At 39.6% G+C, this 72,089-nt stretch overlaps 1 protein-coding gene across 5 annotated transcripts; it reads left to right on the top strand.

The window, feature by feature from the left end:
- Positions 1–32,270: 32,270 nt before the first annotated feature.
- OCIAD1 (OCIA domain containing 1) lies at positions 32,271–62,197 on the top strand. 5 transcript variants are annotated; one of them, XM_008969043.6, is made up of 9 exons: positions 32,271–32,375; positions 33,597–33,659; positions 34,376–34,456; positions 43,610–43,663; positions 49,361–49,408; positions 50,903–51,038; positions 52,757–52,926; positions 58,164–58,316; positions 61,679–62,197. In XM_008969043.6, the coding sequence occupies exons 2-9, from the start codon at positions 33,602–33,604 to the stop codon at positions 61,714–61,716; spliced, it is 738 nt and encodes a 245-aa protein (XP_008967291.1). In that variant the 5' UTR covers positions 32,271–32,375; positions 33,597–33,601; the 3' UTR covers positions 61,717–62,197. The 5 variants fall into 5 exon arrangements, with proteins under 5 accessions (XP_008967291.1, XP_008967292.1, XP_063459894.1 ...); XM_008969044.5 differs by having other exon boundaries at positions 32,298–32,408; XM_003816006.6 differs by having other exon boundaries at positions 32,334–32,473.
- The last annotated feature ends 9,892 nt before the right edge of the window (positions 62,198–72,089 follow it).

Here is a 72,089-nt window from a genome sequence, read left to right as displayed (position 1 = left end):
TATTTTTTTATGGATGCCAAAGTCACCTATCATAGGAACATGGGATAGTGATGGACAGAGAGAGAGAAAACTAGATGCTAAAATCTCTGTTGAATAAGCAAGAGTTAGTAAGTGACTGGTAGATGACTCAATAAAGAAGAATAGTGGTCTGTTGACATGTGCTTCAAAAAAGTTAAGGGGTTTTGTTTATCTTGTTGTCTTTTGCTCTATTTTTAGGGAAGAGGAATCATAAAAATACCCAAAAGCACGACAAGAAACAAGGATATCACCTCTAGGTCCTATGAAAATGGGATGTAGGAGAAAACACAGTGACCACTGAGAGAGCTGAGAATGTAGTTTCTTCAAAGGTGAGTCAAACTTCAGTTAGAGAAAGAGGAACCATGAATTCCAAAGCACACAGTGGAAGAATTTGTTTGGTTGGGGAGGAGTGGGAAATTGGCTCAGATCCATGACAATACTAAACTGTCTGAATGATAATGAATGAAGCAGCTGGTTTGGACTTCTGTTTGCCCTGAAGTTTACGACATTTGGCATAATGGGATTAATTCTGGTGGTCACCTAAGGGAAGGTGGGTATCAGTCTTCCTTTCTTAAAAAATTACAACATGTGGCCGGGTGCGGTGGCTCACGCCTGTAATCCCAGCACTTTGGGAGGCCGAGGCAGGCGAATCATGAGGTCAAGAGAGCCAGACCAACCTGGTAAACATGGTAAACCCCGTCTCTACTAAAAATACAAAAATTAGCTGGGCATGGTGGTGCACACTTGTAGTCCCAGCTACTCAGGAGGCCGAGGCAGGAGAATCGCTTGAATCTGTGAGGCGGAGGTTGCAGTCAGCCGAGATCATGCCATTGCACTCCAGCCTGGTGACAGAGTGAGACTCTGTCTCAAAAAAAAACACACACACACACACACACAAACAACAAAAACAACATGTTTCTTTCTTCTTTGATTCATATTACATGGGTTTACAGCTATAAAAGACAAATGCAAGCATGCTTTATTTTTATTTTTATATAGATTAAAGGGGTACAAGTGTAGTTTTGCTATATGTATATATTGCATAGTGAAGTCTGGGCTTTTAGTGTAACCATCACCCTAATAGTGTACACTGTACACATTACTTAATTTTCATTCCCCACTCCCTCCCACTCTTTCACCCTTCTGAGTCTCCATTGTCTATTATTTCACTCTGTATGTCCATGTGAACACATTATTTAGCTCTCACTTACAAGTGAGAACATGTGGTATTTGACTTTCTAAGTTATTTCACTTAAGATAATGGCCTCCAGTTCCACCTATGTTGCTGCAAAAGGTGTGAATTCAATCTTTTATCTGGCTGAGTAGTATTCCATGGTGTATATGTACCACGTTTTCTTTATCCAATCTTTTTTTGTTTGTTTGTTTGTTTTTTGAGATGGAGTCTTGCTCAGTCACCCAGGCTGGAGTGCAGTGGCACAATCTCAGCTCACTGCAACCTCTGCCTCCCAGCTTCAAGCGATTCTCCTGCCTCAGCCTCCTGAGTAGCTGGGATTACAGGTGCCCACCACCAAGCCAGGCTAATTTTTTGTACTTTTAGTAGAGACGGGGTTTCACCATGTTGGGCAGGCCAAACTCCTGACCTGAGGTGATCCACCCACCTTGGCCTCCCAAAGTGCTAGGATTACAGGTGTGAGCCACTGCGCCTGGCCTAATTCTAGCATTTTGGGAGGCTGAAGCCAGGGGATCACTTGAGGCCAGGAGTTTGAGATCAGCATAGGCAACATAGGGAGAGACCCCATCTCTACAAAAACATTAAAAAATTAGCCAGATATGGTTGCACATGCTTGCAGTCCCAGCTACACCAGAGGCTGAGGTGGGAGGATTGCTTGAGTCGAGGATTTTGAGGCTGCAGTGTGCCATGATCACGCCACTGTACTCTAGCCTGGGTGACAAAGCAAGACCCTGCCTCTAAAAAAAGAAAAAAATAGAAAAAAATAATTGTTATTATATTATTTTCTTTTTGGCAGTTGCAATATTAATTCCTAACGTAACTGTTAAACACTTACTAACATTCACCTTTTATCTGGACATAGTTTAAAAATTCAAAGCAGCTCAAAGCAAATGAAATTAGCAACAGTTTAAAACAAAACCAAACCGAGTGAAAACTTACAGGCTGCTAAGTGTTTATCCAACAATGAACTGTGCTGGACTACAGTTCAAAGAATTGAAACTCATGTCCCAACAAGCTAAAAGCTATTAAAAGTATAACAGCCTTTTACCCACCCTCCAATACTCTTAACATAAATTAATGACACAGAATGATGTTTGAAACAATGGGAGTTTTATTTTAACATTTCAAGTCCAAGGTGTTAACGTTTATTACTGGAGTTTGGAATGCCCAGATGGCTGCACTAGGAAACTGATCAAACATCCGAGTCTTGTTAGAATGCTACATGCGGTTAATACATAGCCCCAGCTTTGTACCTGGTTTCTTAGCACTTAGTAAGAGAGAGAGGCAGGTGGCAGCCTTGCTAGCTGTGTGGCCTTCCCTTCTATCCTGCTGAAAGTGGTATGATAGTATGGAGATGGCTGATTTTACCAGTGCAGGTGGTCCAAACAATTTTAAAATACACTATTATTATAATGATTTTGAGTAAGTCTTAATGAAAGCTAAATTCAAAGTATAGTGGAAAGATAGATGACAAATAAGATTTGATTAAAAGGATTTAAAAACCAGAACAGTTCCATAAAAGTTTGAAATAGATGGCTCTTTGTGCTCAATCTTTTCCATCTTTATAACTTCACCTATGTGCATTGTATAGTCATTACTCCCCTTGAGAAAAGCCTCCTTTCCAGATTTTTTTCCTCCTCTAGTCCTTTTCCAAAGCAGCTGCCAAAATCAACTTCCTCTGTTGCCATTCTGACAATGTCACTCCCTTCCTAAAATTCCCTTTAATGGCCTCTGTTGGTCTTTGTGTGAGAGGCAGACTTCTTGCACTGCCTTTAGGACAAACACACTATTTATTTATTTAAGGCTCAGATTTATTTAAGGCTCCTGCCTATTTTTACAAATCCACATGTCATTTCCCTCTGTATGTAGACTGATTACCTTTCAATGCCTTGACTTCTTTATGGTCATTAATGTTTAGATTGTAAATATTTTCTCCAGTTTTGGCCAATAAGAGGAGTTCCTTATTTTACTGCTATCTTCCTTGCTCATCTCTATCCCGGTGCAAATCTATACACACTAAAAACCTCTGGAGCTATTCTCCCGAAATTTGATTATTTTTGAAGAACTACACAAGAAATCATGCACTAAAAATTTTTGCCTGATTAAAAACTAAACAACACCAAAAACAAAGTACTTTTAAAGGATAAAAATAATATTGTGGAATTTCCCTAAGGCATGAAAAGACCTTTCAAAATGAGTCACACGGCTGGGTGTGGTGGCTCATGCCTGTAATCCCAGCACTTTGGGAGGCTGAGGCAGGCGGATCACCTGAGGTCAGGAGTTCAACACCAGACTGGCCAACATGGTGGGACTCCATCTCTACTAAAAAAAATGCAAAAATTAGCCAGGCGTGGTGGCAGATGCCTGTAATCCCAGCTACTTGGGAGACTGAGACAGGAGAATTGCTTGAACCTGGGAGGCAGAGGTTGCAGGGAGCCAAGATTGTGCCATTGCACTCCAGCCTGGGTGACAAGAGTGAAACTTTGTATCAAATAAATAAATAAATAAATAAATAAATAAGTCAGTCACAGGAAAAAATATCTAATGTTATGATCATGGGCAACTCCTAGGAAAAGGTTCTCCGGATTCCAAAACACACTAATGCTGTGTTCGTTTTTTCATCTTTTTTTTTTCTTTTTAACCTAGAAAACCTGAATTCAAGACCCACCCTGGTTATTTGCAAATTGTGTGATTTTTGTCATTTAATCTCTTTGAGCATCAGCTTCTTGTTGGTAAAGAGGAAATAACAATATCTGTATGGGCTTTTTGGACAATTCAATGGCATTTGTAAAGTAAAAAGCACTGTACGAATACAAGAGATTATTATTACTTCCTTCAAGTGTTTTCTTTTGATTGTGAACTTTCCCAGGATTTCCCTTCTCATACATTTTTATTTTTTAGAGACAAAGTCTCACTCAAAGGCTGGAGTGCAGTAATGCTGTAATAGCTCCCTGCAGCCTCAAATCCGTGGGCTCAAGCGATCCTCCTGCCTCAGCCCCTAGAGGAGCTAGGACTGCAGGTGTGCACCACCATGCCTGGCTAATTTTTTATTTTTTATTTTATACAGGTGGGAGTCTCACTATGTTGTCCAGGCTGGTCTCCCACTCCTGGCTTCAAGTAGTCCTCTTGCCTCGGCCTCCCAAAGTCCTGGAATTAGAGGCAGGAGCCACCCCAGCTGCCCCCACACATTTTTATCTGGGTGTAAATCTAGTAGTGCTGTTACAGACCTACCATCTAAATGGGAAGTTGTGCTAAAGCTGTCTGAGATACTGATATTATTGCTAACATTTTTTTCTCTCAATCATTATTGTATTTTACAGGAAACCAGACATACTAATTTCATTTTTTCATTATCATTTAAAAAATATAGAAAGCTTATAGGAGAAAATAAAATATATTTGTAACTTCACCATCTGCCACCCTACCACTCCCCAAAAAAACCCAACTATTAAAATTTTGGTGTATTTTTTTCATATTTTTTCCAGGCACCTTAAATGAATTATCTAACTTATTCTTCAAAACAACCTTGTGACCTAGGTGCTATTACCATGTTCTACTTTTCACAGAAGAAAAAAAATCAGTTCAGAGACATGAACTTTCTGAAAGTCATATAGGTCAGGTGATCAGGTTAGGAGTTGAGTCCTGGCCACCTGATGCTAGAGTCCTTACTGTTAAGCACTTGGTTCTTTTACCTTTATTCTATCTACAATGCTGTAATTCCATTGTGCCACTTGTGCACCACTTTTTCATTTACCATAAATAGTGATCATTTTACTATGCTATTACATACTCATTTAAAACATGAATTTTAATAGTCTTCGTTGCATGGATGTCATTATTTATTTAATTACTCCCCTGTTATGATATACTTATTTCCATTTTTTCACTGTCATATTCACTTTTAAAGTGATAATCAAATATATATGTTCAATATAAAAAAAGTTTAAATAAGAAAATATATAGAAAGCAAAAATCCCCTGTATGCAATTCTCCAAAGAGAAACTCCATCCTCTTTCTCTCTCTCTCTATTTTTGAGTTGAACACACATAACAGTTTAGTCTATATTCTTCCAGGATTATTATTTTTATTTTATTTAATTAAAAAATGTTTTTACCTTAATTTTTTTGGGTGCATACTAGGTACAATTTTTATTTTCTTTTTTGACAAAAAAAATGAATTCATCTGTATGTGTCTTGCATCTTGCCTTTTTGGCTTTGCTGTATTTCATAGACACCTTTTCATGTTGGTCCATGTATTAATTAGGACTCTTTATAGCAAAAATTAGATGTCAGTTCAAACTACACTAGATTAAAAAAGGATTCCTTTTCTGCAAAGTCCAGAGGTATATCTGTACCCCATGTGCAGCGGGATCCAACTATTCTAAAGATAGCGTCAAGAAACCTCTCTCTTCCATTCTGGTCTCTGCTTTCCTCTGTAGTGACTTCCTTCCCAGGCAGGCACCAACAGTTGAGCAATCCCAGTGGAAGCAGTTTGCCAATACTTTCAGCTCAAATCTCAGCGTGGACGAGAGCCTAGCTTGAGTCGTGAGCCCATAGCTAGAACTAAGTGGTGGAATCAGCCTCAACATCACCACACTAACTGAAAGTGAGGAATGCTTTGTTATCTAAAAGAAAATCAAGGCATTGCTATCAAAAGAAGGAAGAGAGCTGTCTGGGAAGCTGCAACAACAAGCATTTGCTATGGTACATAACGATCTGCTTATGATGTGAGCTAGTTGTTTTTGGCAATTGGATTATAGTTTAGTTCAACTATTCTTTTTAGAATAGTTGCCCTATTGCCCAAGCTGGAGTACAGTGGTGTGATTGCAGCCCACTGCAAATAAATATGGAGGAAGTGACAGCGTGTGACCTCTGACACTAGGTCATAAGGGCATTGCAGCTTCCTCCTCTCTTTCTCAAATCAGTCACTCTGCAGAAGCCTGATGCTTGATCATGAGGACACTCAACCAGCGCTAAGGAGATGAACTGAGGCCTCTGCTAGCAATCATGTCAGTAAGCTGCCTTGGAAGTGGATACTGCAGCCCCAAGAGAGCCTTCAGATGACTGTAACCCCAGCCTACCTCTTAATCACAGCCTGGTAAGAGACCCTGAGCCAGAACCACACAGCTAACCCACTCCCAAATTTCTGAGCCACAAAAACTGTGAGATAATAAATGTATGTTGTTTTGAGCTGCTAAATTTTGGGATATTTTATTACACAGCAATGGATAACTAATACAGGGACTATACAGATGGTAAGCAATTTGAATCCTTTTTTGGTCAATTCTATAACTTACTTTGGATAAATGTGAAAAAAGACATAAGATTTTTGATGTGGTAAAAATCCCAGCTACTCAGGGGAGGATCACTTGAGCCTGGGAGTTCAAGACTGCAGTGAGCTGTGATTGCGCCATTGTACTCCAGCCTGGGTGACAGAGCAAGACCCCCATCTCTTAAAAAAAAAAAAATTATCAGAAATCTCTCTTGTCCCTTTTACACAAATTTTCCTTTGTATTCTATATTCCAGTTAACAGTTGTTTAGAAAAAAATTTTTTTAATGCTGAGCAATTTTATTTTTGTATTTTAGGGGTATATGAATTATACAGTTATATGCTGGCTTTATAAATTAATGATCTCTAGAAAAGATAATATTCATACTCTGTTTTCTAAAATTAAAGCCATCTCAATTTCCTTCATTCAGTTTCATGTCTGGCTTCTTTAGCATTTGTCATTTAAATTTGGAAAAACAGGCTGGGCATGGTGGTGGCTCACGCCTGTAATCCTAACACTTTGGGAGGCCGAGGCGGGCAGGTCACCTGAGGTCAGGAGTTTAAGACCAGCCTGGCCAACATGGTGAAACCCCATCTCTACTAAAAATACAAAAATTAGCCATGCACGGTGGCAGGCACCTGTAGTCCCAGCTACTAGGGAGGCTGAGGCAGGAGAATCGCTTGAACCCGGGAGGTGGAGGTTGCAGTGAGCCGAGATCACGCCCCTGTGCTCCAGCCTGGGTGACAGTGACACTCTGTCTCAATAAATAAATAAATAAATAAATTTGGAAAAACATTTTAAAGAAAATATTCTAGTTTTTTGCTTTGATTAAAACACCTTTTTGGACAACTTTGGAAAAGGACTTTCCATTTTGTTAGTTTTCATTCTTTTCCAAAATCACTTTTATGATTTTTTTTTCTTTTTCTCTTTTCTACTCAGGAACATTCTACCTTTTTCTTTAAATTTATAAAGAATGTTTAAAACTCATTTCAAATTCTGGATTTTTAAAATTAGACCACAGATACACAGAATAAGATTGATTTGGCTCATCACACTGTGGTTGATAGCACAGAATTATCACTGCCCTTGCCCTTTTAAATTAACTTTTTTTTTCTTTTTTTTCTTTTTTTGACATGGAGTCTTGCTCTGTTGCCAGGCTGGAGTGTAGTGGAGCAATCTTGGCTCATTGAAACCTCTGCCTCCCAGGTTCAAGCGATTCTCCTGCCTCAGCCTCCCGAGTAGCTGGGACTACAGGTGCGTGCCACCATGCCCAGCTAATTTTTGTATTTTTAGTAGAGATGGGATTTCACCATGTCGGCCAGGATGGTCTCGATCTCTTGACCTTGTGATCCACCCACCTCGGCCTCCCGAAGTGCTGGGATTACAGGCGTGAGCAACCCAGTCCAGCTTTCTTTTCTTTCTTTTTTGAGGTAGGATCTCACTCTGTTGCCCAGGCTGCAGTGCAGTGGTGCGATCATAGCTCACCGCAGCCTCAAACTCCTGGGCTCAAGCGATTCTCCTGCCTCAGCCTCTGGGGTAGCTGGGACCACAGGCACACACCACCAACAGGTGGCTATATTTTTCAATTTTTTTGTAGAGACAGAGTCTTGATATGTTACCCATGCTAGTCTCAAACTTGTAGCCTCAAGTGATCCTCCTGCCTCAACCTCCTGAGTAGCTGGGACTACAGTGCTTATGAATTTGTTTAAAATGCAGATTCTGATTGAGCAGGTCTGAGTGGGAGCTCAGGAGCAGTTCAGGTTTATAGTGAGCTACGATTGAGCCACTGCACTCCAGCCTGGGTGAAGAGCAAGATCCTGTCTCAAAAAGAAAAAAAAAAAAATCTGACAGGCACTAATCTAGAGCATGGACTAGATCTAAATCCTGGATCTACTATTTATTAGCAATATGAACTTCAGTAAATTACATGCCGCCCTTGTATCTCAACTTCCTCATCTATAGAGTGAGGATAATAGTACCAAGTATCTATCAGGTTGTTATAAGGATTCATATTATATTGCTCTAAAGTGTTTAGAACAGTACCTGACTCATACTAAGTGTGTAATAAATGTTAGGCATTAATATTAATTCCCTTTCTTTCTTGCCTTTTTTTAAAAGTATGTTTCTTGATCTCTTCTTTCCATCATTTTAATCACTGGTTTCCAGTTGCAGGCTGGCCCAAGCAAAATCAACTGAGAGCACTTAAAAATTTAGATTCCTTCTTCTCATCTCTGATGATTCTGCTTCAGTAGATTTGGGGAGGGGCTCCAGAGAATCTGTATTTTTAAAAACTTCCCAAGGTGATTTGATGCTCAAAGCCACTGCTTCAAACGTGGGTGTTTCCCAGGGTTCATTTCACTCTTTTGCTACTATGACATCAACTTCATCTATGGCCTGATGTCTCTAGACCGGATGTTTTCCTGAGCCCCAGATCGGCACTGTCACTTTGTATCAGAATAATTTTACATGTATCATTTTATTTAGTTCTCAAAATAAGAGGTGGATACTATTAAAATACTGTTTTTATAAACAAGGGGACCTAAGCACACTCAGTGTCATAGAGCTAGTAACTCCAGACAAATACATCCAACTGTTCACTACAGCTCTCCACTTGGGTATTCTGCTATGTTTTGTGTATACTCTCTCCAAAACCCAGATGTTGCAAATGTGATGATATTAAGACATGGGGCTAGCCAAGTACAGTGGCTCAAGCCCATAAGCCCAGCACTTTGGGAGGCCAAGGCAGGAGGATCACTTGAGCCCAGGAGTTCAAGACCAGACTGGACCAGGTGGTGAAACCTCATCTCTACAAAAAATACAAAAAAATTAGCTGGGTGTGGTGGCATGCATCTGTAATCCCAGCTACTCAGGAAGCTGAGGTGGTTCAACTACCTGAGCCTGAGAGTCTGAGGCTACAGTGAATGGTGATTGCACCACTGCACTCCAGCCTGGGTGACAGGGTGAGACCTTATTTCCAAAAAACAAAAAACAAAAAAAAAAAAAAAAAAGGAAAAAGATGGTGCCTCAAGGGATAATCCCCTGAGGGCTGCTTCCTTATTAATGGGATTAAGGACCTTACAGAAGAGGCATTGCAGCATTTGGCTGGCTTGCCCTAACCCATTCCTCCACATGAAAACATAGTGTTCCTCCCCTCTGAAGAATGCAGCCCTCACCGTACAATTGAACCTGCTGGTGCATTGATCTTGGACTTCCCAGCCTCCAGAACTATATGATATAAATTTCTGTTTTTGGTAAATTACCCAGCCTGTGGTATTCTATTATAGCAGCACAACGAAACTAAGACAATTGTAAACTCAGCACATCCAGCACTCAGCTGATATACTTCTCTCCCTCAGTCAAAATTTTCTCCCTCTAGTATTCTCTATGGCAGTCAGGGATTCTACCACCCAGTACTGTTACCAAACCTGAGAGTCATTCTTGTCCTCTTCCTCTTTAACAACCCTCCTTAGTTGGTAACCACGTCCTTTTGATTATATGTTTTTATTATTTCTTAAATCTGTTCACCTGTATTCATCACCACTTCAACCATCTTAGTTCAAGCCTTCATTTTTTTTCCTTGTATTACTAAAACAGCCTTAGTTAATATAGCTGTTTTCCTTTCCTTTAATTTAATCTGTTACCTACACAGCTCATAGTGATTTTTCTACAATTCAAACCTTATTTTATTTCCATTTCCTTGTTTAAAATCCATCTATGGCTTCCCTATTGCCTTCAAGATAAAAATGTAAAGGCCAGGCGCGGTGGCTCACGCCTGTAATCCCAGCATTTTGGGAGGCCAAGGTGGGCGGATCACCTGAGGTCAGGAGTTTGAGACCAGCCTGGCCAACTTGGCGAAACCCCATTTCTACTACAAATACAAAAAATTTAACTGGGAGCGGTGGTGGGCGCTGATAATCCCAGCTACTTAGGGAGGCTGAGGCAGGGAGTACTGCTTGAACCCGGCAGGTGGAGGTTGCGGTGAGTCAAGATTGCGCCACTGCACTCTGGCCTGGGTGACAGAGTGAGACTCTGTCTCAAAATAAATAACTAAATAAAAATAAATTTAAAAAGTTAAAATGTAAAATCCTAACTATGACATTTGAGGCCCTTCATGATACGGCCTCTGTCTACCTTATCAGCTCTTATCACCTTCTCTCTGCCACTTTATTCTCTAGCTATTACTAATAACATTTGTAGGATGCCCAAGCACCCCACTCTTTCACCTGTTGGTGCATATGCTGCACTTTCTGCCCTAAGCACCCATTCCTTTGTTCTTCCCTTGGCTAACTAATTGTGGTCCCTCAAAATCACCTTTCCCAGAAAGTTTGCCCTGCTATGTTTTCCTCTAATGACCTAGGCTCCCTTTAATCACAGTAGTGACTTATTGCATTATAAATTGCAGACTTAAGTACTTAACTATATGAGTTCCAAAATCAGACCGTATGGATTTGAATCCTAGTATCACTGGTTACTAGCTCTGTGACATTGAGTGTGCTTCTTAATTTCAGTGCTTTGGTCCCCTTGTTTGTAAAATATTATTTAATAGTATCCACCTCTTATTTTGAGAACTAAATGAAATGATACATGTAACATTCTTAGAACAGTGCCTGGTGCTTGCGAAATATTAGATATTATTATTATCTCTGCCAAAAAAATCTAGATTTTTAGGAGCAGAGTGCGTTAGCTTTTTAGGAACTCGGTGTGTGTGTGTGTGTGTGTTTAAGAGATGAGATCCCAGCACTTTGGGAGGCTGAGGCGGGTGGATCACGAGGTCAGGAGATCGAAACCATCCTGGCTAACACGGTGAAACCCCGTCTCTACTAAAAACACAAAAAATTAGCCGGGCGTGGTGGCGGGTGCCTGTAGTCCCAGCTACTCAGGAGGCTGAGGCAGGAGAATGGCGTGAACCCGGGAGGTGGAGCTTGCAGTGAGCCGAGATCGCACCACTGCACTCCAACCTGGGTGACAGAGTGAGACTCCATCTCAAAAAAAAAAAAAAAAAAGAGATGAGATCTTGCTACATTGTCCAGGCAGACCTCGAACTTCGTGGGCTCAAGGGATTCTCTTATCTGTCCCTGGCATATGATATATACTCACCAATGACTACAATTTATTTATTTATTTAGTCTTTTAGGAAATATTAGTTGAGCACCTGAGCGTCAGGCACTGTTCTAGGCACTAGGGATGCATCAGGGAAAAAAATTAAAATCCTGCCTCATGGTGCTTACCTAGAGAGAGACAAGGAATAAGTAAAACAAGAGGTTAGACTGTAGTAAGTGCTACCGAAGTGGAGGAAAAAAAGGCAGGAAATAGAAGGGGGATAGGAAATGTCTGCAGTGGGTAGTGATTGAGGATGGGAGAAAAAGAAGAGAGGAGTTGCAATTTTCTTTTTTCTTTCTTTCTTTCTTTTTTTTTTTTTTTTTTTTGAGACGGAGTCTCACTCTGTTGCCCAGGCTGGAATGCAGTGGCATGATCCTCTCACCTCAGCCTTACAAGTAGTTGGGACCACAGGCACACACCACCATGTCTGGCTAATTTTTTGTGTTTTTAATAGAGACAGAGTTTTGTCATGTTGTCCAGCCTGGTCTCAAACTCTTGAGCTCAGGCCATCCATCCGCCTTGGACTCCCAAAGTGCTGGCATTACAGGCGTGAACCATTGCACCCGGCCTGATCCCTTCTCATTAGATCTCCCACTACCACATTGATTCACATCATCGTGATCTCTTGCCTAACTTATTGCAGAAGTCCCCTAGCTGGCCTCCACGTCTTGTTTCACTTTACTCTTAACACAGTAGCCAGAGTGATCTTGTTAAAATCCAAGTCAGATAGCCACTCCTTTGCTCAGACCCTCCAAATGGCTTCCCATTTCTCCAATAAAAGCCAAAGTCTTTACAATGGCATAGGAGGCCCTGCAGTCTTTCTCTTCCTTTCCTCCAGACCTTATACTCCACCATTCTTTTCCTCATTAATTACACTCCAGCAGCACTGCTCTTGCATTTTCTCAAACATGCCAAGCAGGTACCCATCTTAGGCTCTATGTAATTGCTCTCAGATATCTGCATAATACAATTCACCATTACTGAGCCTGGGAGGTGGAGGTTCCAGTGAGCCAAGATCATGCCACTGCACTACAGTCTGGGTAGCAGAGTGAGATCCTGTCTCAAAGTAATAATAACAATAATAATGAGAAGGGATCAGATTATGGATATACTTTGAAGATAAATCCAATAGGAGTCACAAAGAAATTTTATGTAGAGTGAGAGAGAAAGAAGAGTCAAGGATGCCTCCACAGATTTTAGTCAAATGAAATGGAAAGAGGAATAGCCTTCAAATGAGATGAAGAAGATGAGGAAGACTGAAAAGAAAAGTTTCATTTTTTTTTTTCTGTTGTGGTGTCAAAGACCAGGAATTTGGTTTGAGGTATGTAAAGTTTGAGATGCAAATTAGATACATGTAGGCAGACATATGTGTCTGAAGTTCCAGAGAGAGGTCTATACTAGAAAACTAAATTTGGGGCTGGGCACAGTGGCTCATGCCTGTAATCCCAGCACTTTGGGAGGCTGAGGCGGGTGGATCATTGAGTTCAGGAGTTCAAGACCAGCCTGGCCAAGGGTGAAACCCTATCTCTACTAAAAATACAAAAAAATTAGCCACGCTTGGTGATGCATGCCTGTATTCCCAGCTACTTGGGAGGCTGAGGCAGGAGAATAGCTTGAACCCAGGAGGCGGAGGTTGCAGTGAGCCGAAATCATGCCACTGCACTCCAGTCTGGGCAACAGAGTGAGAGTTGGTCTCAAAAAAAAAAGAAAAAGAAAACTAAATTTGGCATTTATGATATGGTATTTAAAGCCTTGAAACCAGAGGTTACCAAGAAAGTGGCTACCGAGATGTCCAAGGCCTGTCTGAGTCAAAGTGCACCCCAAAATTTGGAAATCAGAAAGACAAGAAAGAACCAGCAAAGGAAACTGAAAAAGACTGGTCAGTTAGATAGAGGGAAAAAAGAAAAGGGGGCCAAATTTTGGAACAAGAGAAGAGAATAAAGGAGTGATTGACTGTCAAACGCTTTAGAATAGGTCGCATAATACAAGGATAGAGAATTGAAAGATTGATTTAATAACACAAAGGTCATGGAGACTTTGACAAGGACATTTGCCTAGGGTAAAAGTGTTTGGAGTGAGCCCAAGAGAGACTGGGAAGAGAGGAATTGGACACAGGAAGTAGAGATAATTCTTTCAAGGAGTTTTGCCATAAAAGAGCAAAAAAATGAGAATGTGAGGTCAAGAAAAGCTTTGGGATTTTTCTTGCTGTTAAAGCTGAGAATCATAACTTGTTCATAAGCTGATGGGAATTTTCTTACAGTGAAGAGAAATCAAGGATGGGAGACAGAATGGGTTGAACTGCTGGAGGTGGGTACCTTGAGTAGGTGAATACCTTGAGTAGGTGAGAGAGGATGGAATCTACCTCTCAAGTACAGGGCTGGTCTTGGATAGGAGCACAGGCAGAAGAGCTGTGTGTGTCATAGAGGAAAACATACTATACGGGTACAGGTGCAGAAGAATTCCACAGGCTCTTGTCATGACCTCTATCTGGCATGATGCGGGATGGATGTCAAGTTAAGAGCCTGTGGAATTCCGATTGCATCTTTCAAGAAATATCGCAACACTTTTTCTATTACATATTATGATTTTTCATTTAATGAAACATTTTTGAAAGAGCCTGGTATACGTGATACTGTTGATATGGTGTGGGGGTTCCCTTTACTTGTAAGAATCAGTATTGTGGGCAAAACAGGTAAACAAACAATTGTGATGTGGTAAGTGTTATCCTACAGGCATATGAAAATGCTGCAGCAACTGGTTGGGGGTGGTGGCTCACGCCTGTAATCCCAGCTCCTTGGGAGGCGGAGGTGAGTGGATCGCCTGAACTCAAGAGTTTGAGGCCAGCCTGGGCAACATGGTGAAATCCCGTCTCTACAAAAAATACAAAAATTAGTTGGGCGTAGTGGCATGTGCCTGTAGTCCCAGCTACTTGGGAGGCTGAGATGGGAGGCTCACTTGAGCCGGGGAGGTGGAGGTTGCAGTGAACCGGGGATCAGATCCACTGTGCTCCAGCCTGGGTGACAGAGTGAGACCCTGTCCCAAAGGGGAAACAAACAAACAAAAACTGGCCTAAAGCTGCTAATATTTTAGCTTTGTGGCCTGCAAACTTCTAGCATTTCTATAACAGGCATCAAACTTACTTCTATATCAGAAAGTATTTGGCTTATGTCAAAGTTTTAAAAACTTTTTTTCATGTGACACTTTTTCTTAAGAGGAGCTTGTGAATAACTATTTAAATGTTACAGTTGGCTTGAATTTTAAACATTTGGTGAGAGTTGTAAAAATATATATTTTAAACTTTCAGAGAATAAAAATTTAAGACCCACTTTCTTAGAAGTTACTATTAATAAATTATTTTGTAGTTCTAATCTCATTAAAAAAATTTTTTAAGACTGAGATTGATGTGTAGGACCCAGCTGCAAAATTCAAACCAGTTACATGCAGCTGCACTCTGGTTCCCCTAATTCATCTAACAGCTCTTAGTGTGTTCTATAAGTGGCAATAGAAAAGGCACAGCAGATGTGCAAGATGGCTCCTGAAATCTAAAGTGGGACAGATGGTTCTCGGTTTGATTGACAGCATGAGGAGCACTGTAGAAAGGGTCACCTCCTGTGGAGGGGTTTTTTTTTTTTTAATCCTTGCTTCTGCCTGAAAACGAAACTGTCCAAGAAAGAAAAGCAGAGTATGGCTATTCAGAAAGCCTTTTTTTTTTTTTTTCAAATATTTGTTATAGTGAAATTATAAAGTCATCTAGACGTGGAAAAAACTCTCCTCTAACTTTTGACTGAGAGCTGACTCTGCATATTTATAACAAAGTAGACAGATTGGTGTTTGAATGCAATACTCAGAATATTGGAGATAGAGCTGGAATTAAGGCAAAAACAAAAATAACATAATTTACACAACAGCATCGATTAGAGCTGGAATAATGATCACTGGAAGCCCTATTTTCCCCTTAAAAATAAACTTTTTGTTTTAAATTTTAATTACAAAGTTAGACAAATTATTTGCAATAGTTTACCAGGAATGGTTCTAAATTAACAATATAGGCTATATCACTTTTATGCTTACCTCTCTCTCTCTCTTTTCCAAACTCCTTTCTAGTACTTTAAATCTTCAAGAAAAACAAAAAAGAACTCACATTTTCTGCATGCAAACCAAGTCCTGGATGCTGTGTTAGGTACTTTATAACTTTATATGATTTAGTATCTCAGAGGTATTAATAGATTCTTCTTAGTTTCATATTCATACTGACACATGGGCTCCATGATTTTATTGATGCTTCTCTTCATCTTCTGCTGAAAAAAGGAAAACAAGAACAAAATATGCCTCAAAATAATAGTCCATATATTTAGATACATTCTGGGAGTCCAGGATTTGTGAAGTCCTCTTAAACCATTTCTAGAAGAGGCTGGGTGCAGTGGCTCACGCCTGTAATCTCAGCACTTCGGGAGGCTGAGGCGGGCAGATCATGAGGTCAGGAGTTCGAGACCAGTCTGGCCAACATAGTGAAACCCCGTCTCTACTAAAAATACAAAAAATTACCCGGATGTGGTGGTGTGCACCTGTAATCCCAGCTAGTCAGGAGACTGAGGCAGGAGAATTGCTTGAAACCAGAAGGCGGAGGTTGCAGTGATCTGAGGTCGCGCCACACTCCAGCCCGGGGAACAGTGTGAGACTCCATCTCAAAAAAAAGAAAAGAATAAATTATTTCTAGAAGAAATTCACACAGCGGCAGATGCAAGATTTCTCTCTAGACAAGACTCGGGATTGACAATGTATTTGCAAGAAATAGCTGGGAGGTAATTGTCTTGAAACTTCATTTGCATGGGAAAGTATGCTTTTTTGGAATGACCTGCAAAACCTGCCAGGGAATTTACATTTCTTGGTAAGCCTGCTTTTTGGAGGATCTTTAAGAAGTGCTGCAGTTTGATAAAAGTCTGAAAACTACAGTAGGTCTGACATATGAACAAATATTTACTTCTGTGACTCATGAACTAAACTAGATTCTGATAATGTAGACAGGGCTATCTCAGTTCTTGTAAAATTCTCAAATCTCTACTCCATTGGCTTGGAGGAAATCAAACTGTTGAACTAGACAGCAGCTCAGAAACCCCAGGGTCGCAAATGACTTTCCCTTTCACTTCCCATCGCCTCTGTTTTAATGACAACAAAGCTTTTTGTGGCCAAGGCATAAATTCATTGAATATGAAATATTTACATTCCACCATCTAGTCAACATCATATTCTTTCAGCTCTCCCACATAGGTAATCCCGCACATACCTGTTCTTTGGCATCATACTGACTACTAGATCTTTGATACTCTTAATTTTATCCCTATCTGATTGTTTTCATTTCATCCCTACTTAGCTTCAATTCCATTGCCAATAATTTCAACCATTCTCTTGCCAATATCTTCAACTACTTTGTCTTTCTATCACAAATGTATAAAGTGGCCTGTATTCTATAACTTTCATTACCTTCTTCCTGCTAGTCACACAGGATGGGTAAGCCCTTCTCCCATTTATGTCAACTTATCCACCTGTGCATTTCTCTCTCTCTCTCTGTTTAGACATTCTATGCCAATATGTTCCAATCTTTTTAATATCATGGCACACATAGAAAAATGCTAATCTTTGTGCAGTTCATTAGAATAAACTGGAGGCGATCAGGACATCTATATAGCGCTTAGTTGATATATGCTAATGGCAATTAAAAATACAAAATATAGTCAAGAGATTGAGACCATCCTGGCCAAAAAATTAGCTGGGCATGGTGGCACATGCCTGTAGTCCCAGCTACTCAGGAGGCCGAGGCAGGGGAATCGCTTGAACCTGGGAGGCGGAGGTTGCAGTGATCTGAGATCACGCCACTGCACTCCAGCCTGGCAACAGAGCAAGAGTCCGTCTAAAAGGAAAAAAAAAAAAAAAGGAAGATAATAAATACTGGCTTTTGTTGAATAAATATTGACTTTTATAAAACTTTGAAATAATATCTTTTAAAACTTGGGCTTGCTTCTCAAAATACAACTTCTTAACTGTTTACTATTAGGCTTAAATTTGAAACGGTGGCAGGGCACCGTGGCTCACGCCTGTAACCCCAGCACTTTGGGAGGCCAAGGCAGGAGGAACACCCGAGATCAGGAGTTTGAGACCAGCCTGACCAACATGGCGAAACCCTGTCTCTACTAAAAATACAAAAATTAGCTGGGCATGGTGGCACACACCTGTGATCCTGCTACTCGGGAGGCTGAGAGAAGAGAATCGCTTGAATCTGGGAGGTGGAGGTTGCAGTGAGTGGAGATTGGGCCACTGCACTCCAGCCTGGGTGACAGAGTGAGACTCCCTCCTCCCCAAAAAAAGGGGTAGGAGAGGGGCCAAGATGGCTGAATAGGAACAGCTCTGGCCTGCAGCTCCCAGCAAGACCAACGCAGAAGGTGGTTGATTTCTGCATTTCCAGCTGAGGCACCCAGTTCATCTCACTGGGACTGGTTAGGCAGTGGGTCCAACTCATGGAGAGTAAGCAGAAGCAGTGTGGGGTGTTGCTTCACCCGGGAAGTGTAAGGAGCCAGGAACCTCCCTCCCCTAGCCAAGGGAAGCCATGAGGGACTGTGCTACCCAGCTGGGTTACTACACTTTTTCCATGGTTTTTGCAATCTGCAGATCAGGAGATTCCTACCGGGGCCCTGGGTTTCAAGCACAAAACTGGGTGGCTGTTTGGGCAGACACTGAGCTAGCTGCAGAAGTATTTTTTCATACCCCAGTGGCACCTGGGACTGTGCTACCCAGCCGGGTTACTACACTTTTTCCATGGTTTTTGCACTCTGCAGATCAGGAGATTCCCACCAGGCCCCTGGGTTTCAAGCACAAAACTGCGGGGCTGTTTGGGCAGACACCGAGCTAACTGCAGAAGTATTTTTTCATACCCCAGTGGGGCCTGGAACACCAGTGAGACAGAATTGTTTACTCCCCTGGAAAGGGGGCTGAAGCCAGGAAGCCAAGTGGTCTAGCTCAGTGGGTTCCACTTCCATGGAGCCGAGCAAGCTAAGAACCACTGGCTTGAAATTCTTGCTGCCAGCACAGCAGTCTGAAGTCAACTTGGAATAATCGAGCTTGGTGTGGGGAGGGGCATCTGCCATTACTGACATTTTAGAAGGCAGTTTTCTCCTGACATTGCTTAGGAGGCTGGGCGCTCTGGGCTGGGTGTGGCAAAGCAGCTGTGGCCAGACTGCTTCTCTAGATTTCTCCTCACTGGGCAGGGCATCTCTGAAGGAAAGGTAACAGCCCTAGTCAGGGACTTACAGACAAAACCCCCATCTCCCTGGGATAGAGCACCTGGGGGAAGGGGTGGTTGTGGGCGCAGCTTCAGCGGATTTAATCATTCCTGCTTGCTGGCTCTGAAGAGAGCAGCTGATCCTGACAAAAGGGATTCTCCCAGCGCAGTGCACCAGCTCTTCTAAGGGACAGACTGCCTTCTCAAGTGGGTCCCTGACCTCTGTGCCTCCTGACTGGGAATAACCTCCCAACATGGGTTGACAGACACCTCTTACAGGAGAGCTTCAGCTGATATCAGGCCAGTGCCCCTCTGGGACGAAACTTCCAGAGAAAGGAGCAGGCAGAAATCTTTGTTGTTCTGCAGGCTCTACTGGTGATACCCAGGTGAACAGGGTCTGGAGTGCACCTCCAGCAAGCTGCAGCAGACCTGCAGAAGAGGGTCCTGACTGCTAGAAGAAAAACTAACGAACAGAAAGCCACAACATCAACATCAGCATAAAGGACCCCCACGTAAAGACTCCATCCAAAGATCATCAGCCTCAAAGATCAAAGGTAGATAAATCCACGAAGATGAGGAAAAAGCAGTGCAAAAATGCAGGAAATTCCAAAAACCAGAAGGCCTATTCTCCTCCAAATGATCTCTACTCCTCTCCTGCAAGGGCACAAAACTGGACGGAGAATGAGTTTGATGAATTGACAGAAGTGGGCTTCAGAAGATGGGTAATAACAAACTCCTCTGAGCTAAAGGAGCATGTTCCAACCCAATGCAAGGAAGCTAAGAACCTTGATAAAGGTTACAGGAACTGCTAACTAGAATAACCAGTTTAGAGAGGAACATAAATGACCTTATGGAGCTGAAAAACACAGCAGGAGAACTTTGTGAAGCATACACAAGTATCAATAGCTGAATTGATCAAGCGGAAGAAAGGATATTGGATATTAAAGATCAACTTAACGGAATAAGGGATGAAGACAAGATTAGAGAAAAAATAATGAAAAGGAATGAAAAAAACCTTCAAGAAATATGTGACTATGTGAAAAGACCAAACCTACAATTGATTGGTGTACCTGAAAGTGATAGGGAGAACGGAACCAAGTTGAAAAATACACTTCAGGGTATTATCCACAAGACTTCCCCAACCTAGCAAGACAGGCCAACATTCAAATTCAGGAAATACAGAGAACACCACTAAGACACTCCTCAAGAAGAGAAACCCCAAGACACATAATGGTCAGATTCTCCAACATGAAAACGAAGGAAAAAAATGTTAAGGGCAGCCAGAGAGAAAGGTCAGGTCACCTACAAAGGGAAGCCCATCAGACTAACAGTGGATCTCTCTGCAGAAACCCTACAAGCCAGAAGAGAGTGGGGGCCAACATTCAGCATCCTTAATATCTAGCCAAACTAAGCTTCATAAGAAAAGGAGTAACAAAATCCTATACAGACAAGCAAATGCTGAGGGATTTTTCTCACCACTAGGTCTGCCTTACAAGAGCTCCTGAAGGAAGCACTAAATATGGAAAGGAAAAACTGGTACCAGCCACTGCAAAAACAACCCAAAATATAAAGACCAATGACACTATGAAGAAACTGCATCAATTAATGTGCAAAATAACCAGCTAACATTATGATGGCAGGATCAAATTCACACATAACAATGTTAGCCTTCAATGTAAATGGGCTAAATGCCCCAATTAAAAGACACAGACTGGCAAATTGGATAAAGAGTCAAGACCCCTCAGTGTGCTATATTGAAGAGACCCATCTCACGTGCAAAGACACACATAGGCTCAAAATAAAGAGATGGAGGAATATTTACCAAGAGCAAAAAAAAAAAAAAAAAAAAAAAAAGGAGGGGTTGCAATCCCAGTCTCTGATAAAACAGACTTTAAACCAACAAAGATAAAAAAAGACAAAGAAGGGCATTACATTACGGTAAAGGGATCAATGCATCAAGAAGAGCTAAGTATATATGCAACCAATACAGGAGCACTCAGATTCATAAAACAAGTTCTTAGAGACCTACAAAGAGACTTGGACTCCCACGCAATAATAATGGGAGACTTTAACACCCCACTGTCAATATTAGACAGATCAATGAGACAGATAATTAACAAGGATATTCAGGATGTGAATTCAGCTCTGGACCAATGGGACCTAATAGACATCTACAGAACTCTCCAACCCAAATCAACAGAGTATACATTCTTCTCAGCACCACATAGCACATATTCTAAAATCAATCACATAATTGGAAGTAAAACCCTCCTTAGCAAATGCAAAAGAATGGAAATCATAACAGTCTCTCAGACCACAGTGCAATCTAATCAGAACTCAGGATTAAGAAAGTCACTCAAATCCGCACAACTACATGGAAATTGAACAATCTCCTCCTGAATGAGTACTGGGTAAATAACAAAATTAAGGCAGAAATAAATGAGTTTTTTGAAACCAATGAGGACAAAGAAACAACATACCAGAATCTCTGGGACACAGCTAAAGTGGTGTTAAGAGGAAAATTTATAGCACTTAATGCCCACAACAGAAAGCTGGAAAGGTCTAAAATCAACACATTAACATCACAATTAAAAGAATGAAAGAAGCAAGAGCAAACAAATTCAAAAGCTAGCAGAAAACAAGAAATAACTAAGATCAGAGCAGAACTGAAGGAGATAGAGACATGAAAAACCCTTCAAAAATTCAATGAATCCAGGAGCTGGTTTTTTTGAAAAGATTAACCAAATAGATGGACCACTAGCTAGACTAATAAAGAAAAGAGAGAAGAATCAAATAGACACAATAAAAAATGATAAAGGTGATATCACCACTGATTCCACAGAAATCTAAACTACCATCAGAGAATACTATAAACACCACTATGCAAATAAACCCAGAAAATCTAGAAGAAATGGATAAATTCCTGGACGCATACACACTTTCAAGACTAACCCAGGAAGAAGTAGACTCCCTGAATAGACCAATAACAAGTTCTGAAATTGAGGCAGTAATTAATAGCCTACCAACCAAAAAAAGCCCAGGACCAGACGAATTCACAGCCGAATTCTACCAGAGGTACAAGGAGGAGCTGGTACCATTCGTTCTGAAACTATTTCAAACAATAGAAAAAGAAGGACTCCTCCTTAACTCATTTTATGAGGCCAGCATCATCCTGATATGAAAACCTGGCAGAGACACAACAAAAAAAGAAAATTTCTGGCCAATATCCCTGATGAATATTGATGTGAAAATCCTCAATAAAATACTGGCAAACCAAATCGAGCAGCACATTAAAAATCTTATCCACCACGATCAAGTCGACTTTATGCCTGGGATGCAAGGCTGGTTCAACATACTCAAATCAATGAATGTAATCCATCACATAAACAGAACCAATGACAAAAACCACATGATTATCTCAATGGATGCAGAAAAGGCCTTTGATAAAATTCAACATCTCTTCATGTTAAAAACTCTCAATAAACTAGGTGTGGATGGAACATATCTCAAAATAATAAGAGCTATTTATGACAAACGCATAGCCAATATCATACTGAATGGGCAAAAGCTGGAAGCATTCCCTTTGAAAACCAGCACAAGGGTGTCCTCTCTCATCATTCCTATTTAACGTAGTATTGGAAGTTCTGGCCAGGGCAATCAGGCAAGAGAAAGAAATAAACGTATTTAAATAGGAAAAGAGGAAGTCAAATTGTCTCTGTTTGCAGATGACATAGTTGTATATTTAGAAAACCACATTGTCTCAGCCCAAAAATTCTTAAGCTGATAAGCAACTTCAGCAAAGTGTCAGGATACAAAATGAATGTGCAAAATTCATAAGCATTCCTATACACCCACAATAGACAAGCAGATAGCTAAATCATGAGTGAACTCCCATTCACAATTGCTACAAAGAGAATAAAATACCTAAGAATACAACTTACAAGGGATGTGAAGGACCTCTTCAAGGAAAACTACAAACCACTGCTCAAGGAAATACGAGAGGACACAAACAAATGGAAAAACATTCCATGCTCATGGATAGGAACAATCAATACTATGAAAATGGCCATATTGCCCAAGGTAATTTATAGATTCAATGCTATTCCCATCAAGCTACCAATGACTTTCTTCACAGAATTGGAAAAAACTACTTTAAATTTCATATGGAACCAAAAAAGAGCCCACATAGCCAAGACAAGCCTAAGCAAAAAGAACAAAGCTGGAGGCATCATGCTATCTGACTTCAAACTATACTACAAGGCTACAGTAACCAAAACAGCATGGTACTGGTACCAAAACAGATGTATAGACAAACGGAACAGAACAGAGACCTCAGAAATAACACCATGCATCACAACCATCTGATCTTCAACAAACCTAACAAAAACAAACAATGGGGAAAGGATTCCCTATTTAATAAATGGTGCTGGGAAAACTGGCTTGGCCATATGCAGAAAACAGAAACTGGACCACTTCCTTACATCTTATGTAAAAATTAACTCAAGATGCATTAAAGACTTAAATGTAAAACCCCAAATCATAAAAACCTTAGAAGAAAACATAGGCAGTACCATTCAGGACATAGGCATGGGCAAAGACTTCATGACTAAAACACAAAAGTAATCACAACAAAAGCCAAAATTGACAAATGGGATCTAATTAAACTGAAGGGCTTCTGCACAGCAAAGAAAACTATCATCAGAGTGAACAGGCAACCTACAGAATGGGAGAAAATTTTTGCAAGCTACCCTTCCAACAAAGGTCTAATACCCTGAATCTATAAGGAACTTAAACAAATTTACAAGAAAAAACAATCAACCCCATCAAAAAGTGGGCAAAGGATATGAACAGACACTTCTCAAAAGAAGACATTTATGTGGCCAACAAACATATAAAAAAAATGCTCATCATCACTGGTCATTAGAGAAATGCAAATGAAAACCACAATGAGATACCATCTTACACCAGTCAGAATGGTGATTATTAAAAAGTCAGGAAACAACAGATGCTGGTGAGGCTGTGGAGAAATCGGAACGCTTTTACACTGTTGGTGGGAGTGTAAATTAGTTCAACCATTGTGGAAGACAGTGTGGCAATTCCTCAAGTATCTAGAACAAGAAATACCATTTGACCCAGCAATCCCATTACTCAGTATAAACCCAAAGAATTATAAATCATTCTACTATGAAGACACATGCACATGTATGTTTATTGCAGCACTGTTTACAATAGCAAAGTCATGGAACCAACCCAAATGCCCATCAATGATAGACCGGATAAAGAAAATGTGGCGCATATATACCATGGAATACTATGGAGCCATAAAAAAGAAAGAGTTCATGTCCTTTGCAGGTACATGGTTGAAGCTGGAAACCATCATTTTCAGCAATCTAACACAGGAACGGAAAACCAAACACCGCATGTTCTCACTTATAAGTGGGAGCTGAACAGCGAGAACACATGGACACAGGGAGGGGAACATCACACACCGGGACCTGTTGGTGGGGGGGTAGGGGGCAAAGGGAGGGAGAGCGTTAGGGCAAATACCTAATGGATGCGGGGTTTAAAACCTAGATGGAAGGTTGACAGGTGCAGCAAACCACCATGGCACCTGTATACCTATGTAACACACCTGCAGGTTCTCCACATGTACCCCAGAACTTAAAGTAAAATAAAAAAAAGACATATTGTAATACTTAAAAAAATTTGAAATGGCTATACACATTTCCTTTTTTAAATGATGATCTCTTTGAATTTACTTTTATTTTTATGTATTTTTAATTTTTTTTTTTAGAGAAGGTCTTGTTCTGTTGCCCAGGCTGGAGTGCAGTGGCATTATCATAGCTCACTGGAGCCTTAAATCCCTGGGCATAAGTGATCCTCCTGCTTCATGCTCTAGATTAGCTAGGACTGCAGGGGTGCCACAATGCCTGGTTTTTTTTTTTTTTTTTTTTTTTTTGTAGAGATGGAGTCTTGCTATGTTGCTCAGGCTGGTCTCAAACTCCTGGCCTCATGTGATCCTTCTGCTTTGGCCTCCCAAAGTATTCAGATTACAGGAGTGAGCCACTACACCTGGCTTTCTTTGAATTCTTCTTTTGTTTTGTTTTTAAGACAGGGCCTCGCTCTGTTGCCCAGGCTGGAGTGCAGTGGCATGATCTTGACTTACTGCAACCTCTGCCTCCCAGGCTCAAGTGATCCTCCCACTTCAGCCTCCTGAATAGCTGGGACTACAGATGAGCACCATCATGCCCAGCTAATTTTTTGTATTTTTTTGTAGAGATGGGTTTTGGCCGTGTTGCCCACACTAGTCTCAAACTCCTAAGCTCAAAGCAATCCACCTGCCTTGGCCTCCCAAAGTGCTGGGATTACAGGTGTGAGCCACTGCGCCCAGCCTGAATTTTTAATAGTTTCCATTAACAAGAAATTTTGAATGCAATAACCACTCAGTATTTACAATTGAAATTACATCAAAGACTCTAAAACTGTTTTTTTTTTTTCTTTTTCTTTTTTTGAGATGGGGCCTCATTCTGTTGCTCAGGCTGGAGTGTACAGGCACAATCATAGCTCACTGCAACCTTGAACTCCTGGTCTCAAGTGATCCTGTTGCCTCCACCTCCTGGGTAGCTAGGACTACAGGCATGCACTAGCTCACCCACCTTATTATTATTATTATTATTATTATTATTTTAGAGATAGGGTCTTTTTATGTTGCCCAGGCTGGTCTCAAAACTCCTGGCCTCAAGCGATCCTCCTGTCTTGGCCAGGTGTGAACCACCCACTGCACTGGCCTCTTTTCTTTCATTAAGAAATGTAACAGAAATATAATGAATGACAATTCAGGTGAATTTTGAATTCAAATGAACTTTTTTGTTTTAGACAGAGTCTTGCTCTGTTGTTCAGGCTGGAGTGCAGTGGCACAATCATAGCTTGCTGCAGCCTTGATCTCCTGGGCTGAAGTGGTCCTCCCACCTCAGCCTCCCAAGTAGCTGGGATTACAGGCATGCACCACTACATCTGGTTAATTTTTGTATTTTTAGTAGAGACAGGGTTTCACAATGTTGCCCAGGTGGGTCTGGAACTCCTGGGCTCAAATGACCTGCCCACCTTGGCGTCCCAAAGTACTGGGACTTACAGGCATGAGCCACTGCGCCTGGCTGGAGTTTTTAATTTCAAATAAGTCAAAATAATGAAGGAACTGTAATTTGCATTATGAGAGCAGATCCCCTGCAGCTGGCATGGACACCACAAAAAGGACATTTCAACACCAAAAGTCCAGACATGCCCAATTAATGTGAAGACTGAGATATGGGCTTGCTCTTTGGGGTTACTCCCTGGAGCTGCACCTGCCTGGGGCCCCAGTCCTGACTCCTTGTGCTCCCACTCTACTAGCTGCACCTTGGGATTCCTGCCATCCCATGCATCCAGGGTATCTAGGGTATGCATCCAGGGTATCTAACACATGAATCCAGGTCATCTAACACATGAATATCTAGGTATGCATCCAGGGTATCTAACACATGAATATCTTCAGCAGCCCCATAGGCCCCTTGCCCATGATGGGCAGCAGCGTGCCCTTTGGCTGAATTTTCTGAGATTTAGTATGGGAAAGAAGAGCTGAATTTTGCTTATCATTCTCATCACTTTTGGGGTACATAGGAATACCATTAGACTTTGTTTTCCTCTAAATCACCTCAGAGGACCCCCAAAGAAGGTTGTTTATAATGCAGGAAACTGGCCCATGGTCTCTGCCCACAGACTGCTGCAAAGGCTGAGTGAGTGAATCAATAGCTTGTGGCATACCTATAACACATCCATGGGAATATTAGTTAAGAAATCCGCCCTATGCTATTAATTATCCCTTCTTGCTCTTGTATTTTCTCTTTCTTTCCCTCCCTCCCTCCCTTCTCTCTCTCTTTCTTTCTTTCTTTCTTTCTTACTTTCTTTTTCTTTCTTTCTTTTCTTTCTTTCTTTCCATCTTACAAGAGCCTCACTCTGTTGCCCAGGCTGGAGTGCAGTAGTACAATCTTGGCTCACTGCAACCTCCACCTCCTGGGTTCAAGCAATTCTTCTGCCTCAGCCTGTCAGTAGCTGGGATTACAGGCATGCACCACCACGCCTGGCTAATTTTTGTAGTTTTAGGTAGAGACGGGGTTTCGCCGTGTTGGCCAGACTGGTCTTGAACTCCTGACATCAAGTGATCCGCCCATCTCAGCCTCCCGAAGTGCTGGGATTACAGGCATGAGCTACTGTGCTTGGCCTCCCTCCTATATTTTCTTTTTTTTTAAATTATACTTTAAGTTCTAGGGTACATGTGAACAACGTGCAGGTTTGTTACATATGCTTACATGTGCCATGTTGGTGTGCTGCACCCATTAACTCATAATTTAGCATTAGGTATATCTCCTAATGTGATCCCTCCTCCCTCCCCACAACCCACAACAGGCCCCAGTGTGTGATGTTCCCCACCCTGTGTCCAAGTGTTCTCATTGTTCAATTCCCACCTATGAGTGAGAACATGCGGTGTTTGGTTTTCTGTCCTTGCGATAGTTTGCTGAGAATGATGGTTTCCAGCTTCATCCATGTCCCTACAAAGGACATGAACTCATCCTTTTTTATGGCTGCATAGTATTCCTGGAATACTATATTTTCAATTCTTCTCTTTAGTGGTTCTTTCCCTTTGCCAATTACAATTAAAAGCCTATGGAATTAAAAAACAAAAACATTGAGGTAATGAATATGCTAGTTACTCTGATTTGATTATTACACACTTACATATTTCAAAATATCATGTTGTACCCCATAAATATGTACAATTATTATGTCAATTAAAAATCATAAAAGCAAAAACCCAAAACAAAAAATAACCTTCATCCATTTTTATTTTTTCCTCCAGCTACCACTCTATCTTGCTTTCTCTAAACAGCTAAACTTCCAGAAAGAGTAATGTACACTTTTCCTCACATTATCTCCAATCACTCTTTTCTCAACCCATTGTAATCTAGATTTTAATAAAACTACACTTGCAAAAGTTATAAATAACCTTTTTATTGCTGCATGTAATGGATAGTTCTCCATCCTTACCAGCATTTGATATAATTGACCATTTCTTCCTTCTTAGAAGATTCTTTTCCTTTGGCTTCTATGACACTACATTTTGAATAATAAATATGTGTTAAACTAGATAGTCTGGTGAACTAATAAAACACAAGTTCTGCTCTAATGGAACATAAATAGAAATATGCTGAATAATAATTTATTGAATAATGATTGCTTGAATAATCGCTGAATAATTATCAATTATGGAAGTTCAAGAGTTCATTTGAAAATAAATCTTTTATTGACACTGAAATGAAGTAGAAATTCACTACATTGATTTCATTTATATACATTAATGAGTATAATTATCCCTTTATTATTAATTTTTAAGTGATGTCTAATAAGTGGAAATTTCTTATGGTACATTTCATTAGATCTTAACTCAATGGAGGTATCATGAAGACTGTTGATTTAATTTAATCCAGGTGGATCGATTTCTGGTGATCTCACCATTCCAGATTAGAACACATTAGTCTGAGTTGGCTAATAAATCCTACAGCCCATCTCTAGCAAATGTGTATCGACTTCCCGCAAGTCTTTGGATCTTGCCCAATTTATGTTTGAATTCTTTGATTGTTGCATTACCCAAATTACCAAAAGACTCAATAACCTCTAAATGCCAGCACAAATGCAAAGTGACAGTTTACTTGAATGTTTTAGAATCCTATATGTTCCCACAGAAGGAGCTCATAGTCTTTTATCAACAGAAACTCAATTTATTGATTAATTGCTGAGAAATTAGGGGCAACAGAAAATAGACTTATCAATCTACCATGTGCTATTGCAGGCACGTGGCGTGGGACTGGCAGGTAGCTCCACCTGCAGCCCCGGCATGGGATCCACTAGGTGAAGCCAGCTGGGCTCCAGAGTTGGGTGGGGACTTGGAGAACTTTTATGTCTAGCTGGAGGATTGTGTATGCACCAATCAGCACTCTGTGTCTAGCTTGGGGTTTGTAGATGCACCAATCAGCACTCTGTATCTAGCTACTCTGGTGGGGACTTGGAGAACTTTTATGTCTCACTAGAGGATTGTAAATGCACCAATCAGCACTCTTTGTCTACCTAAAGATTTGTAAATGCACCAATCAGTGCTCTGTGTCTGGCTAGTCTAGTGGGGACTTGGAGAACTTTTATGTCTAGGGAAAGGTTTGTAAATGCACCAATCAGCACCCTATGTCTAGCTCAAGGTTTGTAAATGCACCAATCAGTGCTCTGTGTCTACCTAATCTAGTGGGGACTTGGAGAACTTTTGTGTCTAGCTAAAGGATTGTAAATGCACCAATCAGCACTCTGTGTCTAGCTCATGGATTGTAAATGCACCAATCAGCACCCTGTCAAAATTGACCAATCAGCTCTCTGTACAATGGACCAATCAACTCTCTGTACAATGGACCAATCAGCAGGATGTGTGTGGGGCCAGATAAGGGAATAAAAGCAGGCCTCTTGAGCCAGCAGCGGCAACCCACTCAGGTCCCCTTCCACACTGTGGAAGCTTTGTTCTTTTGCTCTTTGCAATAAATCTTGCTGCTGCTCACTCTTTGGGTCTGCACCACCTTTATGAGCTGTAACACTCACTGCGAAGGTCTGCAACTTCACTCCTGAGGCCAGTGAGACCATGAACCCACCTGGAGGGATTAACAACTCCAGACGGGAGGAACGAACAACTTCAGACGCACCACCTTAAGAGCTGTAACACTCACTGCGAAGGTCTGCAGCTTCACTCCTGAAGCCAGGAAGACCACGAACCCACCAGAAGGAATAAACTCCGAGCATGTCTGAACATCAGAAGGAACAAAGTCTGGACACACCATCTTTAAGAACTGTTACGCTCACCGCGAGGGTCCGCAGCTTCATTCTTGAAGCCAGTGAGACCAAGAACCCACCAATTTAGGACACACTATGTGTTAGGCCTGGCTCAGTAAGTATAAAGAATATGATAAAACTGGATTCTGGAATCTTACAGTCTAGTCAGGAAGCAAAGAAAAAGACTTTGCTTTAAAGTTGGTGTAGTGGCTCATGCCTATAACCCCAGCACTTCCGGAGGCCAAAGTGGGCAGATCACTTGAGGCCAGGAATTGGAGACCAGGCTGGTAAAGTAGTGAAACTCTGTCTCTTCTACAAATAAAAAAATTAGCTGGGCGTGGTGGTGCACACCTGTGGTCCCAGCTACTCAGGAGGCTGAGGCACAAGAATTGCTTGAATCTGGGAGGCGAAGGTTGCAGTGAGCCGAGATGGCACCACTGTACTACGGTCTAGACAATAGAGCAAGGCCCTGTCCAAAAAAAAAAAAAAAAACAACAAAAAACTTTGCTTTAACATAAAGCTCACCACCTAGAATGTCTTCTAATTTTTTTATTTTTGTTTCTTCTAGAATGTCTTTTAATTTTCTTATTTTTGTTTTTTCTCCTATAAAAATGCATACAACAAATTCATTTAAGAAATATTTGTTGGCTTCATATGATCATGTGCCAATCACCGATGCTAGGCAAATACGGCTCCTACTGTCATAGACCTTTTTAGTGAAGAGAGAGAGACAATACACAAACAAATCATTGTTTTAGACCATAACAAATACTATGAAAACAATAAGCAAGGTAACATGGAGAGTGACTGGGGTGCCATGTTAATTGGGTGGTCAAGGACTGCCTCTCTGATGTGGTGACATCAACTGAAGTCTGAGACAAAAAGCCACGTTGAACATCTGGAAGAACAGTGGTCTAGAAGAGGGAACAGCAATTGCACAAGCCCTGGGCCCAGAAGTAAATTAGCTTGTCCCAGGAACAAAATGAGTATTAGTTACTAATACTGATTATCTCAGGGATTTATTTGGTTCTATAAAGACTTACAAGCCAACGTCTCTGTCCTAAAGGAGCTCTGTAACAGAGACAGACGTAAGTAAAAAAGATCACTATTCAGTGCAAAAGTACATTGCAGTGACAGCAGTATGGACAAGCTAAGGACTAAGAAGGAAGAGTGATTACTTCTCTGGGGTGTGTTTCAGGGAAGGCATCACAAAGGTGGTGATGTAAAAGCAGAATTTTGAAATATCGTTAGAATTGACAAAGCAGGGAGTAGAGTTGTGCTGGGGGAACAGTGCACAGAGAACACTGAGGGCAAAGACCTCCAGGCTGTTTCTTGTTAGTGAACACTGAAATAGAAGAAAGTGACGCTCAAAAGGCACAGGCACCACCAGGCCATGATGGGCCTTATATTCGGTGCATGACTGGAGCTATCAAAAGACTCCAAGGAAGGAAACACAGCGTTGGATTCGTTTCACGTGACTGTCTCCCTTAAGTATGTCTTCGGGAGAATAAATGTTAAATGATAAAGTGGCAAAGGGGCTCAGAAAGATGAGAAACCTGAGAGGCTTTGAGGGGTTGACAAATAGGACTGGATTTGCCCACTGTTTAGTCACTAATAACTTGCAGTACATGGCACTAATAAATACTTCAGGAAGGAATGTATGAAAATGAGTAAATGCTGATTGGCTGGGTGTGGCAGCACCATGTCTGATGTGCAGAGGTCGTGAGCCCCCTCATTAATAGACAGTGATGTGTTGTTTTAATTCTAACAACCCTATATGTAATTCCACTTTTCAGGTGAGAAAAACCGTAGCCTCAGAGAGATCACGGTACCCTGCCAGAGGTTGTAGAACTTGTTGGAAACTTGGATCAAGAGGGTGTGACAAATAACCAGGTATGCATGCTTAAAAATTACTTTCTACTACTTAGCCTACAGGCTCAAAGAATGAAATTATCTCATAAAAGAGATAATTTATAAAGTCGCTCTCAAAAGAGGGACAACAGAGGGTTCCGGAACGTTCCCGCCAGCCGCCACGAGAAGACCAGAGAGGTGCGTCACAACAGTCCAAAGTCAAGCCTACCCCCAACCCCCTTCCCCGCCATCCGGGGAAGGGGCGGGGGAGGGTTCTTGGTCCGCCGCTGTCGCCTGCGCAGTCGCAGTGCGGCTCGTGGCCGCAGCTGCCTGAAAGAGAAGGGCAGAGGGACGAGTATACGCATGCGTCTATTCCTAGGCTGCTCGCTCTCAGACCCGCAGTGAGGTCTGACGTCATTTCCTGCCGTAAGTATACAGTGCCTCCGGGTCGCGGTCATTTTGAGCCCCTGTCTGGATGACTTCTTGCGGCTGTTCTACCCCTCCCCCTCCCCGCGGTACCTTGCACTTTTCTCCCTCCCTGCCCCCTCTCGAGTCCACCCTCCGGGCCTTCTGCCCCTGATCGCTTGGTTTTCCTTGCCGTCGCCTGCTGCTGTCGTCGGGAGGTGGGTGAGGTGAGGCAGACAGCCCCGTTGTTGCCCTCCGCGTATTCCCTCACCACCTTTGCGGCCATCCACGACTTTCGCACCTTCCGCCATTTTCCTGCCTGTGAGGGTGGACAGATCGCGCTCGGGTCTCGGCCTCCTGAGTGCCGGTGACTGCGGGAGGCGACGGAGTGCTTCTGGGGGTGTGAGCTGGGGAAGTTTGTGGTCACGGATGCGTGTGGGGTTGCTGCTCAGTCTGTAACGGCAGGTGGGAGACGGACACTGGGTGGAGGATGGAGTGCGGGAATCAGCGGTTGTAGGCCGCTTAGGCTTTAATCCAGCGTTGTTTTGTGTAAAGAACTTAAAATGGTATTGTCTTAAGCGCCGTGTCAGCCCTGACAGTCTTCCTGGTGTTTCTAGGAAGGATGCCGTTATGGGAAATAAGAGGGTTTCATTTTTTCTCATACGGTTGTAGGGTAAAGGTAGTTTATTCAGCAGGCTCCATCCATCCATGAATTCAGCTGACCTTTTTTATTTCTTTTCTCTAATTAAGGGGTTGGCATGTAGTAGGCCTTCATGGCTTATTGACTGAATGAATTATGGAAGGGCTCAGTTGCTGTCCTCATTGTGTATGCCATTTCCTGTTTCCATGCAAATTGTTTTTAAAATGAGAATAATCATGGTCCCACGTAAACGTTCTGTAAAATACAGTTACTTGATCTGTTGGTCTGAGTCCCAATATATGAGTTTTTAAAAAAAGAACCAAATAAAAAATGTATATGCTTGGAATTTTATGCATTTTTTTCTTATATTCTTGGGGTGGAAGGAAATTTGGAGATACAGAATTTGCTGTTAGTTTTACCTCACAGGGAGAAGGATATGTCGTCTTTGTTATTCCATAATTTTGGAGTGCTCCTTTGTGGGAGAGGTTGAATGTTTCTGATGATTATTTCATTTTTTAATATGGAAGCTCAGAAATGACTTGAAATTTTTTTTCTCTTCTATTTTGGGGAATTATCCTAATCATTGGGCATAGATTCGAGAAACGACCAAAACATAGGATGTGAAAGAACCCACTTTCAGGAGGAAAAAATACGTCTGTTATTTTATTGATATCTTGATAGTAAAAAAAATTATAAACTTATAAAACGCATATGCTTTTTCAAGTAAGGGACTTAACCTGAATAGTGAGTTCCAAATTAATCAGTAGGTCTGTTACTTTTTCATCTAGCTATTTACATGTGGAGTACTTAAGATATAGTAGTGTTTAATAAATATTTGTTGATTGATTGCTGTGTAGACTAGTAGTTTTACTATATCATACGTCTTGATTTACTTTGACCTATCTAGTGATAGTTTCTAATACTTAATATGTAATGTTTTTGATACAGGAAAGATGAATGGGAGGGCTGATTTTCGAGAGCCGAATGCAGAGGTTCCAAGACCAATTCCCCGTAACTATCTATTAAGTATTTATAATTAGAAGCACTTCCTATGTAAAGGAATTTTCACTGCCTTGAGTAACAGTGGCAGGTGGGCTGGCTTCATGGGCATGTGCAGACAGCGCCCCATACTTGGTTTCATGTTCTAGTCTTGTTATCTTGAAATTCATAATCATTTGGACAAGGAGTCCCACGTTTTTATTTTGCACTGGGCCCAGCACATTAGGTAGCCAGTCCTGACTAGCAGATAGTAGCATTAATTCTATTTGAAGTCAAAGTTTGTTGAAAATGTATAAGTGGCCTGGCTCGGTGGCTCATGCCTGTAATCCCAGCACTTCGGGAGGCTGAGGTGGGTGGAACACCTGAGGTCAGGAGTTCGAGACTAGCCTGGCTAACATGGTGAAACCCCGTATCTACTAAAATACAAAAAATTAGCCTGGCGTGGTGATGGGTGCCTGTAATCCCAGCTACTCGGAAGGCTGAGGCAGGAGAATCGCTTGAACCCCGGGAGGTGGAGGTTGCAGTGAGCCGAGATCGCGCCATTGCACTCCAGCCTGGGCAAGAAGAGTGAAACACTGTCTCAAAAAACAAAAAAAGTGCATAAGCCAGTTGTTTTATTATTTGAGTTTAAAAAATGGGTGTCTCGTTAATATTTAGGCTAAGATAATTTTTCAGACTTAGTTTTATTATGGATAATTTAATGTTTTCTGATTTTCCCTGGTAAAAAGACATAGGGCCTGATTACATTCCAACAGAGGAAGAAAGGAGAGTCTTCGCAGAATGCAATGATGAAAGCTTCTGGTTCAGATGTGAGTTCAATTTTCTAATTAATATAATTTGATCCAAAATTTGTACCTGAAATTTTGACTTGAATTTGAACCTGAAATTATAATAACTCCGTATAGAACAAATTGGCAAACTTTTTGCATAGTGTGGTTGTTGTTAAAAGAGATTAAGGAGATAAAGGAATTGCACACATTTTAAAGTAATTATTTCCAGATTTTTAACAAAACCATGAGGTAATTTTGTTGATAATAGTAATAGTTAGCATTTACTGTGTGTACATAGATTATATAAAAACAACCCAATAAGGTTGATAACTATTATTACCCTCACTTTACAGGTGAAGGAATTGAGGTTTAGAGATGTTAAATGGCAACACTTAGTGTTACACAGGTGATAAATTACGATGTTTGGAGTTGAAAACAGGTCTGTCTGAAACAGATTTTACTCTTAATGCTTTTAACCATTATATAATAGCAGATTAGTTCCCATTTTATCATTGTGAAATGTTGTTATACTACCAGCTCTTGATTTCTGACTAAAGAAATATATATATATTTGTGTATATATATATATCAAGATTGTATTTTTTAAATACAGAGATTGTTGGAAGCAGTATACAAAATATACTCTCACTATTTAACAAAGAATTGGTATTGCTTTACTTGGAAACTGTAGTCCTTTCAGATAAAAAGGAGGATGAATTTTTTTTTGTTTTTGTTTTTGTTTTTTTGAGATGGAGCTTCGCTCTTGTTGCCCAGGCTGGAGTACAATGGTGTGATCTCAGCTCACTGCAACTTCTGCCTCCTGGGTTCAAGCGATTCTCCTGCCTCAACCTCCTGAGTAGCTGGGATTACAGGCATGTGCAACCACGCCCAGCAAATTTTTCTATTTCTAGTAGAAGCGGGATTTCACCATGTTGGCCAGGCTGGTCTTGAACTCCTGACCTTAGGTGATCTGCCTTGGCCTCCCAAAGTGCTGGGATTATAGGCGTGAGCCACCACGCCTGGCAAATTTTTTTTTAAAAAAGGCAACTTGGCACGGTGCCTCATGGCTATAATTGCAGCACTTTGGGAGGCTGAGGCAGGAGGATTGCTTGAGCCCAGAAGTTCAAGACCAGTGTGGGCAACATAGAGGGGCCTTGTCTCTACCAAAAATGAAAGAAATTAGCTGGGTGTGGTGATACGTAGCTGTAATCGCAACCATTTGGGAGGCTGAGGCTGAGGTAGGAGGATCCCTTGAGCTGGGTACATAGAGGCTGCTGCAGTAAGCTATGATCACATCACTGCATTCCAGCCTGGGTGACAGAGCCAGACCCTGTCTCAAAGAAAAGAAAAAAAGGGCAACTTAAGCCATTAAGGAGGATGTATGTTTTCATCAGTCAGCCTGATATGTATGCTTAAAATGTGCAAGGTACCTGTTGGGAAGATAAGTTTTATGAAAGACAGACTTTGTCCTGAATTAGTTTTCTTTTTTGTTTGCTTGTTTTTGTTTTTGAGACGGAGTCTCACTCTCTTCCCCAGGCTGGAGTGCAGTGGTGTGATCTCTGCTCACATCAACATCCTTCTCCTGGGTTCAAGTGATTCTCCTGCCACAGTGTCCTGAGTATCTGGGACTACAGGCGTGTGCCACCATGCCTGGCTAATTTTTGTATTTTCAGTAGAGACTGGGTTTCACTATGTTGGCCAGGCTGATCTCGAACTCCTGACCTCAGTTGATTCACCTGCCTTGGCCTCCGAAAGTGCTGGGATTACAGGTGTGAGCCACTGCGCCTGGCCCTGAAGTAGTTTTATATGTGGTGAGACAAAGCTAATACATGAAACACTTAGAGATTAAGTGTGTAACTGCAGAAGACTTTTTAAAGAGATAAATTAATTAGAATTGACTTACTGAAATTGAAAAATTTGAATAACTTTTGAGATTTTAAAACTCAAAATTTTCTCAAAATTTTACCAAATTTCAATTTGGTAAAAACTGAAGCCTCTTACAATTTTACAGTTGTGTTTTTCTGTAACATAAGGTAGAATACCTGAGTTGGAAAGAGACCTTTATTTGTTTAGCAAGCAATACTTTAACAACTTTATAATAGTACTACAGGCCAGGTATGGTGGCTCACACCTGTAATCCCAGCACCTTGGTTTTGTTTTGTTTTTTATTTTTGTAGATACTAGGTTTTGCCATGTTGCCTAGGCTAATCTTGAACCCCTGAGTTCAAGCGATCTGCCTGCCTTGGCCTCCCCAAATGGTGGAATTTCAAGCATGAGCCACTGAACCTGGCCCCAGCACATTGGGTGGTTGAGGCAGGAGGATCGCCTGAGACCAGGAGTTTGAGACCAGCCTTGGCAACATAGTGAGACCCTGTCCCTAATCCCCCAACAACAACAACAAAAGAATTAATAGTTAATAAGTAGATAAGTGAAGAGGAAAGGTGGAGTAGCATTTGGAAGAAAGGAGTAGTGAACAAAGGCAGAGTTTGCAATAACTTCATCTCTGCTGGAGCCATGAGCCTGAATTGATTGGAACAGAGGTCTTTCATTGAGGATAGAACATAAAACATAGTAATGAGTTAAAGGTTTGATCCATTATATCGTTTAGGTTCTTGAGCAGAGGGGGGTGATATGTAAGGTTTTTTTTAAGGAAGGTTAGTTAACAGTGTGCAAGATGGGTAGAAGGGTGAGAAGTTGTACTTGGTAAAATCTGTTTTGAGCTTTTGGCAGTAACTTAGGCATATATATGTAGTCAACGATGAGATATAGTTGATTAGTGTGTCATTTGGACTGGAAAAGATGAGCTGGCAACGAAAGACTTTTTAAAGGACAAATAAAAGGATTTTTTAAAAAGTTCGACTAAGGGGGAATGAAGGAATGGTAAGAGGGAGGTAATAGCTTTAAGATAACCAGCTTAGGAGACTCAATGATACCTCTGAATTAAAGGTTCAGTTAGAAGGAGTTCTTGTTTGAAGATGAGTTTAGTTCAGACGTTTTGAGTTCATGGTGCAACATTCGATTGTCGAAGATTTCTAAGCAACTAGAGATAGAAACAAAAGCATACATGAAAGATTAGTTTATTGTGGAGTTGTGTTGGTGAATTCGCCTATAAATTAAGTGTAGAGATAAAAGCATAAAACTGATAATAGTTTCTGCCCTGTGATTAATACTTAGGATTGATAGAATAAAGGATAAAGTTTGGATAGTACCCATGGATAAGGGAACAAGTGATAGTGAAAGAATCAACAAAGACCAAGAGCAGTTAGGAAGATAGAGGAGCTCTGATAGAATCTTTGTCATTTTATCCACCAATATTCAGAGACTTGCAGGTATTTCAAGCTAGAAATAACCTGAATAAGAATTAGGTGATGATGTCCATTTTAAAGTTATGATGACTATGCATCTAAAACAGTTATTCTCAACTGGGAGCAGAATAACTGGAACGAGTTGAGAATAATTGTTATAGATGCATAGTCATCATAAAGTAAGGGCTTCTATAAAATTTTCATGGCTCATTAGAATGGGAATAATTTCTTTCTTTTTTTTTGAGACAGAGTCTCGCTCTATCCCCCAGGCTGGAGTACGGTGGTGCAATCTTGGCTCACTGCAAGCTCCGCCTCCTGGGTTCATACCATTCTCCTGCCTCAGCCACCCGAGTAGCTGGGATTACAGGCGCCTGCCACCATACCTGGCTATTTTTTTTTCTATTTTTACTAGAGATGGGGTTTCACCGTGTTAACCAGGATGGTCTCCATCTCCTGACCTTGTGATCCACCTGCCTCGGCCTCCGAAAGTGCTGGGATTGCAGACGTAAGCCACCGTTTTTTTTTTTGTTTTGTTTTTCTTTTTTCGGTTTTCTTTTTTTTGTGACTGGGTTTCACTCTTGTTGTCCAGGCTGGAATGCAATGGCACAGTCTTGGCTCACTGCAACCCCTGCCTCCTGGGTTCAAGCAATTCTCCTGCCTCAGCTTCCCAAGTAGCTGGGCTTATAGGCGCCTGCCACCATGCTCAGCTAATTTTTGTATTTTTAGTAGAGAAGGGGTTTCACCATGTTGGCCAGGCTGGTCTCGAGCTCCTGACCTTGTGATCTGCCCACCTCGGCCTCACAAAGTTCTGGGATTACAAGCATGAGCCACTGTGCCTGGCCAGAATGGGAAGAATTTCTTAGAGAACTTGGCTGTATACTCTAGCAACAGTTCTTTTTTTTTTTTTTAAATCTTTGAAGATTATATAGAGTAGATAGGATAAAATGATCTATTTTCAAGTCTTGATGACACAGGATTAAGAAAAAGGCAAGTGTGATAGAGGGGATTTCGGATTATTGTAGTGTTGGGCTAACGGTTAAATAGATGCTAAGGTGTCCAGATTTATTTCTGGCTGATAAATGTATGCTGTTGCAGGTGTTTAACAATCTAAATAGCTGTGACAGGTTTATGCCAAAAGTACATTAAAGGGTAGTGAACAATGTCAGGATGCCCATGTATACCAGACTCTTAATAGTGGGACGTGTGGTATATGAACAGTACAAAGCTAAGTGATTTCTGTGCATTAAAACAGATAAATCACAGGTTGAAAAGACAAAAAGCGGCTGGGCTTGGTGGCTCACACCTGTAATCCCAGCACTTTGGGAGGCTGAGGCAGGCAGATCACCTGAGGTCAGGAGTTCGAGACCAGCCTGACCTATATGGTGAAACCCCGTCTCTACTAAGAATACAAAAATTAGCTGAGCGTGGTGGCAGGTGCCTGTAATTCCAGCTACTTGAGAGGCTGAGACAGGAGAATCGCTTGAACCCGGGAGGCAGAGGTTGCAGCAAGCCAAGATCGTGCCACTGTACTCCAGCCTGGGCGACAGAGCGAGACTCCATCTCAAAAAAAAAAAAAAAAAAAAAAAAAAGACAAAAAGCATGTAATAAGGACAGGCTGGAAGACAGCTTGTTAATTTTATACCATATCTACATTACTGAGAAATTACAGCAGCCAAAAAATTACTGTATTAATAGGTAGCATTTGACTCTCAAAACAGATAACCAAGATGTTGTTGCATATTATAGCATCAAACATTGAAATGTAGAAGCTTGGTTGTAACCAGATGATAGGAAGTTCAACGTATAATTATCAGAAGGATGATAATCATACATAGGAAATTTTGTACTTTAACATTTGTACTTTCGAATTAGATAGTCTATGCTGTATGTGACATTTATGTAAACAAATAATGGCATCTGTTACTTTGGAGAGTATCACCTTGATTAGAAAAAGGTGATAAAAGCATTTACGAATTTATAAAAAAGCACTTACTAAGGTAATTTTTTATACATTTTTTAGGTCTGTTAAAATACTTATCCTGTTCTAAAATTAGACTTGTTGATCTAGGGACCATTCTCTTTCCTTAAGATAACTATGTTTCTATACTGACCTACATTCCATTAATCTGAAATATAACTATGAAGGCATCTTATTTCTAGGTGCTTAAAATCGTGACCCTATGCACTGACCTAAAATCACTATGTCTGTGCCCAAACACACAGGTAGTGAAGACCCTGTGCATATAGGGTCAGTTTATTGCATATTCATGTTAAAATAGTTCTCAAACTCCAGAATTACTAAAAAGATGTATCAATTCATATTTGTATCAGCTGGAGTCTATGAATAATATTTCATATATGTGTACTACTAGTTTTCAAATGATACAGTATAAGAGTGATAAGAGTATGGGCCGGGCATGGTGGCTCACACCTGTAATCCCAGCATTTTGAGAGGCTGAGGTGGGCGGATCACTTGAGGTCAAGAGTTCAAGACCAGCCTGGCTAACATGGTGAAACCCTGTCTCTACTAAAAATACAAAAATTAGCCAGGTGTGGTGGCACATGCCTGTAGTCCCAGCTTCTTGGGAGGCTGAGGCAGGAGAATGGCTTTAACTCGGGAGGCAGAGGTTGCATTGAGCCAAGATTGTGACATTGCACTCCAGCCTGGGTGACAAAGCGAGACTTCATCTCAAAAAAAAAAAAGAGTATGGACTCTGAGGCCTGATTGGCTGGATTCAAATCCCAGCTCCACACACAGTAGCTGTGAGATTTTGGACAAGTTCCTGAGGTCTGTGCTATACTTTTCTTATCTATAAAATGGGGATAACTGCCTAGCTCATGAAATTATTATAGGGATTAATGCAATTTAATTGTGTTGGCTATCTTTATTAAATAGCTATTAGTGTTATTATGATTAATGAAATAAAAATTTTTATTGACTACAGTTAGGAATATAGAGTAGCTTTTTGTTACTGTGAGGGGAGAAGAGTTCAAAGAATTGTAGGGATTCTTGTATATATTGAATATAGTTTGGGACTGTGGTAATAATGTGCACTAGGTTTTGGTCAGCAGTATTACTGATTTGCCTATAGAAACAGATTATTTAACAAAATAGATATTACATACTGTAGTGGAAAAGGCCACTGACTAGGGAGTCAGGAGACTTGGGTTCTGATCTCAGCATTACCACAAACTAACCAGCTGTGTTGCTTTGAGCAAATGACTTGTCTTTTCTGGATTTCATTGTACTCAGATTGGAATGAGGACTAGATAATCTCTGAAGCCTCTTTCAGTCTTACCATTGTCTTTTTCTGTGACATAAAGTAGAATACCTGAGTTGGAATGAGACCTTAGGTCTAATCCATTATTCCTTTATAGCATGAGAAGAAGCTATGCAAAGACATTGTGGTGAATGGCAGAACTAGTACTAGAATCTCCTCGAACAGACTATTACTCTGCGTTAAATGGGGAAAGCATTATCCATTGTAGAAATGGCCAGCTAACTCATTGCCTTTTATTCTTATATGATTCTTCAGTGCTTCATGTTGCAATCCTTGAGTCAAGCTGGAGAAAAATGATTGCAAATTGTACTGGTGCTGTAATTAAAAGGGATTTGTCCTTTGCAAAACCTTAAATGATAAATGATAATGCATGAAGGCATTCTAACTAGCCAACATTAAAGAAACCATATTTCCAGCAAAGGTAAAATCTGTTAGTAAGTAGGATAGCATGAATTCAGACCTTAGCGTTTGTGCAATTTGTGTGTGATGGCAAAGTTAATGCCCTATTCCAAAGTGATGGATTTTAATCATGAAATCTCTAATAATTCAAATGTCTTAATTACTTTGGTTCTTAAATTGTCCATATATGGTTTAGACCAGAGTTGAACAAACTAGCCCATGGACCAAATCTGTTTTTGTATGCATGAGCTAAGAATTGTTTTTACATTTTTAAATGGTTAAGAGGCTGGGTGCAGTGGCTCACGCCTGTAATCCCAGCACTTTGGGAGGCTGAGGTGGGCTGATTACTTGAACCCAGGAGATCGAGACCAGCCTGGGCAACTTGGCGAAACCTCATCTCTACAAAAAAAAAAAAAAAAAAAAAAGAAAAAAGACAAAAAATTAGCCAGGCATGGCGGTGCATGCCTGTAGTCCCAACCACTTGGGAGGCTGAAGCAGGAGGATCATCTGAGCCGGCAGGTTGAGGCTGCAGTGAGATGAGATTGTACCACTGCATTCCAGCCTTGGTGATAGAGTGAGACCCTGTCTAAAAACATAAAATAAGATAAAATGGTTAAGAAATCAAAGGAAAAGAATATTTCATTACGTGTGAAATTACATGAAATTCATATTTTTGCATCTAAAAATAAAGTTTTGTTGGAACACAGCTACGTTCATGTGTTTTTGGATTGTCTTTCGGTGCTTTTGCTTAAAAACGGCAATTGAGTAACTGGGACAGAGATTGGCCCACAAAACCCAAAATATTTACCATCTGGCTCTTCATAGAACGTGTTTGCCAACCTCAGGTCTGGAACAGCACTGTCCAGTGTGGCAGCCAGTAGTCACATGTAGCAATTTAACTTTAAAATAACTTGCAGTGAAAGGATATAAAGCAAAATCATAAAAGGAAAGGGAGCATGGGGTGAAGTCCGGCGGAAACCAGGTCCCAAGAGTTCTTTTCCCAGGGAGTGTAAATTTCTCCAACAGCTAGTCGTAACAATGTGTGAAGTTGTATCTACCCGGGGAACTCATTAGAGACTCAGTGCCCACAGTTTTTATTGGGGGCTGGTCACTTATTCACCCTCTGCCTAACAGGTACCAAAATTCCAGACTCCTAGAATGAAAGCAGATGTTTGGCATGAACTGTATTTGTACAAACAGTTTGGGCACAGTGAGCCAATTACGCATATCAATGGGGGGAACTGTTTACCAGTCAAGTACCAAGACCAAATTGATCGCAGGGTTGGTCACTCAAAGACCAACTTCCATTATCATAAAAAATTCTGTTAGACAGTGCTGGTGTAAAGAACAGTGATTCATAGCTGTTTTTAAGTTATAGCCCCCTTTGAGATTATGAGTTTTGGATTTTTCACTCTCGGTTTTAGGCATATATATATATAGATGTAATATTTTCATATAGTTTAAGGAGTTCACTAGTTTAGAAGAAAGAACATAAGTGTTTAAAATATGTGCTTTTTAATTTTTGCCCCAGCCACGGTATGATTACGGTCAAATATGTTTTGTATTTTGGTTTAGACGGTATAATAGAGCTTAAAAGCTTGAGATCTGGTATCAGACAGATTTTATTAGAATCTGTAACCAACCATTCAACTAGTTGTTTGGCCTTGAGCAAATTACTTAACATCTCTAAGCTTCAGTTTCCTTATCTTTAAAAGGGTGGTAATAACATTATCTACCTTATAGAAATATGATAAAAAGTATAATAAATGAGATAATGCACATAAGGCGCTTAGCATGATGCACAGAATTTAGTCATTACTCAGTAGTGGTTCTTACCTGTAACTTGTTTCTTACCTCTCCTTCATTAACTTTTTCCCCTTCTCTTACTTCAGAAGTAATTTTGAGTCACTTTTACTGTGTTGTCTTAGTTGATGCTGTTGATGAACAGCTGGCTATTTGGAACCTAAGCCTAGATGGTTCATGAATTATATTGTTTAATATTTTGTGATGTTTTCTTAAATTTAAAATGCTCCTTTAATTTTTCCACTATGTATACAGTACAGCTTTTAAAAATGGAAGTCTTTTTTAAAGGTCTTAGTTATGCAATATAATTCCTAGATGGTTTTACTGCTATTCATTTATCTAATGAACTTTAGACAAAATCTTTTACTTTTGTTGATGTTAACAAGGTCTTTTTCTTCCTATAGCTGTGCCTTTGGCTGCAACAAGTATGTTGATTACTCAAGGATTAATTAGTAAAGGTAAATATTTAAAATTTGAATTTATTTAGCATTTTGGATACCATGTTTGTTTTGTGGTATTTTCCAGATCTTTAGAAAAAGTAAAGATAACAATGTATCATATTAAACACTATGTAGAAATTCATTGATGAATTTAAACGTTTTATCTCTGTGGACCCACTGGCTCAAATATCATGACTTGAGAATTTCTCCTGCACTAATAGCATCATTAACAATCTGCAAGAGCAAGAAGGTAACTAAACACCAGTATTAGCAGGGCAAACCTGGTCTAGGTGGGCCAATAGCAACATTATTGCCTAGGAGCTTGTTAGAATGCACATTCATGGGGACCAGGAGTCTGTGTTTTAACAAACTCGAAGTGATTCTTATATAATGATTTAAAGATCAGTAGCTCTCTAAACCAGCTTTGTCTGATCACCTGGGGCGGATGAGTGGCGGTGAGTTAGCATTATTTAAAAAATCAGAATCTCAGGGGTCTGGCAGGTGATCTATTTTTAACAAGCCACCGAGGAGACTTTCTTGTCCTAAAGTCTATTGGCTCAAATAGTACAGTAGTGGAATTGAGTTTAGATTGAGTATTAAATGTCTTGAGTCCTGCATTTAAAATGTAGTGGAGTAAGCAGTAGAGTTGCTTAATTCCTTTACTTCATGAACTATGTATCTGGTAATGGGAAGGTGTCCCAGAAAAGGATGGTGACCTTAGGATGGCCTGGAGGCCTATTGTTTTAATTAACTGGCTCCTTCAAAAATGTGACTTAATGATTGGAAGATTTAGCCTTTTCACATTAGGATATGATGTATGGTACTTAGTTTTGACACAATTAGTTGATAAAAGTAGTTTTGGAGGCAAATGAGAGGATTTTTTGGGTAAAAATTTATTTAAGGAACTTCTGAAGAACTTCATTACAATACAGTACCATGACAAAAATCTTAAACATAGAAGCGAGTCAAGATGTATGCACTTATATGTCCTTAAGACTAAGCTGTTTTATAGACTGAGATTGGTTCTGTATTGTGAAACAACAACAACAACAACAAAACAAAAAAAACCCCACTTGAATTACATTCTTTGTAGGAAAAACTGGCACAGGGATGAAATTACAGTGTTTATTATTGTTCTGCTTCTTTTATCTATTTTAATCCAGTGTGTCATTTAATAATGATTGGAGCTAGGTATGCAGAAGGTTACACAAAAGAATTTAATAGCTGCTAGTAGTTCACTGGAGGAAACAAATGGATGTGAACATATGTTGAAGCAAATAGAAAATTTAATTACATACTTAATAAGCTACTAAATTGTATAGTAGAGACTGTAAGAGTTGTAGGTGTTCAAAGAAGAAAGATCTTTGTAGGGCTGTTGTAATCAAGGAAAGTTTCTTGAAAGAAGTGGGTTTTGAAGGATGGGCAGGATTTAGATTAAATGAGAAGAAAGAACATACCAGGAAGGCGGGACCTGATGATGAAGACAAATAGGCATAACTATTGGGAGAGGCAATCAGGACTGAATTGAAGAGACAAAATCATGCAGGGAGGAGTGAAAAATCCATTAAATAGCTGAAGTAGAGCCAGGAGAAATTATAATTTGGATTAGGTTATGGAGAGGAGAAAGTTTTTTAGAGATTTTGGGTTTAGGTGCAGTTGAAGACTTTGGGCTACTTGAGGGTATGGTAGAAGTGATATTGGGAGGCCGAGTCGGGTGCATCACAAGGTTAGGAAATCGAGACCATCCTGGCCAACATGATAAAACCCCATCTCTACTAAAAATACAAAAAAATTAGCCGGGCGTGGTCGTGCGTGCCTGTAGTCCCAGCTACTCAGGAGACTGAGGCAGAAGAATCGCTTGAACCCAGGGGGTGGAGGCTGCAGTGAGCTGAGATGGCGCCACTGCACTCTAGCCTGGGCAACAGAGCGAGACTCTGTCTCAAAAAAAAGGTAAAAATTGAGAGAGACTTTAAGAAAAGAATTTGGAATCCACCAAGACATTTTGCATTTAATCAAAATCCCTGACATTTTGTACAGTGGTCCTTTTGTGTCTGTGTGGATTGGTTCCAGGACCCTCCAGAGGATACCAAAATCCACAAAAGCTTAAGTCTCTGATATAAAACGGCCTAGTAAAGTTTACGTGCATATCTGCCTGTATACTGTAAATCATCTCTAGATTACTTATAATACCTAAGACTATGTAAACACTATGTAAACAGTTGTTATACTGTATTGTTTAGGGAATAATGACAAGATACAAGTCTGTACATGTTTAGTAGAGATGCAGTTTTTTTTTTCTAAATATTTTCTATCCGCAGTTGGTTGCAGAACGTGTACATATGGAGGGCTGCCTGTATCCCCTTTCATCCACAGTGTGTCATACTCCACATGGTCTTAGATGTTCCTTCTGTTTCTTCCTGATCTGCCAAAACCATTTAAACATGCTCAGGTCTCTTCTAACTTGAGAACATTAAAAAGAAAAAAAAATCTTCCCTCATTTGTTTTTCCAGCTAATCCCAACTGCCTCATATTTGAAGCCAGAGGCAGACTTCATGAATGAGCCCTTCACTTTTTACTTCGTTTAACCCATTGCAGTCAGTGTGAGACTATCCATATGTTCTACCATTTATTGGAACTTTTCAAAAGTTCAAAAACAAACTTTTCAGAAACAACCTGTTTGTTGCTTAAATATGATGGACAGTTTTTGTTCTTGACCAACGTTACATAACTTTAACCAGTTTTTCTTGAAATAGTCTATTCTCTTGGCTTCCATGATGGCATATTCCTAACATTTTTCTCCTACCTCAGGTGATTCCTCTGTTTCATGTTTTTTGAGTGTCTGATATGTACTATACATTGTTATATAGCACTAAACAACAAAAATTCATTACCTCTTGGTGCTTACATTCTTGTATGGGTTTTTTTGTCTAGTTGTTTTGGAAATGTTGGTGTTACTATATTTTGGATATAATATATAATATGTATGGCCCTTCTATAGGCTCCTCAAACAGAACTCAACCATTTTCCAGAAAACCAATTCCTCCTTTCCCTTCATGACTGAGTGGTGTTAGTACTATCCAGGAAACTGGGACATTATCCTTCACATCTATCCCTTATCTGCCTTGTCCAATTAATGTCTTTTAGCTCTTAAATGTCTTTATTAACTATCTACCTCCATCTGTACTGCCAGCATAATTAACGCAACCATATGTCACAAAGAGTATTGCGTTAACCTTCAACAAATCTATTTGCTTCCATTCTTGCTACTTCTCCTTAGGAAAATAAGCTATTTCTAGCACCTGACAGAGGACATACATAGTGCACATAGTACTCAAATATTTGAGGGGATGAATAGCAACCATGACACTATTATCTTTGTCTTAACTCTCTCTCTAGACTGTAAATTCCATGAGAGTAAAGAGTGTGTCCTGTTTCCTGTTAATATCCAGTATGTAGTGCCTTTATGTTGTAAGTGGTCTATAACTAGTTGGTGACAGTATGAAGGAACAACTTTTTAATGTAAAAATAGAGATGTTCTTACCATCTTCCTTTTTCTGTTGTCATCCCAGTTCTTATAAATGAAGGAACTGAGGCTAAAGGCACAGATTAGTTGTCTGTTTTTGTACTTTAATTACATGAAATCATACACTGAAATATTCTTTTATGTAAGTTCTTTCAACATGGTGAGATTCATCCAGTAGCATGCTGGAACTGGTTTGTACTGGCTCCTGAGAATTGGTTGTTAAATTTTCGGGAACTTTGGCAAGCTGGTTTTTAAAGTGTTGGTAGTTGGCCGGGTACGGTGGCTCATGCCGGTAATCCCAGCACTTTGGGAGGCTGAGGCAGGCGGATCATGAGGTCAGGTGATTGAGACCATCCTGGCCAATATGGTGAAACCCTGTCTCTACTAAAAATACAAAAAATTAGCTGGGCATGGTGGTATGCACCTGTAGTCCCAGCTACTTGGGAGGCTGAGGCAGGAGAATTGCTTGAACCCAGGAGGCGAAGGTTGCAGTGAGCTGAGATGGCGCCACTGCACTCCAGCCTGGGGACAGAGCGAGACTCGTCTCAAAAAAAAAAAAGAATTGGTAGCTTTACACCATGGAAACTGACAAACATTAAAATTAGAGCTTTTTATAGGGAGTGCTGGTTTACCAGCACATCATTGCACTTAACCACATTGTTGCATGTAGTTGCCCTATAGTTTTCCTCTGTGTGAATACACCAGTTTATCTATCTGAACTGTGCATTGATAATTGGTAGTTTTCAATTTTCACTGTTACAATTAGTTTTGCCAAGAATATGGTGCCTTTTGATAGACATTTTGCTGGGTCATAGATTTTGTATATATTTATTTAGCTTTAGTAGATATTACCAAACTATTTAGACCAATGTATACTCCTACATTCTCACCAACACTAGCTATTTTTATGTCTTTTATGTTTTAGCCATTGTGGTAAATAAACACTAATATTGATTGCATTGTGGCTTGAATTTGTATTTCCCTGTAACCAATGAAGTTGAAGACCTTTTCATTTGTTTATACTTCATTTCAGCATATCTTTTTCTGTGAAGTATCTGTTTAAGTCTGTTAACCATTTTTCCATTGTATTGTCTTTTTTCCTATTGGTTTTGTGAGACTTCTCTGTATACTTTGGAAGTGAGTCTTTTGTCAGATATAGATATGGTGATTATTTTTTCCCCACTCTGTTTAACTGTAGTTTTCAGTGTTAATAGAGTCCAATTTATCAGGTTTCTTCTTTCTAATAGGTGCTTTTTGTTGACTCTTTAAGATCTTCGTCTACTCTAAGGACACAAAGATGGTCTCATGCTTTCTTCTGTAAAATTTTTTAAAAAAATCTTTCATATTTAAATTTTTAAGCCATCTGGATTATTGTTCGATGTAGGATCAAGGTACATTTTCCCCTGTTAATGGATATTAATTGACCCAGCACTATATTTGAAAGGACTATGCTGCAGTGTTGTCTTTGTCATAAATCAAGTGTGCAGGTGTGGATCTGTTTCTGGACTCTTAATTTTGGTCAGTTTACCTATTCTTGTACTTAATACCAGACTGTCTTAATTACTACAGCTTTATCATGTAGATTTTGCTATCTGGTGGTAGTCAGTTCTATAATACGATTCTCCAGTGTTGCCTTGGCCCTTTGTGTTCCACATGACTCTTAGAATAAGCTTTTCAATTTTTGTAAAACTTTGATTTTAATTTGGATTGCATTGTATTTATAGGTGAAGTTATGGAGAATTGCCATCTTTAGAATATTGGGTCTTTCAATTCTCAGTAAGTTTTATAACTTTCAGTGTAGAGATCTTTCATATCTTTCATTAGATTTGTTCCTGGGTTTTGAGCGTTTTTTTTTGGTGCTATAATTAATTCTGTCTTCTAAAAAATGTTTGTTTTTTTGTTTGTTGTTGGTATAAACAGTTTTTCATACACACACACATATATATTTGGTCTATTGACCTTACATCAAGTGATCTTTCTAAATTTACCTGTTCTAATACTTTGTAGAGTCTTTTGGATTTTCGTCATATTTCTCTTGATACTGAATTCATTTGGTTTTCCCTATTAAACAGTCTAGGGTTCTGTAGGATCATGGAAGGAGCTAATGTTGTAAGATTATATTTAAAGATAGCCTTTACTGATTTTTCTTTCTCTAACAGTGTTACTCAGAAATACTTAACTCTTTTCTTTAGGAATACTTTCAAGTCATCCCAAATATGGTTCCATCCCTAAACTTATACGTAAGTATGAACAACATTGTAGTTTTCATAGCTTTTTAAAACTTAAATAAAATTATTTTTATCAAATGTTTTATCATGTCTTACTCATATTAGTTATGTGGTTACATGCTCTGATAAATCAGTTTGTTAAAGCATTTCATTAAGTGGATTACTTGGATATTTTATTGTTAGTATAAAAAATCATCAGTTGAAATAGGCATTTTTTTGTGTCTTTATAATGTAATAGAACAATTAATTTAAAATTATTTTGTAAGGATAAAGTATTTGAAAATAAATTTTTGGTCTGTCTATGGGGAAACAAAGTTATGAAGCTATTCTGATTAATCAAAATAAAGTATATTTAAAATTAAGCTTAATTTTTAAAAGAAATCTCTAATTTGTATTTTAAAATGTAAATAAGCATAACTTATTTACACATTGCAATATAGTTAATAGAAAAAGAAGCTACATTGCCCATCAATGATAGACTGGATTAAGAAAATGTGGCACATATACACCATGGAATACTATGCAGCCATAAAAAAGGATGAGTTCATGTCCTCTGTAGGGACATGGATGAAGCTGGAAACCATTATTATCAGCAAACTATCACAAGGACAGAAAACCAAACACCGCATGTTCTCACTCATAGGTGGGAATCGAACAATGAGAACACGTGGACACAGGAAGGGGAACATCACACACCGGGGCCTGTTGTTGGGTGACAGGAGTGGGGAGGGATAGAATTAGGAGATATACCTAATGTAGACGATGAGTTAATGGGTGCAGCACACCAACATGGCACATGTATACATATGTAACAAACCTGCACATTATGCACATGTACCCTAGAACTTAAAGTATAATAAAAAATAAGTAAATAAATAAATAAATAAAAGAAAAAGAAGCTACATTGCTCTTCAAAAGAAGTACCTGAGGCTTTTCATGAGTCTTTCAGGTTAGCCTTTCTTTTCTGTTCGAAACTCATGTGATGCAGTAAGTGCCACGTTTAGGTTATGGTTCGTAATTTATTACTTGAAGGGATTTGTTGCACCTAATTTTACTTTAAAACAATCTTGTGAAAATGGCTGTGCATATGATATTCTGTTTTATAGGAAAATAATGGCCTAAATCCTTGTGATCTAGTTCTGTTTATTTAGAACTAGAAATAAATAAATGTTTTGATGCTTTTATTCCTTATCCATTCCTCTTCCCATTATACCTTTACTAAATCCTGTATATATTATAAAGTAATTAGTATACTATAATTGATTTATTTATAGCAACTTTATTTTGGCGCACTTTTTTTGGAAACTGAATTATATCCATAGACTCTGTCTATGAACTCTGATCTGATTTAATTTTGATTTCTTCTACCATTATTTCAGGAAATCTCAGTCTTTCTAAACCAAAGACTTATTTAGAATCACACTTTAAAACAAATTTTTCTTTTAGAAAATACTTCTGTCTGAAAGGCACATTCAGTTACACTTTTTGTTTGATTTTACAAATAAGTTGCTTGTATCATGGGATACTTTGCTGGAAAACTTTCTTATGTGAAAACTTGCCAAGAGAAATTCAAGAAACTTGAAAATTCCCCCCTTGGAGAAGCTTTACGATCAGGACAAGCACGACGATCTTCACCACCTGGGTAGGCCAGATTCTGATCTTTACTTAAGATTTTTAATTTTTAAGAAACAACTAGATGTTGCTATAACTCATGGCTCAAAAACATTGCTTGAAGGACCACTGGATACTTGCCATTTGCTGTAGGCTAAAAGTAATTTGCTTCAAAAATTGGAGCAAGACTTGCCACCATTTATTTATTTATGAATGAATGAATGATGGGGTCTCCCTCTGTTGCGCAGGCTGGAGTACAATGGCATGATCCTAGCTCACTGCAGCCTCAAACTCCTGGGTTCACAAGGCCCCACTGCCTCAAGCTCCCTGAGTAGCTAGGAATACAGGTGTCAGCCACTGCACCCAGCTAATTAAAAAAAAATTTTTTTTATGGAGTTGGGGGTCTCACTATGTTGCCCAGGCTGGTGTTGAACTAGTGGGCTCAATCAGTCCTGCTGCTTTGGCTTCCCAAATTGTTGAGATTACAGGTGTGAACCACTGTGCCTGGTTCTTCATTTTTGTTTTGTTTTGTTTTGAGACAGAGTTTCACTCTGGCTCCCAGGCTACGAGTACAGTGGCGTGATCTCAGCTCACTGCAACCTCTGCCTCCTGGGCTCAAGTGATCCTCCTCCCTCAGCCTCTGGAGTAGCTGAGACCACAGGCATACACCACCACGCCTAGCTAATTTTTTGTATTTTTTGAAGAGACAGGGTTTTACTGTGTTTACCAGGCTGGTCTCAAACTCCTGAGCTCAAGTGATCTGCCCCACTTGGCCTCCCAAAGTGCTGGGATTACAGGCGTGAGCCACTGCATCTGGCCTTCATTGTTGTAAATATAGAGTTGTGTCCTATTGGGAGTACATGTCTAGAATAAAGGATTTTATCTCGATTCAATTTGGCAAACACCTTTGGTTACTATAGTTTGGACTTTTCTTTTGAATTCCCAAATCTTATCAATCCCATCTCTTAACAGATTTCAGCTTTTCATTTTAATGCTTCTTAAACAGATAGGCAAGCAGTATAATCCCCATGAGAGAGAATTTGTATCTGCTTTAGCAAATTAGTGTTTATATAGATTCTTAGCTGTGATATTACCTTCTCAATTGACATGGGAAACGGGCATGGTTATTGAAATTAGACCTGATTTAAAGTGCTTTTTCTTTCCAAGAACTTTCAAACATATTAAAATTATCTTGAAAGGCTGGATATACATTTCCTATTTTTCTATACTGACAGTGACTGCTTTTAAGATGTATAAGTGGGTCAGGACTTTTTAAAAGTGTTTTGTTGGCAGAAAGAAACAGACCTCATTTTACTGATTATAAATAACTGTGTTAAAAATTATTTCGAGGCCAGACGCGGTGGCTCATGCCAGTAATCCCAGCACTTTGGGAAGCTGAGGCAGGAGGGTTGCTTGAGCCCAGTAGTTTGAGACCAGCCAGGGCAATATAGTGAGACCTCATCTCTACAAAAAACCAAGTGGTGGCGCATGCCTGTAGTCCCAGCTACTTGGGAAGCTGAGGAGTAGGAGGATTGCTTGAGCCTAGGAGGTGGAGATTGCAATAAGCCAAGACTGCGCCACTGCACTATAGCCTGGGTGACAGAGCAAGACCCTGTCTCAAAAAAATAAAAAAAATTATATGTTTATATAATTTTGGAAATAAGATATATGAAAGAAGTTATTTTAACACTTCTTTAAGATATAGGCAATGACTCATATTTCTTACTACAATATGATTTTCATTTACAGGCACTATTATCAAAAGTCAAAATATGACTCAAATGTGAGTGGTCAATCATCTTTTGTGACATCCCCAGCAGCAGACAACATAGAAATGCTTCCTCATTATGAGCCAATTCCATTCAGTTCTTCTATGAATGAATCTGCTCCCACTGGTATTACTGATCATATTGTCCAAGGTAGAAACTTCTCTTGAAATGAATTTCAACATTTTATGGTCCAACGTATGTATAAACTTTATTTGATGACCTTTTCTGCTGGATATCACCTGTGTGTTCTACCATCAATCATCAACCTAAACTCAGCATGTTTGTTCATTTGTTTCTTCATTCATTCAACTTTTCTTGAGGACCAGTAGGTGTCAAGGACTCTGCTAGACGTGGAAGAAGATGAATAACACTTGGTTCTTGTCCCTGAAAAACTTCCAGTCTGTTAGAAGATATAGAAATACAAGGATGAATTACTAGTATGTCCCAGTAATTGAAAATACTAAGGCAAGCTTAGTGGAATAGTGAAGAAGAAATGATAAATCGTGTCTCAGGAAGTAGAGCTCCAGGAAAGGTATAAAAAGGTTACATTTGATAGGCTGGGTTTTAAAGGCTTTCAGCTTCCTTGTCTGTAATACAAGAAAGAACTGTTGTCAAGTGAGAAAATCCATGTGAAAATGCTTTGTGAAGTTTGTAAATACTAGCTTTGAAGATCACACATGTAAGTGCAACAACATCAATTTTGTATTAAGGCTTGGATTTGAATCATGATTGACATTTGCTAGCTATATGACCTTGTAATACTACTACTACATTATAATAATGTAGTAATATTATTATAACTACTTTATGATCCTTTCAGTTTCTTGATCAGTTGAATGGAGATGATAATACCTCTCTTAATGAACTGTTGGAATTAGAGGAAATAATCAGAGGCAATGTCTGGCAAATAATAGACTCAAAAAACAGTTTCTTTCCTTCAGTCTAGTCGGCAGTAAAAGATGAGGAATTAGAAACGGGAAATACAGGTCTGTAATTCTTTATCTAAAATCCTGAAATTCAAAAAGGTTTAAGCCAAGTTTTTTTTTGTTTGTTTTTTTTGTTTTTTTTTTTTGAGATGGAGTCTTGCTCTGTCGCCCAGTCTGGACTGTAGTGGTGCGATCTCGGCTCACTGCAACCTCCGCCCCCCGGCTTCACGCCATTCTGCCTCAGCCTCCTGAGTAGCTGGGACTGCAGGTGCCCGCCACCACGCTCGGCTAATTTTTTGTATTTTTAGTAGAGATGGGGTTTCACTGTGTTGGCCAGGATGGTCTTGATCTCCTGACCTCGTGATCCGCCTGCCTCGGCCTCCCAAAGTGCTGGGATTACAGGTGTGAGCCACTGCCCCCGGCCTGTTTTTGCTTTTTAATAATTAAACTGGTAATAAAATCTGACCTGAATTCATTTAGCAGAATACCCTGACCTAAATTCACATAAGTTATATAAACGTAGACTTTATTTACTTTGCCAGATAAGATTTTTCCTTTATTTCATTATAGAAATATTAATGTGTTTGCTTACTCATTCCTGTCCTAAACCTCTGAATGGATGGATATTAAGTAATATAAGGGGTATTTACTGTAGTATTTTTCTAAAACCTCAGAAACTCTGAATAGTGAAACATACCTGACCCCAAGGTTTGGATAAGGGATTATGGACCTTTGTAGAGTATACTCTTTAAATTTTAAAAGATTAGAGGGAAAGAAGTTAAAGGGAGGGGAGGGTATACAGTGGAAAGGGAGAAGTTGATTATAGGTCAGAGAAGGTTCTAGAGAATGCAGAAGGGGGTTCTAGGTAGGTCAGAGTAGCCGCTAGCCATATGTGGCTATTTAAATTAATTAAAATTAAATGAAATTTAAAATTCAATTTCTCAATTGCTTTGGTAGCATTTCACTTGCTCAATAGTCACATGTGCTAGTGGCTACCGTGTTAGTGCCAATATAGAACATTTTCATCATTGCAGAAAGTTATGTTGGACAGCACTACTTAAGAGCAAAAGTCGGGGCAAAGGGGTGAGTATTAGCCTTGTATAAAGGAAGAGACAGGAAAGAATGGAAGTTCAGATGATTAAAGAATTTGGATGAAAGTTATTGAGAGCTTCTTAATCCTCAACTCTGATTTTTTAATTTTTTTCTTTAATGGTTGGAAGCAAAGGCATCAAATTAGTCAGAAAAGGAAGGAAGGGAATGGGCAGATTAGGAGAGAATGGCTAAAGTCACTATCTTATCTCCAAAGGCAGCTGTCCTTGTTCCTCACTATGTCTCATTTAACCAGTCTGAAGTTCAAATCCATTCTTCTTGTACAGTAGTCCCCCCTTATCCATGGGGGATAAGTTCGAAGACCCCTGTGGATGCCTGAAACCTCAGATATTACCAAATCCTTTATGTTCTATGTTTTTTTGATCTAGATGGCTACTAAGTTACTAACAGGCATGTAGTGTAGACAGTGTGGATATGCTGGACAAAGGGATGATTCAAGTCCTGGATGGACCAGAGCAGAACCTCACAAGATTTTATCACACTACTCAGAACAGGGTGTACTTTAAAACTTATTAATTGTTTATTTCTGGAATGTTCCATGTAATATTTTCAGACCATGGTTGACTGCAGGTAACTGAAACCCTGGAAAGCGAAACCACAGATAAGGGGGCACTACTGTATTCTAGACATGCACTAACTCTTTCCTTGTGATGACTTGCATCCTCCCCACCATTTGCATTAGGAAATTCTGTTATATAGTTTTTTTCCATACAAAAGCCAACAACAAAAAGCCCTTTGGTGTCTACCCACAAGACTACTTAGCAAGGCCATGTCTTAATATTATTTTATGCCTTCCACAGCAGCCATCCATCCATCCACTGCTCTGCCTTCTGACCCCCTTCTCTAAATCAAAGTGGCTACTTTTTTACTGCTCTCCACATGGGCCAGCAGTGGCCTGCTTTTGCTTTGCCCCAGATGCTATCCTCCCCTACCAGGGCATCTTATTCTTTGGTTTAAGTCCTACTTTAGTTCTGCTCTCTTTTACCAGGAATTCAGAGAGTTATTAATCTTTTAAAATAGCAAGCACTCCTTCAGAGCTGTTAGGAGACTTAGAGTTTATTACAGTTAGATTTAAATCAGTGCCACTTTACATTTTTTTATTCCTTCCAGTTCTTTATAACCTTCTCAAAATAGTAAATCATGTTCTCTCCATAATGTGGGAAATTCTCCCCAGTCTTCTTCTGTCTGATGTATATATTCATTATTTGTTCCAGAATTTTATAATGTAAAATATTTTTTATAAGAAAAAGTATTAGACCTGGAAGGAACTTCAGAGATCATCTACTCAAACTACCATATTTCGCAATTGAGAAAACCAGGATTCAAAGAAGCTTAGTGATTTGCCCAAGGACATTTCCTAATTGTCAGCAGAGTGGGGTTAAGAACCCAAGGTTCCTGAAGTACACACGATTTCCTTCAGAATTTTTAATATAACATATATGGTGAAGGGAAATGAGTTGAGTAATTACTTATTACTAATGAAATGCAAAGTGTTTTAATCCCAATATAAGGTTATAATATTTTTCTTTACATTCTTTTTTTAGTAAGAAAAATGTAGTTTTGAACCATCATATAATACTAGAACTAATTAGGAGAAATTTAAATCCTCTTTGCTTTATATCAGTATAGTATATATTTATTTAGCAGAATAAATGTTTATGGTTGAAAATGGCTGGGTGCAGTGGCTCATGCCTGTAATCCCAGCACTTTGGGAGGCCGAGGCGGGTGGATCACCTGAGGTCAGAGTTCAAGACCAGCCTGACCAATATGGCGAAACCCTGTCTCTACTAAAAATGCAAAATTAGCTGGGCATAGTGGCACATGCCTATAATCCCAGCTACTCGGGAGGCTCAGGCAGGACAATCACTGGAACCTGGCAGGGGGAGGTTTCAGTGAGTCGAGATTGTGCCCCTGTGCTCCAGCCTGGGTAACAGAGTGAGACTCTGTCTCAAAAAAAAAAAAAAAAGTTTATGGTTGAAAACATTATTTAATCTATAGTTATGTTGCTTAGAAAATTCTGATTATTCACTGGGATCTTACCTTTGAGTTCTAAATAAGTATCACAAAAATTATTTTTTAAAAAGTTAATATTAAAATTATATGCCCAATTTGTATGTCTTATTGAAAACATCTTTGAAAAATAGTACTTTTGGTGTGGTATGTGGTAGGTAAGACTTTGTAAGTTAAGTAGTTGTTCACTGAATGTTAGCATCTTTTTTTTTTAATGTTCATATGGCCTTTCTTGCTGTTTATAAATTTTATAAACTATGTTCACTATTTGATCCTGTCAACCAATATTAGGAGTAACCACTGCATTATATTTACATTTGACTCTATGATAATATGTAATATTCACATTTTGACTCTCTTTGGGAGAAATAAAGAATAAATGTTAGTTCCCAGGCCAAAATAACAGTTGATACTTTCTTCTGCATCAACATTGCGTCTGTTAGACTGGAATGAAAACAACACATATTCTGATTAAAGGCTATGTTTTATACTTTTCAAGTAATTATTTTCAACTTTTTTTCCTTTTTTTTTGAGACAGAGTTTTGCTCTTGTTGCCCAGGCTGGAGTGCAATGGCGTGATCTCAGCTCACTGCAACCTCTGCCTCCCGGGTTCAAGCGATTCTGCCTCAGCCTCCTTAGTAGTTAGGATTACAGGTGTGTGCCACCACACCCAACTAATTTTGTGTTTTTAGTAGAGATGAGGTTTCTTGTTGGCCAGGCTGGTCTTGAACTCCTGACCTCAGGTGATCCGCCCGCCTCGGCCTTCCAAAGTGCTGGGATTATAGGCGTGAGCCATTGTGCCTGGCCTATTTTCAGTATTTTTGTTTAAATTTTGTAAAAAGGTAAAATAAATGATTTTTGAAAATAGCTGGAGTTGTTTTCATAGAGTCTGTGGTTATAGGACTATTTAACTATATATTGAGTAAAATCTATGCTATGTCAAGTTTTATTCAGTTGTCCCTAGTAGAATATATGTCTCTTTTAATTCTGTATACAGTATGAGTAACTCCAGTTTAAAACACTGGTATTTTAATGAGTTTAAATTGTACTGTTATATATTATGATACATATTTTTCTTCTGGCTGTGGTTTAGTTTTTAAAATTTTTGATGTCCATTTTAATTTTTAGAAATAAAAGCTTAAAAATATAGGTGGAAGTAGATTTCAGTTTGATAATTATCTTCGTGAAAGTATAGTACCTGTGAAATGGTGGTAATAATTTGATTCTTTATTCTATTTTGATTGTAGCTCCTTACAAATGTAAGGAGCATTTGTAAAATTTAGTTGCTTTAGAGTTATACAAATCCTTTTATTACCATTTATTAACTGTTTGTTGTTTTAGGACCTGATCCCAACCTTGAAGAAAGTCCTAAAAGAAAAAATATTACATATGAGGAATTAAGGAATAAGAACAGAGAGTCATATGAAGTATCTTTAACACAAAAGACTGACCCCTCAGTCAGGCCTATGCATGAAAGAGTGCCAAAAAAAGAAGGTATGGTAGTTTAGTCTGAATCACTTTACTGTTGAGGATTGGAAACTAAAACATTACTTTAAAACAATACTATAAAAAATTAATATGTGATTTAACTCTTCAAGCAATTAACCAAAGTAAAATATTTTTAAAATAGTACTTTACAGTTATCAGTTCTTTTTTTTTTGAGACGGAGTCTTGCTCCGTCGCCAGGCTGGAGTGCAGTGGCACGATCTTGGCTCACTGCAGCCTCTGCCTCCTGGATTTAAGCAATCCTCCTGCCTCAGCCTCCCAAATAGCTAGGACTACAGGCCCCCACGCCCAGCTAATTTTTTGTATTTTTAGTAGAGATGGGGTTTCATCATGTTGGCCAGGATGGTCTCGATCTTTTGACCTCGTGATCCGCCTGCCTCAGTCTCCGAGAGTGCTAGGATTACAGGCTTGAGCCACCGTGTCCGGCCAGTTTTCCACTTTTAAGGTGTTCCAAAGGCCATTTTGTGTTAGAAGATAATGAAGTCAAGGCCAGGTGTGGTGTCTCATGCCTGAAATCCCAGCACTTTGGGAGACCAAGGTGGGTGTATCACTTGAGGCCAGGAATTGGAGACCAGCATGGCCAACATGGCGATACCTTGTCTCTACTAAAAATACAAAAATCAGCTGGGCATGGTGGTGCATGCCTGTAATCCTAGCTACTTGGGAGGCTGAGGCAGGAGAACTGCATGAACCCAGGAGGCAGAGGTTGCAGTGAACCGACATTACGCCACTGCACTCCAGCCTGGATGACGGAGCGAGGCTCTGCTCCCCGCCCCACCCCCCCCCGCCAAAAAAAGGAAGAAAATAGTGAAGTCCAAATAGTAAGTCTTAAGACAGCAAGATTAGTTTAACACAGGGTAGAGATATACTCATTTGACTGTTTCTCTTTTACAACAAATCTCCTTGGAGATCTGATAGTCTTATTTTCCTAATGATACATCTATCGCATAAGTTGCTGTAGTGACCTGAGGTTGGCGTTGCGCTGTAATACCACTTGTGGCCTAACCACAGAATGATTGAGTAATGAGATTGATTTTCTTGTACATTTGGGTTTTTCTCGTGTTTTTTTGTTCTGTTTGTTTGTTTGTTTTTTCTTTTTGAGATGGTTTTATTCTGTCACCCAGGCTGGAGTGCAGTGGTGTAATCATGGCTTACTGCAGTCTTGACCTCCTGGGTTCAAGCAGTCCTCCTACCTCAGCTTCCTGAGTAGCTGGGACTACAGTTGTATGCCACCATCCCTGGCTGTTAAAAATTTTTTTTGGTGCAGTGGGTTTTTCCCTATGTTGCCAAGGCTGGTCTCAAACTCCTGGGCTCAACCAGTCCTTTCACCTTGGCCTCCCAGAATGCTGGGATTATAGGTGGGAGCCACTGTGCCTGACCTTTCTTGTACATTTGTGAATTTGAAAGAGTTATATGCCAGCTTCTAAGGCATTTCTTAAAGATGAATTTTTAAATCCTGATTTCTTTTAAGTCTTTTTGGAATAGCTATACATTAGCCAAAGTAAATTTTTTGATACAAGTTTACCTCTAAAGGAAGAGGGCATTCGAATAGGGTTTTATAGCTATTTCAGTATAGGGTTTTATGATTTTCTCTTAAGGAATTTCAGAGTATGTGTCATTGTTTCAAGATTTTCTATTTACTACTTTAAAAATGGAAATAATAGGTCTTTGGTACCTTCTTGAAGGTCATATGCCACAAAGAATGCAAAAATACATGAAAGTCCTTAGTATTTGTTGTTATGGTCATTTTTTAGAGCTAATTTTATTTTTAATCATTAGCGGTTGCTTCGTTTGGAGTTCTGTTTTTATAACAATGATAGATAATATCTGCATCATATTATTGATGTAAAAAAATCTACCTTTGAAATAAATTAGGGATGTACCATACTTTTGAATGTTTGTCATCAAACAACATTTAGCATAAACTGCATCTAGTGGCCATTGCTCTGTAATATGTAAAGACTTGTTGGTACTTTGTCCTGCTAATTAATTTGAGGATTTAGATTGTAAGCTCTGTGAGGGCAGAAAGTAATATTTTTCTCATTTTTGTAATCTTTTCTATTATTGTCTGCATAGCATAGTACTTTACACTGTATCAGAAATTGAGTATTTTGGTTTAGGCTTCTATGGTAATAGAGGTTAAGAAAGGAAATTTGGTAGACCTTTAACATTTGCTGGATTTTGACATTTTTGATTTTTGACTGAAGTCTTCAAGTTCTGTTACATGACACAAGAATGTGAAATGATTTTTTCTTTTTTTGGGAAAAGCTGGTTTTTTGTGTGCTTTATATAATTTAAAGAAAAGACTTGTTATGAAATAGTTTCAGTGATTTTCTGAAATATTGTTGAAATTAGTACAGGGTAGATTCACATGGTCAGAAAGTGTCACTTAAAGTTTTCACCTTTAGCTTATGTGGTTGATATTTATCTAATTAGAAATTAAGACCCAGAAATTTAAAAAATTCAAGCACGTATTCCATTAGCTGCCAGAGCAATGTCACCACACATCCTGTAGCTTCTAGAAAACCATGTAACATATACTCATGAGGCAATGAGAGCAAGGGGAAAAGGCAAAATGTGAAGCATAAGGATATATAATGTCTTAGTATAATAATGAAATAATTTTGACTTCATGTATTCCCTGAAGAGTCCACACTGTGATAACTGCTGCTTTATATTGTTATGATTACTCACAGACAGAGGCTATGTGGAAGAGAAGCAAAAAAGTAAAGGAGTAGAATAGACAGCAGAGCATGTTTTAAAATGTAAAATATAGAGTACCTGTAAAATGTAGTAGTATTTTCTTCTTATAGTAGTATTTACAGCCCTGAGAGAGAAGATTGAATTAATTACAACTTGAACACTTGACCATTTCTACTGCTGTATTTTTTGTGAAAAACGAAAATTCAAATGTTTGTTTTATTATTTCCCACTAATTTTTTTTTTTTTTTGTATATGGCTTAATATGTGCCACACTTAGGTAGTATGGTAAAGATGTAAAGGTACCTAGGCTTTGGATCTAAACAGACCTGTACTCAAATCTCAGTTCTTGTTAGGGCTTGTACCTTGGGCAAGTTACTAATCTTTTTTCTCACCATTAAAATGAGAATTGTGTTTAGAAGTTTGTTATGAGGACTAACTATTTATGTAAAATTCTAGATACAATGCATTTGTCCAACCCCAAGTTCACAAAAGTCTGGTCATCCCCTTTTTGTAATTATAATTTGACTCTCATATGCTTTTATTCAAATGAGAGAGAAACATAACTTTTCATCATAGCAACAAACTTAAAATAATGTATTTTACTTATTATTGCTTGGAATCCTCAATTATTTATGCTTTTTTCCTAGTCAAAGTAAACAAGTATGGAGATACTTGGGATGAGTGAAAAATTACATCATTGGACATGAAGGAGTTTCAACATCCAGCTTCATCTAGGTGGTCATGATTACCTGCATGCTTTGAGCTCAGCAGCAGTCTTCATAAACACATTTAAAACAAGATCCTGGGTTTTTGTGGTTTGACTTCTATGGTGTTTTAAAAAAATACAGATTTTTAGTGTTAATATTGTGTAAATGTACTCACCTTGGGTATTCATTTGAATGATGGTATTATACCATGATTGTATACAGTTTGTGAAATTGTTGCAAGGGCAAAGATAACTCTTAAAAAACTGTCGAGATTACAATGCTCTAGAATCAGCATATAAGAAAATAAATGATATCTGCATGTTGAATTGGGGTGGATGGGGGGAGCAAGCATAATTTTTAAGTGTGAAGCTTTGCATCAAGAAATTATTAAAAAGCTTTTTTTCTCCAGTATTTTCTGTATTAATGTTTATGGCAAATAAAATGTAAAGGAACATGCAACAGCCCTCATCTTCCTTGATTTTATGGTTTTATTGTTTGTAATTTATTGATTTATTTTTAAGCTAGTTATAATCATGTAGGTATAGGAAATAAAGTCATCTATAATATTTAATAATATATGGCTGGAGGCAGTGGGCAGTGGTTCATGCCTGTAATCCCAGCACTTTGGGAGGCCGAAGTGGGAGGATTGCATGAATCCAGGAGTTTGAGACCAGCCTGGGCAACAAAGCGAGACCCTGTCTTTATACAAAAGTAAAAATTAGCTGGCGATGGTGTCGTGTGCCTGTAGTCCTAGTTACTTAAGAGGCTGAGTTGGGAGGATCAGTTGAACCCAGTGGTTCTGGGTTGCAGTGAGCTGTGGTCACACCACTGAACTCCAGCCTGTGCGACTGAGTGAGACCCTGTGTCTAAAAAAATAAAATATAATGAATGTGATTTATGTAGATAAATTGATAATATAGTAAATAGGTAAATGCCTTAAAAAGCAAGTGGTCATTTTTAAAGAATTTGTAAATTCTAAAACAATAAAAATTTGGTATACATCACAGAGACTGAGATTATGTTAAAAAGAAAAAAAATTGGTATACAGTGACCCTTCGTATCTGTGGGTTCCGTATCTGCAGATTCAATCAACTGCAGATTGAAAATATTTGAGGGAGAGAAATGGATGGTTGTCTGTACGGAACTCTTGTTATTCCCAAACAATACATTGTAATAACTATTTACATAGCATTTACATTAGGCATTACAAGTAATCTATAAATGACTTAAAGTATATAGGAGGATGTGCATTGGTTATATGTAAATACTACACCATTTTATAGTGGACATTAGGAACCTGGACCAATAGACCCCCACCTAGTCACATTTTAGAAAGAACACATGGGATGGGAGATACCGCAGCCATCTTTCAGTCTATCATTTGGCAGCTGTAATTCACATCCCTTTCCTGAGGACCTCCGTTTCCTATGCCATTACAACAGCTCAAAGTCTAGGAGCTGATCATCTAATCAGGATAAGGTATGGATGAGGCTCCTTGGGTAAAGCTTCATGAATAAAAGCATCATGAATACCATTTCTCTCAGTCTGAAGGCCTGAACTTAAGAACTTATCTGCTTTGTTCACCTGTTAGGCATAACATCACTACTCTGGAGATTCCCATTCAAAAAGAGAAAAGGAAAGGCTTGGCAATTCTGAAGTCTAGCCAGCCTAATGTGGCCGTTCTTTGGGGCCTAGGTATGTTCCCTGGGGGTTGTTCTCTGGTGCTTTTGACCCTGCCCTCTGATTTTTCCTTTTCTATTGAGGCACTTGTGTTTGCAGCTGAGTAGTTTTTTTTGCTTGTTTTTTAAAGCCTACTCCCTCACAGAATTTGGGGGTCCAAAGGCCTATTTTTACTACTACCCCTGTCCAAGCTGACATATTTTTTCATATTTTTTTCCTGTGTATTTCTCATGTATCAATTTATAATCCATTCTATTACACAAGAGCCACTCATAAAGTCTATTGGAAATAGTCCTTTTTCTATGTTGGGCTCACTGTGAGGCTGATGAACAACATACTTCAGATTCTAAGCCTTGGACAGGGTCTAAAAGGCATGCTGGTAAGACACGTAGGCAATTTACATGTCTGAAATGTCTTAAGATGCACTCATCTTCCTGAGGTCTTGAGCAAAGTATCTTATTGCCCCACTTTGGATTTGGTCTTTGAGAGCCATTGAAAGGGCTATTCTGAGCCTTAATATGTCTTCCAAATTCCATTTGGGAGTGGAATAATTTGTTCTTTATACCTCTTATTTTATTTTGGATGGGTAGAAAAAGCCAAATGGCCCCAGACTCAACACTGCCAGGAAATCTTAGCTAGATCATTAGGCACATTTTCTATTTTTGGTGATACCACAGGTAACAGTTTTGCTAAACTTACTGCTTAAAAAGGGGCTCTTCTAGCTTCCAATAACATTTTCCTCCCTCTGACATCCTCCTTGGAAGCCCTTTGGGCTTCTGCTAATGCCCTCCTCGAGGCCCTTTAGGATTTAACTAGCAATCTCTTCATGATCCTGGCAGCATCCATCTGCTACTTGGTCCCAAAGTGAATGCCATATGTCTTAGGTTCTTGTTGTGGCAGGACCTCACTTCCAGGTACAAAATTTCTATTTTAAAATTATTATTTTGGGGGGTACACAGGAATATATATGGGTTACATGAAATATTTTGATACAGGCATGCAATGTGTAATCACATCAGGATGAATGGGATATTCATCCCCTCAAGCATTTATCCTTTGTGTAACAAATGATCCAATTATACTCTTTTAGTTGTTTTAAAATATATAATTATTTTAGACTATAGTCACCCTGTTGTGCTAGCAAATACTAGGTCTTACTCTATTTTTTTGTACCCATTAACCATAGACCCACTGCACCCGCCTGTCCCACTTGCAACTCACTACCCTTCCCAGCCCCTCGTAACCATCCTACTGTCTATCACCGTGACTTCAATTATTTTAAATTTTAGCTCCCATAAATAAATGAGAACGTGAAATTTGTCTTTCAGTGCCTGGCTTATTTCATTTAACATAATGAACTCCAGTTCCATCCATGTTGTTGCAAGTGATAGGATCTCATCCTTTTTTATGACTGAGTAGTACTCCATTGAGTACATGTACCACATTTTCTTTATCCATTCATCTGTTGTGGGACACTTAGGTTGTTTCCAAATCTTGGCTATTGTGAATAGTGTTACAGTAAACATGAGAGTGCAGATATCTCTGACATACTGATTTCTTTTCTTTTGGGTGTATACCTAGCAGTGGGACTGCTGGATTATATGATAGCTCTTTTTTTTTTAGTTTTTCGAGGAACTTCCAAACTCTTCTCCATCATAGTTGTAATAATTTGCATTCCCACCAACAGTGTATGAAGATTCCCTTTTCTCCATATCCTCACCAGCATTTCTTATTGCCTGTCTTTTGGATAAAAGCCATTTTAACTGACATGAGATGATATCTCAGAATAGTTCTGATGTGCACTTCTCTGATAATAACGTTGAGCTCTTTTTCATATACCTATTTGCCATCTGTATGTCTTCTTTTGAGAAATGTCTATTCAGAGCTTTTGCCCATTTATTATAATAATATTACTATTTTGTTCTTTTTTTCTTCTTTTTATTGAAACAGGGCCTTGCTATGTTGCCCAGGCTGGTCTCAAACTCCTAAGCTCAAGTGATTTGGCGGCCTTGGCCTCCTAAAGTGCTTGGATTACAGATACGGGCCACTGCACCTGGCCTATTGTTATTATTATTTATTTTTTTAGTTTTATTATTATTATACTTTAAGTTTTAGGGTACATGTGCACAACGTGCATGTTTGTTACATATGTATACATGTGCCATGTTGGTGTGCTGCACCCATTAACTCATCATTTAGCATTAGGTATATCTCCTAATACTATCCCTCCCCCTCCCCCTACTCCACAACAGTCCCCAGAGTGTGAGGTTCCCCTTCCTGTGTCCAAGTGTTCTCATTGTTCAATTCCCACCTATGAGTGAGAACATGTGGTGTTTGGTTTTTTGTCCTTGCAATAGTTTGCAGAGAATGATGGTTTCCAGTTTCATCCATGTCCCTACAAAGGACATGAACTCATCATTTTTTACGGCTGCATAGTATTCCATGGTGTATATGTGCCACATTTTCTTAATCCAGTCTATTGTTGGACATTTAGGTTGGTTCCAAGTCTTTGCTATTGTAAATAGTGCCACTATAAACATACGCGTGCATGTGTCTTTATAGCAGCATGCTTTAGAATCCTTGGATATATACCCAGTAATGGGATGGCTGGGTCAAATGGTATTTCTAGTTCTAGATCCCTGAGGAATCACCACACTGACTTCCACAATGGTTGAACTAGTTTACAGTCCCACCAACAGTGTAAAAGTGTTCCTATTTCTCCACATCCTCTCCAGCCCCTGTTGTTTCCTGACTTTAATGATAGCCTTTCTAACTGGTGTGAGATGGTATCTCATTGTGGTTTTGATTTGCATTTCTCTGATGGCCAGTGATGATGAGCATTTTTTCATGTGTCTTTTGGCTGCATAAATGTCCTCTTTTGAGAAGTGTCTGTTCATATCTTTCACCCACTTTTTGATGGGGTTGTTTGTTTTTTTCTTGTAAATTTGCTTGAGTTCATTGTAGATTCTGGATATTAGCCCTTTGTCAGATGAGTAGGTTGCAAAAATTTTGTCCCATTCTATAGGTTGCCTGTTCACTCTGATGGTAGTTGCTTTTGCTGTGCAGAAGCTCTTTAGTTTAATTAGATCCCATTTGTCAATTTTGGCTTTTGTTGCCATTGCTTTTGGTGTTTTAGACATGAAGTCCTTGCCCATGCCTATGTCCTGAATGGTATTGCCTAGGTTTTCTTCTAGGGTTTTTATGGTTTTACATCAAACATTTAAGTCTTTAATCCATCTTGAATTAATTTTTGTATAAGGTGTAAGGAAGGGATCCAGTTTCAGCTTTCTACATATGACTAGCCAGTTTTCCCAGCACCATTTATTAAATAGGGTATCCTTTCCCCATTTCTTGTTTTTGTCAGGTTTGTCAAAGATCAGATGGTTGTAGATATGTGGCATTATTTCTGAGGGCTCTGTTCTGTTCCGTTGGTCTATATCTCTGTTTTGGTACCAGTACCATGCTGTTTTGGTTACTGTAGCCTTGTAGTATAGTTTGAAATCAGGTAGCATGATGCCTCCAGCTTTGTTCTTTTGGCTTAGATTGACTTGGTGATGTGGGCTCTTTTTTGGTTCCATATGAATTTTAAGGTAGTTTTTTCCAATTCTGTGAAGAAAGTCATTGGTAACTTGATGAGGTTGGCATTGAATGTATAAATTACCTTGGGCAGTATGGCCATCCTACCCATGAGCATGGAATGTTCTTCCATTTGTTTGTATCCTCTTTTATTTCATTGAGCAGTGGTTTGTAGTTCTCCTTGAAGAGGTCCTTCACATCCCTTGTAAGTTGGATTCCTAGGTATATTATTCTCTTTGAAGCAATTGTGAATGGGAGTTCACTCATGATTTGGCTCTCTGTTTGTCTGTTGTTGGTGTAAAAGAATGCTTGTGATTTTTGTACATTGATTTTGTATCCTGAGACTTTGCTGAATTTGCTTGTCACCTTGAGGAGATTTTGGGCTGAGACGATGGGGTTTTTCTAGATATACAATCATGTCATCTGCAAACAGGGACAATTTGACTCCCTCTTTTCCTAATTGAATACCCTTTATTTCCTTCTCCTGCCTGATTGCCCTGGCTAGAACTTCCAACACTATGTTGAATAGGAGTGGTGAGAGAGGGCATACCTGTCTTGTGCCAGTTTTCAAAGGGAATGCTTCCAGCTTTAGCCCATTCAGTATGATATTGGCTGTGGGTTTGTCATAGACAGCTCTTATTATTTTGAGATACGTCCCATCAATACCTAATTTATTGAGAGTTTTTAGCATGAAGGGTTGTTGAATTTTGTCAAAGGCCTTTTCTTCATCTATTGAGATAATCATGTGGTTTTTGTCTGTGGTTCTGTTTATATGCTGGATTACATTTATTGATTTGAGTATGTTGAACCAGCCTTGCATCCCAGGGATGAAGCCCACTTGATCATGGTGGATAAGCTTTTTGATGTGCTGCTGGATTTGGTTTGCCAGTATTTTATTGAGGATTTTTGCATCGATGTTCATCAAGGATATTGGTCTAAAATTCTCTTTTTTGGTTGTGTCTCTGCCAGGCTTTGGAATCAGGATGATGCTGGCCTCATAAAATGACTTAGGGAGGATTCCCTCTTTTTCTATTGATTGGAATAGTTTCAGAAGGAATGGTACCAGTTCCTCTTTGTACCTCTGGTAGAATTCGGCTGTGAATCCATCTGGTCCTGGACTTTTTTTGGTTGGTAAGCTATTGATTATTGCCTCAATTTCAGAGCCTGTTATTGGTCTATTCAGAGATTCAACTTCTTCCTGGTATACTCTTGGGAGGATGTATGTGTTGAGGAATTTATTCATTTCTTCTAGATTTTCTAGTTTATTTGTATAGAGGTGTTTATAGTATTCTCTGATGGTAGTTTGTATTTCTGTGGGATCAGTGGTGATATCCGCTTTATCATTTCTTATTGCGTCTATTTGATTCTTCTCTCTTTTCTTCTTTATTAGTCTTGCTAGCAGTCTATCAATTTCGTTGATCTTTTCAAAAAACCAGCTCCTGGATTCATTAATTTTTTGAAGGGTTTTTTGTGTCTCCATTTCCTTCAGTTCTGCTCTGATTTTAGTTATTTCTTGCCTTCTGCTAGCTTTTGAATGTGTTTGCTCTTGCTTTTCTAGTTCTTTTAATTGTGATGTTAGGGTGTCAATTTTAGATCTTTCCTGCTTTCTCTTGTGGGCATTTAGTGCTATAAATTTCCCTCTACACACTGCTTTAAATGTGTCCCAGAGATTCTGGTATGTTGTGTCTTTGTTCTCATTGATTTCAAAGAACATCTTTATTTTTGCCTTCATTTCATTATTTACCCAGTAGTCATTCAGGAGCAGCTTATTCAGTTTCCATGTAGTTGAGTGGTTTTGAGTGAGTTTCTTAATCCTGAGTTCTAGTTTGATGGCACTGTGTTCTGAGAGATAGTTTGTTATAATTTCTGTTCTTTTACATTTGCTGAGGAGAGCTTTACTTCCAAGTATGTGGTCAATTTTGGAGTAGGTGTGTTGTGTTGCTGAAAAGAATGTATATTCTGTTGATTTGGGGTGGAGAGTTCCGTAGATGTCTATTAGGTCTGCTTGGTGCGGAGCTGAGTTCAATTCCTGGGTATCCTTGTTAACTTTCTGTCTCATTGATCTGTCTAATGTTGACAGTGGGGTGTTAAAGTCTCCCATTATTATTGTGTGGGAGTCTAAGTCTCTTTGTAGGTCACTCAGGACTTGCTTTATGAATCTGGGTGCTCCTGTATTGGGTGCATATCTATTTAGGATAGTTAGCTCTTCTTGTTGAATTGATCCCTTTACCATTATGTAATGGCCTTCTTTGTCTCTTTTGATCTTTGTTGGTTTAAAGTCTGTTTTATCAGAGACTAGGATTGCAACCCCTGCTTTTTTGTTTTCCATTTGCCTGGTAGGTCTTCCTCCATCCCTTTATTTTTAGCCTATGTGTGTCTCTGCACGTGAGATGGGTTTCCTGAATACAGCACACTGATGGGTCTTGACTCTTTATCCAATTTGCCAGTCTGTGTCTTTTAATTGGAGCATTTAGCCCATTTACATTTAAGGTTAATATTGTTATGTGTGAATTTGATCCTGTTATTATGATGTTAGCTGGTTATTTTGCTCATTAGTTGATGCAGTTTCTTCCTAGCCTGGATGGTCTTTACAATTTGGCATGTTTTTGCAGAGGCTGGTACCGGTTGTTCCTTTCCATGTTTAGTGCGTCCTTCAGGAGCTCTTTTAGGGCAGGCCTGGTGGTGACGAAATCTCTCAGCATTTGCTTGTCTGTGAAGTATTTTATTTCTCCTTCACTTATGAAGCTTAGTTTGGCTGGATATGAAATTCTGGGTTGAAAATTCTTTTCTTTAAGAATGTTGAATATTGGCCCCCACTCTCTTCTGGCTTGTAGAGTTTCTGCCAAGAGATCCGCTGTTAGTCTAATGGGCTTCCTTTTGTGGGTAACCCGACCGTTCTCTCTGGCTGCCCTTAACATTTTTTCCTTCATTTCCACTTTGGTGAATCTGACAATTATGTGTCTTGGAGTTGCTCTTCTCGAGGAGTATCTTTGTGGTGTTCTCTGTATTTCCTGAATTTGAATGTTGGCCTGCCTTGGTAGATTGGGGAAGTTCTCCTGGATAATATCCTGCAGAGTGTTTTCCAACTTAGTTCCATTCTCCCTGTCACTTTCAGGTACACCAATCCGACATAGATTTGGTCTTTTCACATAGTCCCATATTTCTTGGAGGCTTTGTTCATTTCTTTTTATTCTTTTTTCTCTAAACTTCTCTTCTTGCTTCATTTCATTCATTTGATCTTCCATCACTGATACCCTTTCTTCCAGTTGATCGCGTCGGCTACTGAGGCTTCTGCATTCATCACATAGCTCTCGTGCCTTGGTTTTCAGCTCCGTCAGGTCCTTTAAGGACTTCTCTGCATTGGTTATTCTAGTTATCCATTCATCTAATTTTTTTTCAAAGCTTTTAACTTCTTTGCCATTGGTTCGAATTTCCTCTTGTAGCTTGGAGTAGTTTGATTGTCTGAAGCCTTCTTCTCTCAACTCGTCAAAGTCATTCTCTGTCCAGCTTTGTTCCATTGCTGGTGAGGAGCTATGTTCCTTTGGAGGAGGAGAGATGCTCTGATTTTTAGAGTTTCCAGTTTTTCTGCTCCGTTTTTTTCCCATCTTTGTGGCTTTATCTACCTTTGGTCTTTGATGATGGTGACACACAGATGGGTATTTGGTGTGGATGTCCTTTCTGTTTGTTAGTTTTCCTTCTAACAGACAGGACCCTCAGCTGCAGGTCTGTTGGAGTTTGCTAGAAGTCCACTCCAGACCCTGTTTGCCTGGGTATCAGCAGCGGTGTCTGCAGAACAGCGGATATTGGTGAACTGCAAATGCTGCTGCCTGATCATTCCGCTGGAAGTTTTGTCTCAGAGGAGTACCCGGCTCTGTGAGGTGTCAGTCTGCCCCTACTTGGGGTTGCCTCCCAGTTAGGCTACTCAGGGGTCAGGGACCCACTTGAGGAGGCAGTCTGCCCGTTCTCAGATCTCAAGCTGCATGCTGGGAGAACCACTACTCTCTTCAAAGCTGTCAGAGAGGGACGTTTAAGTCTGCAGAGGTTACTGCTGTCGTTTTGTTTGTCTGTGCCCTGCCCCCAGAAGTGGAGCCTACAGAGGCAGGCAGGCCCCCTTGAGCTGTCGGCAATGGTGGGCACCCCTCCCCCAGCCTCACTGCTGCTTTCCAGTTTGATCTCAGACTGCTGTGCTAGCAATGAGTGAGACTCCGTGGGCGTAGGACCCTCTGAGCTATGTGCGGGATATAATCTCCTGGTGTGCCGTTTTTAAAGCCCGTTGGAAAAGCTCAGTATTAGGGTGGGAGTGACCCTATTTTCCAGGTGCTGTCTGTCACCCCTTTCTTTGACTAGGAAAGGGAATTCCCTGACCCCTTGCACTTCCCAGGTGAGGTGATGCCTCGCCCTGCTTCGGCTCACACATGGTGCACTGCACCCACTGTCCTGCACCTCCTCTCTGGCACTCCCCAGTGAGATGAACCTGGTACCTCAGTTGGAAATGCAGAAATCACCAGTCTTCTGCGTGGCTCACGCTGGGAGCTGTAGACCGGAGCTGTTCTTATTTGGCCATCTTGGCTCCTCCCACCTGGCCTATTATTAGTATTTTAAATCTCAGCATCCACCGGAGGATGCCCATTTTTTAAATTGGATTATTAGATTTTTTCCTTTTGAGTTGTTTGAGTTCCTCTTATGTTCTGGTTATTAATCCCTTGTCAGATGGATAGTTTGCAAATATTATCTCCCATCACATGGGTTGTCTTTTCACTTTGTGGATTATTTTCTTTGCTATGGAGAAGGTTTTAACCTGATGTAATACCATTTGTCCATTTTTCTGTTGGTTGCCTGTGCCTATGGGATATTACTCAAGAAATCTTTACCCAGTCCAATGTCCTAGAGTGTTTCTTCAATGTTTTAGTAGTTTCATAGTCTGAGGTCTTAGATTTACTCTTTAATTCATATTGATTTGATTTCTGTATATGGTAAGAGATGGGTCTAGTGTCATTCTTCTGCATGTGGATATCCAGTTTTCCCAGCACCATTTGTTGAAGAGACTGTCCTTTCCCCATTATATTCTTGGCACCTTTGTTGAAAATTGAGTGGA

Source organism: Pan paniscus, chromosome 3 (genome assembly GCF_029289425.2).
Source record: "Pan paniscus chromosome 3, NHGRI_mPanPan1-v2.0_pri, whole genome shotgun sequence".
Classification (NCBI taxonomy): Eukaryota; Metazoa; Chordata; class Mammalia; order Primates; family Hominidae; genus Pan; species Pan paniscus.
This window is presented reverse-complemented; position numbering and strand designations above follow the sequence as displayed.

Excerpts from the sequence above, each read along its gene's own strand:
- OCIAD1 (XM_008969043.6), top strand. The coding sequence starts at position 33,602 with ATGAATGGGAGGGCTGATTTTCGAGAGCCGAATGCAGAGGTTCCAAGA. Across the intron at positions 33,660-34,375 it reads GGTTCCAAGACCAATTCCCC|ACATAGGGCCTGATTACATT; the intron begins GTAACTATCTAT and ends CCTGGTAAAAAG. Across the intron at positions 51,039-52,756 it reads CGACGATCTTCACCACCTGG|GCACTATTATCAAAAGTCAA; the intron begins GTAGGCCAGATT and ends TTTCATTTACAG.